This window comes from Phragmites australis, chromosome 1 (genome assembly GCF_958298935.1).
Source record: "Phragmites australis chromosome 1, lpPhrAust1.1, whole genome shotgun sequence".
NCBI lineage: Eukaryota > Viridiplantae > Streptophyta > Magnoliopsida > Poales > Poaceae > Phragmites > Phragmites australis.
Genome location: NC_084921.1, coordinates 26,093,519 through 26,165,607, shown reverse-complemented (window position 1 = coordinate 26,165,607; position 72,089 = coordinate 26,093,519). Strand labels below are relative to the sequence as shown.

General features: G+C 41.5%; 2 protein-coding genes across 3 annotated transcripts; one reads left to right on the top strand and one right to left on the bottom strand.

The window, feature by feature from the left end:
• Nucleotides 1–29,898: 29,898 nt before the first annotated feature.
• LOC133913380 (callose synthase 7-like) lies at nucleotides 29,899–52,522 on the top strand. The gene is made up of 42 exons (XM_062356519.1): nucleotides 29,899–30,354; nucleotides 30,812–30,912; nucleotides 31,423–31,535; nucleotides 31,624–31,708; nucleotides 31,810–31,908; nucleotides 31,989–32,141; nucleotides 34,573–34,677; nucleotides 34,806–34,897; nucleotides 34,974–35,097; nucleotides 36,106–36,237; nucleotides 36,391–36,467; nucleotides 36,985–37,075; nucleotides 38,715–38,837; nucleotides 38,913–39,030; nucleotides 39,223–39,554; nucleotides 39,648–39,700; nucleotides 39,781–39,841; nucleotides 42,555–42,636; nucleotides 42,729–42,778; nucleotides 42,863–42,949; nucleotides 43,035–43,136; nucleotides 43,254–43,342; nucleotides 43,426–43,507; nucleotides 43,601–43,761; nucleotides 43,863–43,992; nucleotides 44,085–44,188; nucleotides 44,260–44,344; nucleotides 44,468–44,619; nucleotides 44,849–44,958; nucleotides 45,051–45,170; nucleotides 45,245–45,310; nucleotides 45,391–45,577; nucleotides 45,664–45,778; nucleotides 46,145–46,267; nucleotides 46,356–46,474; nucleotides 46,578–46,661; nucleotides 49,625–49,737; nucleotides 49,811–50,040; nucleotides 50,492–51,292; nucleotides 51,386–51,436; nucleotides 51,521–51,706; nucleotides 52,013–52,522. The coding sequence occupies exons 1-42, from the start codon at nucleotides 30,096–30,098 to the stop codon at nucleotides 52,250–52,252; spliced, it is 5,787 nt and encodes a 1,928-aa protein (XP_062212503.1). The 5' UTR covers nucleotides 29,899–30,095; the 3' UTR covers nucleotides 52,253–52,522.
• A 330-nt stretch (nucleotides 52,523–52,852) lies between these two features.
• On the bottom strand, nucleotides 52,853–58,881 carry LOC133913387 (condensin complex subunit 2-like). 2 transcript variants are annotated; one of them, XM_062356530.1, is made up of 13 exons: nucleotides 58,385–58,881; nucleotides 58,186–58,284; nucleotides 57,958–58,075; nucleotides 57,344–57,411; nucleotides 57,203–57,263; nucleotides 56,913–57,113; nucleotides 56,537–56,826; nucleotides 56,109–56,259; nucleotides 55,776–56,032; nucleotides 55,670–55,700; nucleotides 54,943–55,082; nucleotides 53,683–53,793; nucleotides 52,853–53,223 (listed from the first exon to the last, which is right to left on the bottom strand). In XM_062356530.1, exons 1-13 carry the CDS (start codon nucleotides 58,685–58,687, stop codon nucleotides 53,008–53,010), a joined length of 2,046 nt encoding a protein of 681 aa, XP_062212514.1. In that variant the 5' UTR covers nucleotides 58,688–58,881; the 3' UTR covers nucleotides 52,853–53,007. The 2 variants fall into 2 exon arrangements, with proteins under 2 accessions (XP_062212514.1, XP_062212521.1); XM_062356537.1 differs by having other exon boundaries at nucleotides 52,853–53,220; nucleotides 58,385–58,880.
• Between the last annotated feature and the right edge of the window lie 13,208 nt (nucleotides 58,882–72,089).

Genomic DNA, 72,089 nt, shown 5'->3' with positions numbered 1-72,089 from the left:
TTTGAAACCCTGCATATGAGACTGAGATATACTAGGAGCATTAGAAACCAGAGCAGAGGGAAACAATAGACAGAAACCCATGCCTATTGATCGATCAGTGACCAGTTCACCTTTGCTTGCCACCCCTGCGGCATTGCAAATTCCTTGCTTCCCCTGTCGGCCATCCCAATCCCAATATGAAATTTCTAGAATGGTGTGCAACCATTGGTACATTTCAGTGCATGAATCTCGATTCAATGTAAGAAAGTGAAGTAAAGGGTAGACATGGAAATGTACCTATAGTACTCTTCATCCCTGCTAGCTTTGTTGAAACCGGGGGTAGTTGGTCATAGTCAACGTCAGGAACCCTAAAACACTATACGTTCTCATTTCTCAACATATCCGTCTGCGACGCTTGGGATACGCACGCTCGTCGAGCTCACTAACCTCCTTCGACCGAAGAAGAACCAAACCCAAGTCTCGTCGTCTCTTAGTTCGAACATTTGTGTAGCATTGTATATCATAACTTGTCACGTCGTCGCCACAATTTAGAGTCAGTGATGCCTACAGAAAGTAGCAGTGAAAGAGCGGTGAGCTTCAAGTGCACCGCCGCTGCGCCGCTCACATCTAGAGAAGGCAGTTTCACTATCTTCTTCTCTGCATTCCGCGGCCTCGCTTCCAGTTCCAATTTTGTCTCCCCCAAAGAGTCCAAAGAAGAAGGAAAAGGGAGCCGGGAAGAAAATCTCTAAGAAGCACCTACTGAAGAGGTCGAAGGCCATTATACTAGCGAAGAAGTTCATAGACATTGGAGTAGCGTGGACTAGTGCCAACACGAAATTCTAATATGGAAAGCCCTTGATGACAGTAGATAACCTAACAAGGGCGGGACAAGCATATGTCGAGCTGCATAATTACTGCATGCAGACTTCTAGAGACACCAAGGCTCAATCCATAGTCGTACAGTACAAACAATGGCACTTCTTAACTGAAGATGGCAACTTCCTTGTGGGTTTCAATGAGTTGTATGACCTCTTTAACCTTGATACCATGAATGTATCATTATTACTAATCTTTACATTGTAAGTCTCTTGAAACTAGACATTCCTTAATTAATACAATTAAGTCTTGAATCTAACTATATTGTTATATGTATACACTTGATAAAAAAATAAAGAACAAGGAGTCCATCAAATTTCTTAACCCTGAGGCCATTACAATCACGGTCATCCAACTTCATAGCGAAAAAGTTGTGGACTATGTGGCCAGAGCAATGTAACAATATTCTAAAATGGACTACTTGTTGGGTGCCCATAACACCGGTGTCCATTGGATCTTACTAGTCATTTGCTTCAAGTGGAACTTGGTGTGGTACCTCACCTCATCAAGACCAGTAGAACCAAAAGGCAAACCTAGAGAGCATGATTACAGCGTTGTAAAAAGACTCCTCGATGCGTAAGTTCTACCTGGCTTAGTTTATATGTTTAACTTTTCTAACATTCAAATGTTGATCCCTCTTTATGCAGAGCTTTTGACAAGTAACTTTGAGCTGATCCTGACTACAATGTGAAAGATGACCACATACTGACACATCAGACTGGGTTCACGGTTGTGAGGAACGGTGACGTCCTAAGAGGGGGTGAATTAGAACACTTTAAAACTAATGGCTCCACAAAATTCACAAGATAAATCTATCTCAATTTCTATCTAAAATCCTATCATACCAAGCTCGAGGAGCTTGCTTAAGCCCATACAAAGCCTTTCTAAGCTTATACACTCTATTTGGGTATTTGGGATGTTGAAAGCCTGGGAGTTGTTTGACATAGACCTCTTCTTCTATGAAGCTATTAAGAAAAGCACTTTTGACATCCATTTGGTACAACTTAAAACCTCGAGATGCCACAAATGCTAGAAGAATCCTAATAGCTTCTAGCCTAGCTACGGGTGCAAAGGTTTCTCCAAAGTCTATCCCCTCTATTTGGATGAAACCTTGAGCCACAAGTCTAGCCTTATTTCTCACTACAGACCCATCATGCCCTTGTTTGTTTTTGAAAACCCATTTGATGCCTATGGTGTGAACATTTGGAGGTGGCTCTACAAGGACCCAAACTTGGTTTCTCTCAAAGTTTTTAAACTCTTCATGAATGGCATTGACCCAATTTGAATTAGATAAAACATGTCCTACATCACGGGGTTCAAAAGAAGCAACAAATGTAAAATCTATTAAATAAGCATGAGAAGAAGATTTAGATCTCGTTACTCTCTCATAAAGATCTCCAATCATCATGTGTGGATGGTGAAGTCGCTGAATGTGTCGAGGGGCCACACACCGTGAGAGAACCTCCCCCTCAAACACAGCTGGTACAGGCTCAAGAGCAGCCAAAGAGGATGTAGTGGCTGCAGGACCCTCTGCTGGAGTGGAAGAAGCAGGAAGCAGCTCTAGAGCAGGTGCAGTCGAAGGAAGTAGTGGATCATCCTCATCATCACAGAGAGCTAGAAGGTCACCATTTACAAAGATGCTCTCACTCATCTCATGATCACCTGCACACTCAAAGACAGGACTAGCACAAGGGGTTGATTCATCAAAAGTCTCATCACAGCACTTCATAATGGTATTAGTGTCAAGATTAAAGACCATGTAAGAATAACCATGAAGAGAATACCCCAAGAAAATACCATCCGAAGAGCGCAACTCGAACTTGTCAAGATTACCACGTTTTAGAATGAAGCACCAGCAAGCAAAGACTCAAGTGTGAAACATTGGGCTTCCTCCCAAAACACAGCTCGTAAGAAGTCAAATTCAAAATCGAGTGCAAGGAACCGGTTGGAGATGTAGCACGATGTGCTTATGGCTTCAACCCAAAATTTCCTAGGAGTCTTATGCTCATCAAGAATCATCCTAGACATCTCAACCAAAGTCCGGTTCTTCCTTTCAACCACGCCATTTTGCTAAGCAACACGTGGAGCAGAAAATTGATGCTCAATGCCATGTTCAAGGCAGAAGGCATCAAAGAGATAGTTCTTGAACTCGGTGCCATTATCACTGTGAATTGCTTTCAATGCACTAGGGAGTTCTTTGAACAATCTCAAAGCTAAGCTCCGAAAGTGTGAGAACACTTCATCATTGCTCACAAGAAAGAAGACCCAAGAATAATAAGAGAAATCATAAACAATGACAAGTACATACCACTTCCCACCCGTCGAACGAACTCGGGATGGACCAACAGCGTCGATATGAAGAAGTTCTCACAGTTGTTCAGTCATCACCAGTTTAATTGGTGGGTGAGTAGCGGCAACCATCTTGCGATGCCGACAAGGAGCAAAAACAAGGTTCTTCTCAAACTTGAGCTTGGGTAATCCTTGGATCAAGCCTAGGGAACTCAAACGAGTAAGAAAATCAAAGCTCATATGCCCTAGTCTCTTATGCCATATCCAAAGCTCAGAAGATGATTGAGCAATCAAACAATGAGAAGAACCAAGAGACTCAGAAAATCTACTCCAAAAACTCTCCCTACTCTTGAAATCTTGCAAATCAAAAACTCAAGAAGTATCGCATTTGAAACGCACTTCCAAGTCCTCATCCAACAACTGAGATACAGAAAGAAGATTGTATCCTAGATGCTCCATCAAAGCCACATCTTTGAGAGTAAAACTCCCATTCACCCTTACCGTACCTTTGACTTTCACCCTTCCTTTTTGATCATCCATGAATGTGATGTACTCATGTCGCTTCGTCGGGATGAGGCTGGAGAACCATGATGCATCTTCGGTCACATGGAGCGAACAACCGGAGTCAATTAGCCACTTGTTCTCCAGGCCTCCGCCTGCCACCTACATCAAATAAGACATGCTCGAGTGCTCAGTGCTGGGGTAAGTAAGAAACTTCCTGGGAATCCAACACTGAGACACTCAATGAGTAGAGGTAAAAGTAGGGGTATGCAAGTCAACACTAGCAAGCTAGGGGATAGAACCACAATGAGAAAAGAGTGGTCCATCAAAGCGTTGCAACTCCAAACCTCTTACACATAATCCAAAACCATATGAGTCATGGTAAGATCCACGCTGGGCAACACCTCTAGAAGGGAAGTGAAGAGTACTAGAAGCTCGTGGGTAGGAGCGAGAAAAAGACTCATGTACACTAGCAGAAGGGCGGTACATGTCCCGGTTGCTCCACTCCCACTCACGCCGCTCATCCCTTCAACGGTGAAAGCAAAACCCAACTAGGTGACCCTCCCTCTGGCAGTAGGTGCAGTGATAGATTCTCTTAGAAGCATGACTGCCGGTCACTCTAGGCTCACTCACATGAGCTCTCATATTTGGTTGTGGACACTCTTTTGTGGTAGAATAGATTTCTTTTGAGAGGCTGTGATGTGGTCTCTTCTTGTGGGTTGTGGAGGAGTATTGATTTTGAAATTTTCAGCTTCTAGGGTAGTAGGTGTGGTGAAAATAGTCTTCCCAACCCCAGAATAAGTAACCCTCTCAAAACCCAACCCAAGGGTCAAACCCGCCTTATGGGCACACATCTTAGTCTTGCCCAAGATCAAATCCATCTTGCTCTTGCCTTCTGAGCACTTCTCCACCAGAGAAAAGAGATACTCATTTTCGGCCAAAAGCTTCTCAACTTACCCTCTAGCCCAGCTGAGCTTGTCCTTAAGGATAATACACTTGAGAGAGTTAGGTTGTACATCCTTAGAACTCTCAGCACTCTCAGATATTTATTAAAATAAAAAAAAAAGATTGAATCATTTTACTTTTTATTCATTTTTGTATTCAATCTCTTTTATGTGCTTGGCTTTCACATCACATCCTTTGAGAGCAAATGGCAATTCTTGCAAGCACCTAAGAGAGTAGGTCTAGACTCCTCCCCAAGGAGCTTCTTCTTGGTAGTCTCAAGCTAACTGGTGACTTGAGCATGCACATTCTGAAGCTTGGCAAGTTCAGTCATGACCACCAAGCAACTCTCACACTCATCCTCAACCTTGGCCCTAGTCCTAAGAAACTTAAGCTTAGAAAAAGAACATTCTAGCTTAGACTTGAGTTCCTTAACCTCATTAACCGCTTTCTTGAGTAACCTATCCTGGCTAATGAGCTCATCATTCAAGGTATCAACCTGAACTAAAAGCTAGTCGTAGGTGAGTGGTACCTCAGAGGGATCAAGCTCGGGGTCGCTGTCGTTGTCGTCCTCTATGAAGCAGAGGCCGGTGAAGTCCTTGGTCTTCTTCTTGTTCTTCATGGGCTGATCCTCCTCCTTCGAGCTCTTCTCCTCGCTTGAGGAAGTGTCGATGTCGCTGAGAGCTGTCACGAATGCCCTGGAAGCCGCCTTGGCTGCCTTCTTGGCCATCTTGTTTTGGTTCTTCTTGAAGAAGAGCTTCTTGTCCTTCTTCTTGTGCTTGTTGTAGTCGTGGTAGTGATCTTCCCTCTTCTTGAGCTTAGGACAGTCCGTTTTGAAGTGGGTTGTATCACGACACTCAAAGCAAGTACAGGAACCGCCCCTCCTCCTGTCTCTCCTGTTGTTGTAGAAGCGAGTGAACTTTTTCATGATGAGAGCAAGATCCTCATCATCCAAAGTATCCACTTGCTCCTCAATGATAGAAACCAAGGAAGATAAAGTAAAACCACCAAATGAAGTGTTAGCACAAGAAAGGCTAGCTCCAGCCTGATTGGCACCACTAGTGCCTGAAACCAATGCTATGTTCTAGGACAGGGGGTTTCCTAGGCCAAGATGAGATGCCTTGGCGATCTTAGTGGACTTGAGCTTACTGAAGAGTTTATCACAATTTAACATATCGTAACTTGCTGACTCTTCAATGCTCGAGATCTTCACCTCCCATATGATATGGTCAAGAGCATAGAGAAGCTTGATTGCTCTCTCATGGTCAGAATATGGCAAATCACTTGTAGAGCGAAGATTGCTAATGATGCCATCAAAATGAGCAAACATCACATCCAAAGACTCTCTGGGGCCTTGCACAAACATTTGATATTCTTGGTTGTATGTGCTTTGACGTCTGGCCTTAATCTAATTAGTACTCTCATTAAAGACACTCAGAGTAGTCTAGATCTCTCGGGTAGTACGAATGTGCGACCCTATCAAATTCGTTCCTACTCAGGCTACTGAACAATATATTTCGAGCCTTGTTGTTGGACTCATATTGTTCAATTTGGACCTGAGTGGTGCGAGCAACAAGAATCTCATACCGGGAGTCTACAATCTCCAACATAGCACTTCCATAGCTTAGAAGATAAGCCTCCATACGTACCTTCCAATACAAAAAATCACACCCATCAAAGAAAGGAATTTTTCCATGTCTCTCCATGTCGCCTACGGATCACAAAACCGGTTAAGGTCAACTAGTGATCTAACTGGCTCTGATACCAATTGTTGGACTGAACACGATGACTAAAGGGGGGTGAATAGGCATCTCACAAAATTTCTTGTGAAACTTGATAGCCTTCTCCTACTTGATCACCCAATGCTCCTCGACAAAAAAGAAAGCGGAAGCAAAATGAGAGAAACACAAGAGAAACTCGCAACCTTGCGACTCTATAGACAAAGTATGAAAATGAGGTTCAATATAAAGTCAATCCATGATCCTTGTCTCAAAAAGCTTAAAACTTTACAAAGAAGACTAAAAGATGGGCACCGGGTAATAAAAATCTTAAAGTTGATGACTTAGAGGTAAGGGAATGCAATACCCAAATTTGTACTATTGTACGCGCATTTTATGTCCCTAGTAACAAGAAGATCAACCTCGCATGATGGTGAAAAATTCAGCTCAAAAGGAGAAACGAAAATCACAAGCCAAAAGACAAACTCGCAAGGAAACGCAGAGCCAAAAGAGAGAGACTAGATGGAGGTGAGCACGAGCGAATGGAGAAACTTGAACTTCATTAATCTTAGAGGTCAGCCCTATTTTGGGCGGATTACAAGAAGTTTTTTTCTCCAAAAGCTCTAACATATTACAAGGTTAAGCCTATCCTCTCCTCTCCCCTAAAGCCTATCTCTTGGATCTCAAATAGCTGGCTCAAGGGTTACCACCAGCTAACCCCTTCTATTTATAGGCCTAGAGTGGTTCATTAACCCTTAATCATCACTGTCCCCATATTACCCCTTGCTAACAATGGTCTCCCACCTACCATAGGGGCATTTTGGTCCGAATTTTGCTCCGTCCATCGAACGGCCGTGACACCTTCAAGACTTAGCTTTTCGCCTTGATGCTAGCTTCGCGATGATGCCACGTGCACTCCATCCTTCTATGGTTTTGAGGCCAAACCGCGAAACCGCCTCGCACGCTTCTCAAAGCATGACTTGTTGTTGCTTGACTTGCCCTCAAGCAAGCATCCCGACGTTGACACGTGTCTTCCATCTTGCGATCTTGATCACCGGCAAGTCTCTCCTGCTCCTGATCCCTCAGACGGCCTTGTCACTTGCACCGGCATCCCTTTCCCTTGATTTTGTCAACACACCGTCTTCGTCAACCTTCATCTTGTGCATTGCTTGATCTTCATGTATGCAGCTAGGATCACCCTTGACTCCGCCCGGCCTCCTTGATCGTCAGGCACCAAGCACCCCACTTGACCCCGATCACCCGCCGTCGACTGTCAAGTTGCATCCAACACCTGCACATCAATAGACAAGCAAACATGTATCTCCAGAGCCAAGTAATATCATCACATGTTAGTCCAAATCAAATCCCAATTGAGAAGAACAAATGTGACCCAAAATGTGAACACCGGATGTTTCGGTGTGTTCATCCTCTGAACATCAAAGCATCCGGTGAGTACATCTCCATTTTGCACCGAGAAAAATCCCTCTCTAGAAAACTCTATCCGATGTGCCTCCCTCCTCATCATCGGACAATCCGGTGAGCTCAATTCTTCCATTCTTTGCATTGGCACCCCTCTCTGGAAAATATAGTCCAGTGATCATTTGAGCACACGACGAACCATCCAGTGGGTATATCCCCACTGGAACCAAGTTTTGCAACCTCTCTGGAAATATGGGTCCGGTTATCACCTTTTGCCTACACCGGACAATCCGGTGCTCACTTCAAATTTGGCGTCAAAAACCTTATCTGCAAGAATTAGTCTGGTGTTGTCCTCTGGTGATCTCATTCCACTCACAGGAGCATCCGGTGAGTTCTTCTGCTCCAGGCACACATTTCAGCCTCTCTGGAAATATTAGTCCTGTGCTTACCCGTGCACACACCGAATCATCCGGCACTTGATTCAAATATTAGCGCCATAAGACCTTCTCTATAGAATTTAGTTTGGTGCTCATATCTGTCATATACCGGACTATCCGATGAGATAAAAAAACCCACACACCGGATTGTCCAGTGAGTTAAAATCTTCTGCATTGAACTAACTCCAATTCCTTGCAACTTTGGTTAGACAAGATTTTCATTGCAGTACATACCTATGCATTGGCAATCAAACAAGCATTCAACCAAAGCCACACATTGTTAATCACTAATCACAAAGCATAAACCAAGGCACATCTAAACTTGGTTTCTCAACAACCCTGCCTCTGCCTCTGCCTCTACCTTGGCCCAGGGGTGGATCCAAAGGGTGGCACGGGTGGACCACGGACCACCCTAAGATTTTGCTCCGGCCCAAGGCCTATCGGTGGATCCGCTAAAAAAAACTCTACTTCATTTGTTCGGCCGTACCTCTACTGCAACGCCGTCGGCATGGATTCTGTCTACTCACAACTGCCGTCCCTCAAGCGCCATCGACCTGGATTCCGTCCACTTGCAGCTACCGTCCCTCAGCAGGTGAGAAGGTCCCTGTTGGTGTCGGGGTGGAAGTGGGGTCAAAGATCCTGTCTTTGCCGTTGTCGCTGTCGTGATCACTAATGAGCTCGCGCTCGCTAGGGTCCTCCTCCTCCGAGTCGTCGATGGGTATCACCATGCCTCCATCCTGAATTGGCTCGACGGGCACTAATCCTCCACTGGCTGCTGGAACTAGCAAGGGGCCAATCCTATTGTCTGCTATAGCTGTTGCTATATGTGCTGGTAGGAGGGGCACACCTCAAAGGATGATGTGTTGGGTCTGACTCATGGGTAAACTAAAAGTGCTCTTCCTGGCAGTTGCTCTGACTTGGGAGCTATTAATAGCATTCTGTCTGTTAAGATCCCTGTGATGCGCCCTTACTGCCCTCTGCCATCCTTCATGGTTCCTTATCACGGTGTCTTCAACAGCTGTGGCCTGGACTTTGGTCTGATCCAGCATCATACGGAGGGCTCTCTCCTGTGTCTCTGACTCCTCTACCTCTAGCGACTATCCTGGAACAGCTGATAGGTCTCATTGTGCATGTGCTCCAAGGCGTGGAGGTACTGTGCCATGACGGACATGATGGTGTCGTCCTCTTCTTCCTCCTATCTTGCATCATCCATGGCAGTTAGGTGCGCACACAAAGCAGCTCTCTAGCCAGCGGTAGCTGGAAGGTGCCTCATGGGAGTGTGTGCCACCTCCCCGACACGTCTCCCGCATAGGTGCTGAATTGCTTCATAGGCTACCAACTGGTACGTGTCAGGGTACCGTACTCCAACGGTGCTGACGTGCCACGGTCGCTAGCTAGGGTATCTTGGACAGTTAAAGATCTGCAGCAAAACCTGGTATTTCTGGGATCCATTCTCGTCATACTCACGCCTGGTGTACTCTGGGCGTCGGATATATTCCAGGCGACAACAAGCTTCCCACAATAACTTCAGAAAGCCCACCCCTCATAGACATCGCACTGTGTTCTAGTCCTCGTCTTCCATCTGCCGAGGAAAAGAGGACAGCTTAGAACCAACATAAAAGAGGTTTCAAATAGCAAAAGACAAAAGATATGTATGAAAGTAGTTTAGACAACATAGTTTTTGGAAAAATAAATAGTTACGAGCAATTCTATCATAAGGTCACATCCTACAGCCAAGCATAGCTCTGATACCACTTGTAAGACTCCAAACCCAGGATCTCCTGTACCTCCTGTATCAGTTCCTAGATCAAGTAGTTGATATGCATAATATAACAGTAGTATCACATTCAAACTTTGTACATAAGTATTATGGTTCAGAGTACAAAAGGTTTACGAACCATACCGTAGATTACAAACCTAGTTGAGAGGCCAACAAAACACAGCGGAAAGCAAAAGCTCAAGCCACAAGCAGCTTAGGGTGCGAACGTGATTTGTAAGACAACTCTTCATCCCTGCCTTCACCTTCAGCGAAGTCAGCATCGGCTTCCTCATCTGAATGATAGCAAGAATTAGTACGGAAGGAACTCAGCAAGACCTATACTACTTCAAGGTGTTGATAGATCATAAAGATGTAATTCAAGGGTGGGGCTTTACAGTTTAGTTTTAAACATGAAGCAGTTTATAAAGGTATTCAATTGTATCATCTATGATTGGCTTTAAAGCAGTTTAAGTAGTTCAAAACCAAGCAATGAACTATATCGGGGGTTTTGGTCCTGGGAGGGGCTACAGCTCACTCCGCAGTTCCTATCATCACATCTGGTATACCTCTAGTACCACACGCCTCTAGCGGATTGAGCCAAAAACCTCATCACACGGACATCTAGTCCGCACACTCACTCATCGAGACACACGCACCCAGAGTCTATTCAAGCGTGACCATACCTTCGCATGTCCATGACTGTGGACACGGCTATTCGAATAGGTTTACACTTTGCAGAGATTGTACATTGTACCCATGCAATATGCTCAGCCTCTATTCGTTGCAACCGGATGAGCGAATCATACCGAGACCCTTCAAACACATTTCCTATCGGACTTTTCTACGATATTTACTCCCAAGTACTAGTGGTCTTGTAGTGAACACTAGTTTCCCTTTTTAAGCAATTGCCAGTCTCTCCACGTTCAAACAGAGGGCCACATAGTTACTTGACTGCTCATTGCTCTCAGCCTCCTAGTATGATGCCTAACTCGATCCAGTGAAGAAAAGTCAAGTCCTGCCCATTGAGGATGCATGGTTGCACAGGGGTGACTAAGCATGATGGTACAAGACTCGATCCTTAAGCGGCCAGGGTAGGTGTCTTCTGGCCATGAACACCACATAGGTGACTCAAGCCCCAGGAGTATCCTCAACCAAAATGCTACTCCACATGCCCCTGCTAAACAGTTTTCACCCATTTTTACACACCTCCCACCATATCCCACATGACATCAAGAATTTCACAACCATCACGGAATTCATAACCATCAAGGACTCATGGTATATTAGTTATCATTGATAACAGTAAATCTTATCTCTGAGGAGAGGTGTTCTCAAAACGAAGTCCCCGAGGAGACGTATTCAATCCTAAGTATGCTAGATATCAATATGTCGTATGTCATTAATATAGATAACAATAGGTAATCCTACGGTGATATGTGTTTTGGACGATAACATTTATGGAATGGCGAGTGTTTAATAGGATTAACTACTACAAGTAGTTTGTAAAAGCGCAATACATAGCACATGCAATATAAGTCCAATTTTAAGTTGATCATGCAGATTATTTGAAAACATAGGTTCAATATGATGCGATATAAGTCCAATTCTAAGTTGATCATGTAGATTATTTGAAAACATAGGTTTAATATGATCAAGGGGATAGGACTTACCTTTTTCGATGTTCTCTTCAAGTTCTTGGTTGTAGTTGGGATCCTCCTCGCTCCTAACACTTCACGCACAACACTCCCAGAACTCTGGTTGCTCTGTAATTGCGACTATGGCTATACTAGAGAAGAATCAAATAGCACCAAATGGAAAGAAAAATGAGCCCTAATAGATATCACAATGAGACAGATGAGTAGATCTTGATTTTACATGAATTTTAGCCAAAGAATCACCGAACGGAGCCAGAATAGAGAAGTTAGCGCTCTAGAAGATTTAATCAGAAAATAAACCGGGAAATTACAAAATGGTACTGTTCAGGTGGGGACCACTGAACAGTAGCCTAGGCCCACATGAACAGTGAATCGATGGGACCCACATGAATATTAACTGGTTGGCCGAAATGGGCCGGGCTGGGCTTGTGCTGCATAGTATTCGGCTACACAGTACTGGCCCACTCGGGTTGGGCTGACCGGTTTTAATGGGCTTATAAGCTAGGCTAGCCCACTAGGGCACGGCCTTTGGACGACTAGGCTGGCTTGACAGGTCGGCCACTACTGGGCCGAGCAGCGCGCTGACGGTGCCCCAGCCACACGCGCAGACGGGTGCACGGGCAGAGGAGGGGGAAAGGAGATCTCCGGTGAGGGATTCATGGTGGTGTAGCACCGGGAAGCTCACCGAAGGGAGGTTCTTGCCAAAGTTCATCGACGAAGAATGGACGCTGGTCATCAACACGATATCACAAATTCGGCTGGGGGCTCCTTGACGGTGGCCAGCGGTAGAGGCAGCACCAAATGATGGCCGGAGGGGAGACATCGGTGTGGGAAGGATCAGGCATCACCTTCCCTGCACAGGGAGGGGCCAACCTGCAAAGAAATGGGTCCTGAGGCCCCTAGGCAACATGGCACGAAGGCCAGCCATACACATGGAGCACTAACACGTCAGCGACAAGCAAAAGCACGGCGGCGGAAGCCAACACATGATGGTGGAAGGCAAAATGGCAAGGAAGGACTCGGAGCAGCGACATGCTATCTACGTAGACACACGAGGGGGATGGGAGGCTCACCAAGCATAGAAATGGTGATGAGCAGGGCAACGGCTGGTGATCCATCAAAGAGGCGACGACAGCGCTGTTCAGCTTCTAACGTGGGCGGGATCCCGTCGGGCTTCCGATGAACGAATGATGGCATAGGGACGGCGATAAGGTCCTGAGGCTCCTCGGCGGCACGTGGTGGTAGGTCGGCGATGACGGAGGTGCGGCGGCATAAATGGCAACGGCGGTGTGGTGGCGTAATGGGAAAACAGAGAGAGAGAGAGAGAGAGAGAGAGAGAGAGAGAGAGAGGCTGAATGACTCTATATGTAGAGGAAGAGGGAGCACCACAAGGTGGTGCAGTGCATGACGTCGTGTGGTCATTGGCAGCAGCGCGATGGTGAGGTGGTGGACCGGCACCCACCATATTTTTCGCAGTGTGGACGCTATGCACCGTCCACGCGCGGTCGTGGACGCGAAAGTCACTCGGTGGGTGTGCGAGCATGGGCAGCAGAGAGAGAATGAGAGAGAAGAGAGAGCGGAGATTGCAGCGGAGTGTCACGGCAATTTTTCTCGGAGAGGCGGCCGTCATAATGTCGCGGGACAGCGCTGCGCGGCATCGCGCTGGAGGGAGGAAGGAGAAGGTGCGGGCAAACGGTGGATGCGCGACACGCGTATGACGCAGATCGTGCATGGGTGGGCGCAGGTGGCAGGCCGGCGTGCGATAGCGGGCCTTGAACGCTGGAGCTGGGCCGCGCGAGGCTGCGGTGACCTGGGGGCTCGGGGGAAGGAGGAAAGGAGGCCGGGCCGGCTGGTTGGGCCGCACAAGGGAGAAGATTCGGCTTGGGGAAGAAAAGAAAAAGGAAAAGGAATTTGGTTTTGGAATTAAATTCAAATGAGATATTTGAATTTGAATTTGACTTTGGATTTAGATTTGAACTATGATTTGAACTTGAATCTTGAGGTTTCTAAGATGATTTGAATAAAGGAATTTGAATTTGAATTGGATTTGAGCCGAACAAAATCTAAGAGTAGATTTGAATTTGAGAGACATTCAAATTCAAATCTCCACACAAAGAACCATAAAGATATCAAACCAAAACATATGAACCAATTTAAAGTAGGGATTAATTCAGAAATTGTCTTGGTGCTATTTGGAATACTTAGCCCAAATAATATATTCGAATATATACATACGAGTATATATACCTCAAATATATATTTCTTGGTTTTATATTGGTTTAAATAATTAAAAAAAATTAATTTGGAGTGAAATTTGTAATAAATTTACATGCTAAAACTCGGGATGTTACAAAAATGGCCACAAGGTTAAGTAAATTCATTATGCTAAAGTAAAATTTGATACAACTGTGAGCATCTACACTAGAACATCTATACCAATCTATCATGTAGACATCCACTTGAAATATAAACATAACTAGAACCAAAATAAACATAACTGTAAATAGAACCATCTTATCTCACCATAACCAACATACATTCCCAACATACTATCCATCTCAAACATCCCACATTCGTGACTCTACGACCGATGCAAATGGACAGAAGCATGCTCGATAACCGAGAGCACGGCAATTTGAATTGATTTTACACCCTGCAGGGGTACTCCTGGACCCACATGACTCGAGGACCATTTGGCATGCGCGACCCACTAAAGTCCACGCAAGGGGGTACTCATGTCAACTTTTCCAATAAGCCCTAATTGTTTGATCATGTGCTAATAGGTGTGGGGGTTGGGTCATCTAGAACTACAATCGAAGCAAACTGGATACCCCAACCGGCCTCTCATGCCCAATATTATCGACTCGCATGCCAAGAAGTCATAGCTACAAAGGTATTCGGCTCACCCATCCCATATCCAGGTATGTGGCAAGTACGGAGAAATGCTAAAGCCAACTGCACCGACAAACGATGCTTAAACGATGCAAGCGGTCTATGGCATTCAGGCTCCTCTCCCGAACTACCCCGAGGAACTCCTCCAGGGCAGATGATAACCCTAGCATCGCCCACAACTCGTCTCATTCTCACAACTCATCCAACCAACATCATCAACCCAATATTGTGATCATTATGAAAGTAATTACCTACGCTCGCGAATGATAAAACATTTCACGGCTTGACTTCTACCGTGACCTATACATTGCTAAGCATCACAAGCACTTTTAAGTTAGACAACATCATATTTAACCCAAGTTACAAGAATACAAATAATCAATAATTCAAGATAGGGGAAATAATGCATGAAAATAAGCTCTACCTACGGAACCCGACATCGACTCACTAACATGTAAACATACATAAAGCATAATTTATCAACTGAGATGACACATGATCCAAAATAATAGGTGTAGTATGCTTAGATGCTTGTCTTGTCGCTTTTCTTCAATTCAAGATCAACGACAAACCTCCTCGTGATACCCCGTTACTCTCTAGTTCGATGATCGCTAAAGAAAATAATGCACCGCAATAAGCATGATGAAATGCTACAAAATATACTTTATAATACATTAAAACATTTTCTCTAGTTAGAACAAGTCATAAGAAACTAGCAAAATTGGTTTCACAAATTTTGGACTAGTAAAGAATTAACGGTGAATTAATGAAGCATTAACCTAATTAATTTATTGTCATGTCCCAAATTATGTAATCGCGTGATTAAGCTTAATCATGTGGCATTAGCGTCATAATTAAATTTGAGGAGAATTATTTTGGCACATTAGAGCAATTTTTTTGGGTCATTTGGTTGAGACAAAGAAAATTGGGAGAGAAAATAATAGAAATTGCATTGGAAATATCCATTTTCTCTAACATGTGGGCCCCACAAGTGACCCCACCATCCCAACCACCAAATGGGGCAGCCCCACCTACTCCCTCTCTCTCCTCCCTCACTCCCCACGCCCTTACTCAGCAGCTCAGCTGCAGCTCCCCCTCTCCCTCTCCCACTCAAGCTCTCTCTCCTTTTCTCCTAAAATCCAAGCTCAAGTGGAGGATTTAAGGTATGCATGTGATACCATTGCATTTCTAGCTCATGAGCTACTCATCTATCCAATCCATTTTCATTTTCATGGAAGAATCGAGTAGATCTAGAAGTTCTTGGCGTTCTTGAGCTTTTTGAGCAAAAATGGAGTTTTGGTCGAAAATGAGTTGTAGAGTCGTGTTGCTAGTTAATGAGTAAGTTCCAGAACCCTTGGACTATCCCTAACATGTTCCCTTTAGGTTTGGAAAAGATCGCAAATCGAATCGACCAAAAATCCACTCGAGAACAGCTTTTCTGGGCTAACCCAGATATTCTGGCCTCACCCGGATACTCCAGGTTTAGCAGAAATTATCCGTTGAATTGCGTTCAAAATTGGTTAGAGTTTAGGGTACGAGATTGGTTTAGAATCCTTTGGATGGGGCATATGCATGTTTGTGTAGCAAAGATCTGTAAAGTGAGTCGAACCACCCGAGGGAAAAGTTGTGAAAAACCCAAGTCTGTATCACCCAAATAATCCGGTTAAGCCCGGAGACTCCGGGTAGTTGCATTATTGAGTAACCGGGAGCTTCATTCGGAGCCTCACTCGGAGTGTCCGGCACATCTCGGATAGTCCGGCCCAACCCGCAGGTTCCGGGTTAAGTTAGAGTAGTGGCTAACCGAGAGCCTTCCCCGGAGGATGGCCCGGATACTCCAGAACCCAGATATTCCAGATTCACCTGGATACTCTGGGCCAGTCAAATAAAAAGCAGTAACTGAGTGCCTCTTCCGGAGGTTCACCCGGAGGGTCCGAACCCAGATACTTCGAACTAATCCGGATACTCCGGATGGCTGTTATTTTTCAGATTTCGTTTAGATCATTTAGAGTTGCACTAATTCGCATGTCTTATACTTACAGCATGTTTTTGAGTATTGTGGCATACCTTGTTGGATTCATTCATGCTCATCATTGCACGCGTTCTTGTTTAGTGAACAAGGAGCCGGAGCGTGGCGCGGTTGCAGTTGAAGATGACTCCAATCTTCCAAATTTCTGTGAGTGTTGAGTGGGTACTTATAGGCAGCTACCTGAGCAGCAAGGCAAGCAACTAAGTATATTACACCTTTGTTCAATTGAATGAAGTCTAAAATTGATAAACTATGCTTATGTATATTTGCATGTGTCTAGTCGAGATCGGGTACAAGTGGGTAGAACCTATGTTGAATGCATTCCTTCTACCATGAAATGTTGTTTATCCTTTTCTTGTTGCCTTGAGTATGTTGTTGGTGTCTAGATTATAAGTTCAATCGAAATGCTTAGCAATGCATAGGTCATTCGGTAGAAGTCGAGCGGTGAATTGTCTCATCATTCGCGAGCATAGGCGTTATTTACTTTTGTGATGATAACAATGTTGGATATGAGATGATGATGGTTGTATGAGTGGTGAGTATGAGACGAGATGCGGGCGGTGCTAGGAGGTGTTTATCCTGCCTGGATGTGGAGTTCCCCTGGGTAGGTCGGGAGAGGAAACCGGACACCGTAGACCGCTTGCGTCGTTTAAGCACAGATTGTCGGTGTAGTCGGCTTTAGCACTTATCATACTCACCACATGCCAATCTAATGGTAAGGTGAGCCGAATACCTTTGTAGCTGTGGTCATTTGGGGCCTGAATGATGAGAGGATTAGGCCCGATCTTCCGTTAGGTAATGGTAAGTTGATTGGTGGAGACTCGACGTTGACGATCCAAGGCTTCCGATCAGGACAGAACGCAACCCTTGCAATCGCTACACCACTGCTCCGTTGGTTATCAACCGCGCGTGGCACAATTGACCTCTCCAATAAGGCTAATTCCTGCAAGCGAATCGAGAACACAAGCAAGAACACGGAAGAACACAATCTGAAATTGCAAATATAATTAAGCTCACGAGTTGGGGTTTCACAAACCGAACGACAGCGAAACTGTTCAATGACAGATTAATCTAAGCAAAACCCAAAAAGTCTATGATGACGGCTGCTAGATATATGAAGAGGGGAGCGCTAGGGTTTTGGGCGACCAGGGGGGCATCCACAACTTGGTCTTAGACCCGAATACGTTTAAAAGGCCTGATATGGCCCAAAATTGTGACACAGCACATTGTTTTGACCACACAAAATAATCCACCATGAATCTAGAGCTGGGACCAGTACCAAAACAAAGCTATCATCCTTAGCTTTCCAACACATCAAAGAACACCTTGTTTGGACTCCATATGAAGTAGTTATGGCTGTTTTAGTGCGGCGCTGTCTGCTGAATCCAAACCGAGTTCCGACTCCGACTTGAAGTTGGCTTGAGCCCCGTCCGACTTGGCTGTTCCATAGGTGCTTCTCCCATATTCCTAATCATCAAAAATTCACAAAAATTGAGTAGCATCACATCCTTATAATTAGTAGTATGGACAGCGAGTAACGAATTCACCTCATAAGTTAAACGACGTGCACGAGCCCGTGTAATCGGTCCTTGTAATGGATCAATCACCGGAGGATCACTTGTAATGCGTGTATCTAAATGAGTGATGTCCTCATCATCCTCGCCCTCTTGAATTGGAGTCGTCCTCGACGCAACCTCATCTTCCTCTCCAACATATGGTTTTAAATTTGAAATGTTAAATGTGGGACTAACCCCAAAATCTGCAGGCAACTCAAGCTTATATGCATTATCATTAATCTTCTCAAGAACTTTAAAAGGACCATCAGCTTGAGGCATCAATTTAGATTTTCTCAACTCAGGAAATCGATCTTTACGCAAGTGTAACCAAACAAGATCACTAGGTTCAAAAGTTGAATGTTTCCTACCCTGGCACCATAAGCTCTATATTTCTCATTCATTTTTTTAATATTTTCTTTTGTTGTTTCATGCATCTTTAGAATAAATTCAGCACATTGTGTAGCATCCAAATTCAGACTTTCAGAAGGAGGTAAAGGTAGTAAATCAATAGGAGCACGGGGATTGAAACCATACACTACCTGAAACGGACTTACCTTGGTGGTGGAGTGGACGGATCTGTTGTAAGTGAACTCAATATGAGGCAAACACTCTTCTCACATCTTCAAATTCTTCTTTAAAATAGCCCGCAACAGAGTAGATAATGTACGATTAACAACCTCTGTTTGTCCATCAGTTTGGGGATGACATGTAGTAGAGAACAGCAGCTTCGTCCCTAATTTATTCTATAATATCCTCCAAAAATGACTCAAAAAATTCGCATCATGATCAGAGACAATGGTATTTGGCACTCCATGTAAGCGTATAATCTCCCTGAAAAATAAATCATCTATGTGTGTAGCATCATCACTCTTATGACAAGGTATAAAATGTGCTATTTTAGAAAAAGATCCACCACTACAAATATACTATCCCTCCCCCTCTTTGTCCTAGGCAATTCTAAAATAAAGTCCATAGAAATATCCTCCCAAGGTACACTAGGAATAGGAAGAGGCATATAGAAACCATGTGGATTCAAGTGAGACTTAGCTTTATTGCAAGTAGTGTAGCGTGACACATAGAGCTCGACATCGCGTCTCATCTTTGGCCAAAAGAAATGAGTGGCCAGCACATCTTCAGTTTTCTTCACTCTAAAATGTCCCATCAAACCTCCTCCATGCACCTCCTGTAAAAAAAAAGACGAACGGAGCTAGCTGGAACGCATAGCTTATTAGCGCGATAAAGAAGTCCATCATTCAGCACATACTTATTCCAAGTTCTCCCTTATTTACAATTTTGAAAAGCATCTTTAAAGTCCGAATCAATTGCATACAACCCTTTTATTGTTTCTAAACCAAAGATTTTGTGATCTAGTTGGGACAACATGATGTAACATCTAGATAATGAATCCACAATGACATTGTCTTTACCTTTCTTGTGTTTAATTATGTATGGAAAAGATTCTATGAACTCAACCCATTTAGCATGTCGTTTATTCAGTTTAGCTTGACTTCTAATGTGCTTCAAAGATTCATGATCAGAATGAATAAACTCCTTAGGCCAAAGATAGTGTTGCCATGTTTCTAAAACTTGAACTAAAGCATACAACTCCTTATCATAAGTCGAATAATTCAGAGATGGCCTATTTAATTTCTCACTAAAGTAAGCAACGGGTTTACCTTCTTGAAGTAACACTCCTCCAATTCCAATTCCGCTAGCATCACATTCTAACTCAAAAGTCTTACCAAAGTCCGGAAGTTGGAGTAGAGGTGCATGTGTAGGCTTCTCTTTCAGCGTGTTAAAAGCTTCTTCTTGTGCTGGACGCCAATGGAATGGAACACCCTTTTTTGTCAACTTATTAAGGGGCGCAGCAATGATGCTGAAATCTCTCACAAAACGCCGATAAAACCCTGCAAGATCATGAAAACTTCTCACATGTGTAATAGTCTCCGGGGTCGGCCAGCTCTTGATGGCTTCAATTTTCGATTCATCCACTTCAATTCCCTGTGGAGTAACAACATAGGCAAGAAAACCAACTCGATCGGTGCAAAAGGTGCACTTCTCAAGATTAGTAAACAAACGTGCCTCTCGCAAAACATCAAAAACAGCACATAGATGATTAATATGTTGTGTATGTGACTTGCTATAGACCAAGATATCATCGAAATAAACCACCACAAATTTACCAATGAAAGCACGTAGAACCTCATTCATCAATCTCATAAACGTGCTAGGTGCATTAGTTAAACCAAAAGGCATCATTAGCCACTCATATAAACCAAACTTTATTTTAAAAATAGTTTTCCATTCATCTCCCAATTTTATTCTTATTAGGTGGTAACCACTACGCAAGTCAATCTTTGTGAACACAATAGAACCACTTAACTCATCAAGCATGTCATCTAGCCTAGGGATAGGATGACGATATCTTATGGTAATATTATTAATGGCTCTACAATCAACACACATGCGCCAACTACTGTCTTTTTTTGAACCAAAAGAATAGGAACAGTACAAGGACTAAGGCTTTCTTGTACATACCCACGGTCCAAAAGGTCTTGGACTTGTCGCTGAATTTTCTTAGTCTCCTCCGGATTGGTCCTATATGCTGCACGGTTTTGCAAAGTCGCTCCCAGGATCAAATCAATTTGGTGCTCGATTCCTCTCAAAGGTGGCAGCCCCGGGGGTATCTCGGTTGGAAACACATCCTTATACTCCTGCAAAAGGTTAGTGACAGCAGAAGGCAAAGAGAAAGGTATATCATCAAGTGAAAATAAAGTCTCTTTGCATACCAAAGCGTAGCAAGGAACATCATTGTTAATAATTTCAGCAAGATCTAATTTTGTAACAAGCATAACACCACCTTTTAATTTAATTCCTGTGGAACTAGAAGAAGATGTTGGTTGCTCTTTATTTGGTGGAAAAACATGTTTAGCTACTTGCTGATTTTCAGATTGTAAATCTTGCTCTCTCTTCGCATTTTCAGCTATCGCTTTATCACATTGCACAATCTCACTCGGTGTTAAAGGAAGCAAGGTTATTTTCTTTCCTTTGTGCATAAGTTTGTATTTATTACTTCTACCATGGTGTGTAGCATTAGTATCAAACTCCCAAGGATGGCCTAACAAAAGGGAACATGCTTGCATAGGCATGACATCACAATCTGCATAATCATTATAGGAACCAATGGAAAAATAAACAAGAACAGTGTGTGTTACCTTCGCCTTACCACTGTTGTTGAGCCATTGAATGTGATATGGACAAGGGTGTGCGCGAGTGGCCAAGCCAAGCTTCTTGACAAAATCTAAACTCACCAAGTTATTGCAACTCCCACCATCAATTATAACTCGAACATGGCAGTCCTTGACAATGAGAAACATCTGAAATAAATTATGGCGTTGAAGCTGCTCCGCCTGCTCCATTTGAGCACTCAAAACCCGCTGTACAACAAATGTTCTATTTTTGTAGTCCTCAGTGGCAGCGGCACCTAAAATCTCATCACCATCGCTATCGGTCTCATGATCACCTGCAAGGTTAGCTTGAAGAACAAATTCTTCCTCAACATCACTAGTACTGATGTACCCACCGTCATCGGTTGCAACGTAAGCGCATTGACTGGGGCAATCCTTCATGACATGGCCCACGCCCTTACAACGACGGCGCACAATACTCGCTGAACTACTCATGGAGCCAGTTGAAGGAGTGGTCTTCGCCGCTGGTTGCTGCACAGAAACAAATTTGCTCACCTCGGTTGTATGTGGTGCTGGTGGTGATGGTGCTGTTGTACGCGCCCTATTATCGGAGGGGGCAGCAGACCGTGCCGGAGCAAACAAGGCTGATTTGGCTTTGCCCGATTGCGATCTGGAGGAAAATGAACTCCTAATGTTCCGCGACTTTGGCTCACGTCCCTGCAATTCTTTCTCTGCCAACATAGCAAGATGGAACAACCTATCCATGGTATTATAATCTCTATAATCAACCAAGTCCTGAATTTCACGTCGTAACCCCGAATAAAAAGGAATCATTGTATCCTCATCATTTTCTTGTATACCACAGCGAAGGACAGCAACGTGTAGTTCATTATAGTATTCATTAATAGACAACTACCTTGATTGAAGCGCTGCAATTTCTTTTTTAAATCTCGTTTGTACTCAGGGGGTATAAATCTACTACGCATGCCATGCTTTAATCTCTCCCAAGTAGTAGGTTCTAATCCAGCATTTACCAACCCATTCCACCACATAATTGCATAATTAGTGAACTCACTAGTGGCTTGTCTAACTCTTTGTATGTCAGGAACCATGTGAGAATTAAACTTATGCTCAACCGTCATTTCCCAATCTAAATAAGCATCAGCATCATATGAACCATCAAAAGAGAGTATCTTAAACTTGACCTTAGCGTAGTGATCATCATTACCTCGAACATTACCTCCCATGCGGTGGTTACGGTTGTTGTTATTGTTGTTTGGCCGGTGCTGTAGTTGTGCCCTCCAATCTTGTCCCACAAAAACACCAGCATCATCATCTTCATATCTAGCATTGGGATCATCATTGCCAGAAGCATCTTCTTCCTGTGGATCCCGCAGCTCAATGTCATTCACCCGTGTGACTAGATTAGCAATGTTTGCTCTCATGTCGTTCATCCTTGTGACAATGTCGTTCAATGTTTGATTCTGTCTTGTCATCATGTTGTTCAACGCTTGATTCTGTTGCTGAACGAGGGTGTTAAGTTCTCCCTTGGAGACACAGTCCTTGAAATCCGTCGGATCATCTACCATGGTTAGTAAAAAGCAAAGGATGAAACAAAATTATCCCTATCACGATTAGGCAGTGGAATCACACACACTCAAGCATTTTACCACGCTCTTACAAGTGTTCTTACCAATGTAGCAGGTGGAACAATCGGCGGCTGCTTCTTGATAACATGTCGAGCGAGGGTATGATTGCAAGAGAGGACCTGTTCTAATCAAGAGAAAGTGTAGCTTGGCACGGAACAATATAGTAGCAAGGAGTAGCAAAAATCGTAATCAGATTAGTAAAGCTGAACAAATGTCCAAAGTAGTTATCATTGCTGGTCCCTATCATGTCCCTAGACCTAGCACAACAAGCTGAAAGAAAGGACCAAGCACAAAGAACACAATGTGCTACCACAATCTGATTGCCTTTAATATTTCTGATTTTTACCACAATATTTTTTCTCTATTTTTTTTTGCACACTTTCTTTTCCAGATGTTGTAGCACACACTTATAAAGGGTCTAAAAAGGATAGGCACAAAATTTAGAAGCAAGCAAAGTCAAAACAGATCACAAAGTGGTAGACAGTAGGATATGAAAAACAGGTGTTGAAACTTCTGGACCCCGAAAGAGGGTCTAAACAGTTGAATTTGGGGGTCAAACAGGGCAACAAGTCAAAGATGAGTTCTTTTTTCGCGTTGGGCTCGAAATTAGCTTTCCAATGGCATATAGAACGTCCAAATCCGAGTTCGTAGGCAAAAGTTATGCCCGATTTAGTGAACACTGCTCAAATTAGGATTTATGCGCACTTATTTTCTTCTGTCGGTTTAGGGCAAAGCTTCCTTATCAACCGAACACAGGACGGGGCTAAGTAACTCTGCTTAGCGATGTAAACACACCTAGGGCAAAGCTTCCCTGGGCTATGGATGATAACAGCAGCGGAAAATTAGGGCAAAGCTTCCCTACTCAATTGGTAAGCCCACGAAATTAGGGCAAGCAAGCAATCGGATCGTCAGATGAAAAAGGAGGGCTGTGGTGCCAGGGCGACTGATACAAGACAGCTTGCGACCTATCTACGGCTAGCATGACGAGAATTAACACAAGGCGGTTCGCGAGGGAAAATCGAGTGATGTAGTGGCTAGACTTGTTGGTGGGGGTGGGGGTGGGGGTGGTGGGGGAGCGGCGCGACAAATAGCCCGGGCGTTGAATGAAGATCAAGAACACTACTCTAGACCAGCAACAAGACTCGACCACGATGGACACAAACTCAACAACGTGACACCAAAAACGAAACTGCAAGGCCCAAAGGGTTGTAGGACAGTGGACAAGAGAAATATTTTTGGCTTTTTGTAGACTCTAGGTGATGAAAACAGAACTAATCTAAGGGAAAAACGAAATTACCTAGCGGGCAATCTGAAAATCTGGTACCAGTTGATGAGAGGATCAGGCCCGATCTTCCGTTAGGTAATGGTAAGTCGATTGGTGGAGACTCGATGTTGACGATCCAAGGCTTTCGATCAGGACAGAACACAACCCTTGCAATCGCTACACCACTGCTCCGGTGGTTATCAACCGCGTGCGGCACGATTGACCTCGCCAAGAAGGCTAATTCCTACAAGCGAATCGAGAACACAAGCAAGAACACGGAAGAATACAATCTGAAATTGCAAATATGATTAAGCTCACGAGTTGAGGTTTCACAAACCGAACGACGGCGGAACTGTTCAATGACAGATTAATCTAAGAAAAACCCAAAAAGTCTATGACGACGGCTGCTAGATATATGAAGAGGGGCGTGCTAGGGTTTTGGGCGACTAGGGGGCGTCCACAACTTGGTCTTAGACCCCGAACACGTTTACAAGGCCCGATATGGCCCAAAATTGTGACACAGCACATTGTTTTGACCACACAAAATAATCCACTGTGAATCTGGATCTGGGACTAGTACCAAAACAAATCTATCATCCTTAGATTTCTAACGCATCAAACAACACCTTATTTGGACTCCATATGAAGTAGTTATGGACGTTTTAGTGCGGCGTTGTCTGCTGAATCTGAACCAAGTTCCGACTCCGACTTGAAGTTAGCTTGAGCCCCGTCTGACTTGGCTGTTCCATAGGTGCTTCTCCCATATTCCTAATCATCAAAAATTCACAAAAATTGAGTAGCATCCCATCCTTATAATTAATAGTATGGACAGCGAGTAACGAATTCACCTCATGAGTTAAACGACGTGCACGAGCCCGTGTAATCGGTCCTTGTAATGGATCAATCACCAGAGGATCACTTGTAGCGCGTGTATCTAAATGAGTGATGTCCTCATCACTGAACATCGACGGTGTGAGTGGGTGGGCTTGTAGTGGTACTAGTTTGCTCTGGGAGTAGTTCTAGTACTACCGCGCCAAGCGATGCATGTTTCAAATGATCGGGGCTTATTGGGAAAGGTTGACATGAGTACCCCCTTGTATGGATCTATGTGGTCATACAGGCCGTATGATCCTCAAGTCATGTGGGTCCAGGAGTATCCACTGCAAGGTGTAAAAACATTTCGAAATGTCGCGCTCTCGGTCATGAGTATGCTTCTGTCCATCTGCATCGGTCGTAGAGTTTTTGCTTGTGCTTGATGGTTGGTTATGTGGGAGATGGTTGAGTTGGTCCTTGTTTCATGTATGTTCATAATGGTTTCTGTTATTTATGTTCAGTTGGTTATGGCAGGTTAAAGTTTTGTTGTTGTTGGTTAAGTTAGTTGCTCACACATCTATGTCTAGTTTGCTTACCACTTAAGTTTAACTTTACCTTGTGGCTTTTTCTTGCTAATGGCTAAATGCATAATCCTTGGAGTTGAGCTATGTATATGTGCTCTATATGGTTTAAGTCTTGCGAGGACCTTCGTACTCATGCATGCGTTTTTAGGTGCTGCTAGAGAGGAAGAGATGGTGTTTGGCTAATTCATGCCTACCGATCAGGGTGGCGGGCAAGAGTAGTGCATCCTACTCATGCGGCGCCGTTCTGTTTTGTTGTTTATAGTTTAACTTTCTGCTGCGTAGTTGTTGTTACCTTTTGTTGTAAATTATTGGAAATGGTTCCATGCTAAAGACTTGTAATAAAAATGTTAATTACTTGCTCTTTCTTAAGCTATGTTGTGATGTTAACTGTTGGAAGGCATGTGTTCCAATCTTGGGCACAAAACACGTGATGGGACTACCAGGATGATATTCTGTTTATTATAATTATGAATAATGATCCTCCTGGTGATTAATTAGAATATTATTTGGACGGTTCCCCACATTTATCTTAGAATTTTAATTAATTATTTTATGGCTGGGGACATTTTTAATAGGTAATTAGGTTATTATGAAACCAACAAAATTGGTTTCATAATTTTTGGAGCTACAGAGAATTTATTTTGAATTTTACAAGTTTCACCAATTAGTGAACTGCACTGAAACGGTTCTGTCTGAGTTGACCGTGGTCAGACCGCCAACATAGGCGGTAGAACCGCTGGGAGTGGTGGTCAGACCGTGGGAAAACGCGGTCAGACTGCCGGCGTGCATAGAGATTCGGGGTCTAGCGGTCAGACCGAACCCTTAGGCGATTCGTCTCCTGGAATAGCGGTTAGACCGCTAGAAAATGCGGTCAGACAGCTGTGCTCGACCAGGAGAACTTGGTGAGCTCACCGGCGACACCTTTGGCCAAGACCGGTACCTAAACGCTCTATGCGATGAGGAAAACCTATTTTTGGTGGTTTAAGTGACATTCAGGGGGCCAAAAGCTAGGGCCCCATGGACCGACATCCATGGCTAGGGAGCTCGGTTCTATGGCTATGGGGAGTGGAAGAACTCACGGGAAATAAGAGGAAAAGGGATTGGGGAGCTTCACCTTGGTGTGGGGAAGCTTGCTTGTGGGTTGGCCGGTTTCGAGGAAGCTTCGATGTGTGGATCTCCGGGGTGCTCCGACTGGCCTAGAGGTGGATGAAACGCTTCAGGCTTGCTCCGACGAAGGGGTTGCTTGGGGATAAGCTCGGGGACAACATGGGGGACTCGAGGGCGATCTCCTCCTTCGGTCTTTAACCTCCGTTGAGCTCGGGTGGGGACCTCCTCTTCTCTTTCTCCTTCTCTCTTCTCTCTCTTTTCTCTCTCTCTCTCTCTCTCTCTCTCTCTCTCTCTCTCTTCACTCGGTGGGGAGAAATGAAACGGTGGGTGGATCGATATGTGTTGGTCAAGGGCTTAAGTGGCAGTTCTGTGTACTGGTGGTCGGACCGCGAGGTAGCTCAGTCAGACCGCCCGGGAGTAGAGACTCTAGGAGTTCTGCACGCCACTAGTGGTCAGACCAGTGGCAGCTCGGTTGGACCATCAGGGGGTTCTTCCAGTCTTCTTTCTAAAAGGTTTGGGGGCTTTTGGGGTTTTGGATACGATTAAGGTTTTGTAGATGATTAGGTTGGCCCAACATACATGGTGGAAACACATATATGCCAAAAACATACATTTTTAGATGTTTTAAATACTTAAAACATGATTTTAAAACACTATAATGATTATGCATGCTCTGCAACCAAATTAAGATTGTTGGGCCCTGACACCGCCCACTTTTTTTGGCCAAAGATGAAACGAGACGTTACGCGCTATGTGTCACGCTGCACTACTTGTCATAAAGCTAAGTCCCGCTTAAATTCACATGGTCTTTACATGCCACTTCCTGTTCCTAGTGTACTATAAGAGGGTATTTTTATGGATTTTGTTTTAGGGTTACCTAGGACAAAGAGGGGGAGTGATATCATCTTTATAGTTATTGATCGATTTTCTAAAATAGCACATTTTATACCTTGTCACGAGCGCGATAATGCTACAAACATAGCTGATTTATTTTTTAGGAAATCGTGCGACTACATGGAGTACCTAAAACTATAGTCTTGAATCGTGACACAAAGTTTTTGATCCACTTTTGGAGATCACTTTGGAATAAATTAGGGATAAAGCTGTTATTTTCTACTACATATCATCCCCAAACTGATAGTCAAATAGAGGTCATCGACCACACACTATCCACCATGTTCCAGGCTATTCTAAAGAAGAATTTGAGGATGAAGAAAGTGTGTCTACCGCATATTGAATTTGCTTACAACAGGTCAGTACATTCTACTACCAAGGTAAGTCCGTTTCAGGTAGTGTATGGATTTAATCTCTGTGCTCCTATTGATTTACTATCTTTACCTACTTTTGAAAGACTCAATTTGGATGCTAAGAAACATGCTGAATTCATTCTTTAGCTACGTGAAATAACTAAAAAAATATAGAGAGCATGACTGAAAAGTATAAGATTGCTAGAAGTAAAGGTAGGAAAGAAATAAAATTAAAATCGGGTGATTTAGTTTGGTTGTATTTAAGAAAGGATATGTTTGCAGAATTAAGAAAATCAAAGTTGATGCCTAGAGTTGATGGTCTGTTTAAGATACTTAAGAAAATAAATGACAATACATATAAATTGAACATACCTTCAGATTTTGAGGTTAGTTTCACGTTTAATATTTCAGATTTGAAGCCATATTTAGGAGAAACAGATGAGCTTGAGTCGAGGACGACTCTAATTCAAGAGGGGGAGGATGATGAGGACATCACTCATTCAGATACGTGCAACACTACTCTTTAAGAGATACAAGGACTAATTACAAGAGCACATGCGTGACAATTAAACCACTAGGTGAACTCGTTCTTTGTTATTCATACTTTTTTGGATGAGTTGCTACTAAATCTTTATGATGTTTTATTGCTTAGGAACATGAGAGAATCACCACAACCTTATCTAGACGTCATCCCTCGAAAGCTAAGTATACTCGAACTCTTGGCTAAACTCTAGTCGTGGTCGTGGTCGAGTCTCAGGACAATACATCACTTAAGGTTATGGTCGTGGTCGAGTTTCAGGACAGCATATCAATAAACAGGCATAACTTTTGTATACGGAATCCAACTGAGATGTTCTTGGACTTTCTGGAAAAATTATGACGAGATATTTCCAATGAATCTGATCTCACCCTTAGATTCCTCATAAATTAGTTAGGGTTGATGAAATAAGGTGTTGCATCACCGTTGTAGGCCTTGTAACTGTGTTGGGGTCGGAGTTCAGGTTTTATACGCCTCTTTCCATGGCTGCACAATCCTAAGCCGACCTCCTCATGCCCCCCTATAAATATATAATAGCCATCGTAGTTTAGGCTCAATCCTAAGCTGACCTCCTCATGCCCCCCTATAAATATATAATAGCCATCGTAGTTTAGGCTCGGAGTTTACTTAGATTATTCTATTTTAGACAATTTTTGCAGTAAATCGGTTTATGGAACCCTTAATCAAGTACTTGATCGGTAATCGATAATATTTAGATTGCATCTATCTATTTTTATTTGTGTTCTCGATTCGCTTGCTGGAAAAGCCTTCTTGGCGAGGTCAACCGTGTCTTCATACGGTTGATAACCACAGTGTAATGGTGTAGTGGTTGCGAGGGTTCTCGATTAGTTCTGGTCATAACTTTTAGATCATCAACGTTGAAACTCTACCAATCAATTATCATATTACCTTCGAAAGATCGGATATACTCACGTCACAATCAATCTCAGATGGCTACATTGCAAAATTAGACTTCCAATAGTTAAATCTTTGATATATTGCAGTGTACAGATGCTAACTTCCAATAATCAAAACTTCGAACGCAGAATGACATTTTAACTAAGCTAGTGGTAACCACTATATTACTTTCAATTGGATAGGTAATTCTATTTAACAATATAACCTAGATATCTCTTAAAAACAGTAATAAATAAGAGCAAAAATTAAAACAATGACAACTCCTACAGACAAATGTTCACTAAACCTGACAACAGATAAGGAAGAAATTATACACACAAGTTACTGAGATGGAGAAAGAACATAACTATGGCACATAACGATTGATGTGAAAAACATTTTCAAGTGGCTGCAGTTATTTTCGAATCTCAAAACACATGAACGACGCAAACAAGAGATGTATGTACACCCCGGTTTGGAGTTGCTTTTTCTATCCCAATCCCCCCGACACGGGACACCCCGGTCCGGTCGAAAGCTAGCCAAAGCGGCCAAAGCCATTCCTAAAGCGAAAAGGCGCGCTCCACACTCAGGCACAGCCTCGAGCCCTCCTCCCTCCCTCCTTTAAGATGCCTTGCCCCGCTCCCCTCCCTTCCCCACCTCGCTTCCTCACCACCACCGCCGCCGCACCCGCACTAGTCGATCACCACCGCGCCCGCGCGCACAGCAACAGGAACGCCGTCGGGAGTGGCGTCGCCGGGGATGGCGAACGCCCGCGGAGGCGGGGGGCCGTCGCCGATGCGGTCCCAGTCGGGGCGGCAGCGGGCGCCCTCGCGGGCGCTCTCGCGGGCGCCCACCCGCGCCTTAACCATGCGCCCCGACGGGTTCTCCGGGGAGGACGGCACCGAGGGCCCGTTCATGGAGGAGAGCGAGCTCGTGCCGTCCTCGCTCGCGCCCATCGTCCCCATACTCCGCGCCGCCAACGAGATCGAGGAGGAGAACCCGCGCGTCGCCTACCTATGTATGTGTGCGCGCATCCCTCTCTCACACGCACGGGCGCGTGCACACCGCAGCCATCCTGATTCATACGTTACAGCTTCTCTCTCGTTCACTGCCGCATTTTGCACGAACAGAGCGTGTTACGTCAGACAACACCCTTTTATATTTTTAGTCCTCTGCATAGTTCTAGTTGGAACATGAGTATCACCGGGATGCAAACACCGATGAGCATCGCAGAGTCCTTTGTTTTGTTAATTATTATAGCTTTTGTTTTGCTAAAGTTTAGTACAAAAAGAAGAGCACACTAGTTGAGTTAGTCAGTAGCTGTGATGCAGTCGCACCTATGCATGTTACTGTGACGCTTCTTTGAACGAAGAAGAAAAATTTAGCTAATTCATGTGCATAATTTTAATCATTCAGTTATATACTGTAATATCTCAATGTTGTTTTGACTTGTTCGGCGTTGCTTTCTAAACAAGGTCGGTTTGCTGCATTCGAGAAGGCTCACCATATGGATCCAACCTCCAGTGGACGTGGAGTTCGGCAATTCAAAACATATCTGTTGCATAGGCTAGAAAAGGTATACTTATTCTTGACGCTGATCAGTCGATGCCAAACTGAACTATCTGATTATCTGCCGTGAAAACAGAAGATCGTATTAACTTTGGTATCATTGTAAATTTGATTGGTGAAGTCGTAGAAACAAAGTTTGTTTTCTCAGATTTTTCTACTTTGCTCTTGTTATTGACCCTAGTGTAGACATCAAACGCCAAACACCTAGTTCGAGTGGTCTATAAAGGATTTTGTCAGTAAAACAGGCATTTAGTTATTCATGCAAAAAACCAATTATTTTCCATTAGTTTCTGGGAGAACTTTGTGGAGTGAGAGGTTTCGTAATTTCGCTTTCTTAGAAGAATACTCTGATGTGAAGTGTTTACATGCAAGAATAATACAAAAACCAAATATAACCAATGTGAATTGTCCATAATTCCGGAGTAAAATGTCTCAATATGTCAACCACTCTAGCTGCCATCCAACCAAAAACAATAATACATGTGTCTCCGCATGTTTACCCTTTTTTGTTTGGCAGGATGGACAAGAGACAGCGCGCAAGCTTGCTTCAACCGATGCAAAGGAGATACAAAGGTTCTATGAGCAGTACTGTAAAGAATATCTAGAGAAAGGTCACGAAACGAGAAAATCGTAAGTATGATCAACATTGCATTGAATTAGCAACCTTGCAAATTATCATACTTCGCTATGTTAACTTATTGTTTATTGAGTGACTTAGGGAGGAGATGACTAGATACTTTCAGATTGCGTCTGTCCTATATGATGTTCTGAAAACTGTGGCGCCTGGAATACATCATGCTGACGTTCTGTATCCCATTATTACATATACTTGCAGCATTCTATTTCACCTTCGTCACATTTTCTATATCATGTAATAAGATTACTTGGAATTTCCTTTTTGCAGTTTAAAGGCTTTGAAAAGGATAAAGCTTCCTTTTCACAGTACAACATTCTACCCCTAAATATTACTGGTTCAAGACAACCAATAATGGAAATTCCCGAGGTCATATACCTTCAGTTCATTTAGTTTTCTTTTGTGAATACCACATGTTGTATGAATTCACGTGCTGTGACATAGTGCAGATCAAAGCAGCAGTGCGTCTTCTTCGTAGGATTGAAGGCCTTCCAATGCCAAGGACTGAAGTATCCCAAAGCTCAGACGGAACGACGGTGTCTGAAGAGATGGACATACCCCATGATTTGCTGGACTGGCTCTGGCAAACATTTGGATTTCAGGTGCCAACAAATTGAATAGCGAATTGATTTCATTTTGTATACTGCAGTGTATTGCCTTATCAAATTGAAATCCTGCATGTTTGGTTTGGAATTCCTGAATTTCCATTCTTTTGGATTTTTTTATTAAGACATCGATTACAGAGATCAACCTGTACCACCTATTGGTTATTTGGATCACAGATTTTGTTAATAATTTTTTGAAAATACAAGTTTCTGTAAATTTGCTAATATGGATTTTAAGTTGTTAGGCAGTTGAGTAGCAGTTATGAAAATGTTGTTTGGGTGAAATTGGTTTTCAATTATTATATTATGGACCTATGCCCAGCACAGCTGCAAGGAAATATGAGTACTGTAGAGCGTGAATGGTACATGCAGTTGTTGTTCGTGTGGTATAGTTGGAAGGTTATCTCATAAATATGTTAGCTGCATGTATATCTCATAACTTTTTAAGTCAATCATGTTTGTTGCATATATGTTGGATTCCATCTTTAGCAATAAGTTTCTTAGTGGTCAAGTCATCTATATAAGGGGATTACTCCCTCTGTTTCGCTATATTTATCCACACCCACCATTGCGCACAAACCAAGGAAACCCATAACTAAGTGTAAAATTAGAGTAAATTTTACACAACTACACTTCTTTTGGGTTATGTATCATAGAACTACACTTTTTTGTTCCCATTTCGCAGAACTACACTTTCTTTGCAACAAATTTTTGCAAAACTACATTTTGAAGATCCTGAGCCCACATGGCATACTCACACTCTACATGAATATGCCATGTGGGTCTGAGCTGTTCAACCTAACAAAAGTGTGGGTTTGTTAAAATTTGTTATAATGAAAGTGTAGTTTTGTGAAATGGAAACTATAATAACTTACCTAAAAGAAGTGTGGTTTTGTGAAATGGAAACAAAAAAGTGTAGTTTAGCTATAATTTACCCAAAAGAAGTGTAGTTTTTGTTAGGAATAGCAACTTGTATTTCCTGGAGGCCCTGTGTCAGAATATATACACATGTACATGTGACAATATGCAAGAAACCCTTTATAGACTGGAGATATTACAAGAGAGAGATATATATCTAACACCCCCCCCCCCCCTCAAGCTCACGGGAGATCAACCACACTGAGTTTGGAGAGATACATCTTGTTGTGCCGCTTTTTGATGAGCCTTCTTCTTCCGGTGATTCAATTCCTCCTTCCTTTCCTCGCTATTCTCTTCGTGATTGCCATTCGATTCGACCTCTTGATCGTTTTGGCTTTGTTGGTGTTGTTCCTGCCGAGCCATCTTCTTATCGTGTTGCTGTTGTTCATCAGGAATGGCAGCATGCAATGGCAGAGGAGCTTGCTGCTTTTGAGCGCACCGACACATGAGATTTTGTTCATCTTCCCCCACATGTTCGTCCTATCACATGCAAGTGGGTTTATAAGGTTAAGACCCGTTCTGATGGTTCTCTTGAGCGCTACAAGGCTTGTCTTGTCGCCCATGGTTTTCAGCAGGAGCATGATCTCGACTATGATGGGACTTTTTTTTCTCTGGTGGCTCACATGACCACATTGCACACTTTTCTTGCTGTTGCTTCTGATACCATGTTAGGAATAACAACTTGTATTCCCTGGAGTTCCCTGGAGGTCCTGAACCAGTATATATACACATGTACATGTAACAATATGCAAGAAACCCCTTTAGACTGGGGATAATACACAGAGAGAGATATATATCTAACAGTTTTGTGATATTTGCTTGTAAAATTATGTTGAAGAGACCATGCTACCCCTTATTAATGCAAGAGAAAGCAGCCACTCCCCTACTTAATCCCATGCTTTCTTAAATGCTCTATGCATGCATACATGCTTTGGTTGCACACTTTGCATTAAAGTTTGTTGGAAACAACAAAACTAGCATGTATTCCCTAGATAGATGGAGGGAGTAAGTAATAAGAATCGAACAAAACTAGTGTAACCAAAAAAATATATCATTTTCATAGATCCTAGGGATGCAAGCAAGGAATTTTTTATTTACGATAAATAAAAATTGTTTCATGAAATGGATTTTTTCTTAAACTCAAAATGCGAGTTTTTACCCCCAAAAGAAGTATAGACTTCTATTATCTTTCATAATGGAAACTCTGTGAAGTATCTTACTGTGCTCTAATTATCTTTGCAACAAATAATCATGTTTATTTGCGACAAATAAATATTGTTTCATGAAATGGAATTTTTTTGTTAAACTCAAAATGCGAGTTTTTACTTCAAAAAGAAGTATAGATCTTCTATTATCTTTCATAATGGAAACTCTGTGTAGTATCTTACTGTGCTCTAATTGTGATTGATATAGTTGTGTACTTTGAATGAATACTATGTTATCTACTTAGACTGTTGGACTGTTGGTGAGCATGTCTTTAATAATATTATATTTTGTTTCATTCGTATAGAAAGGGAATGTTGAGAATCAAAAGGAGCATTTGATTTTGTTGCTTGCAAACATTGATATGAGAAAGGGGGGTAATGTCCACCAGAGTGAAAGGCACCATCATGAGGTAAATAGTCCTTTCAAACTTCTTATTTCAGTTATCTTGAATCAATTTAGCTTCTTGGGGACCCTTCTGCATATACTTCTCAGCTTCTACAAATGTAAAAACAGTAAACCTAATCATATGATTTGCAGATAGACAGTACTACAGTGATGCACTTGATGAAGAACTTTTTTCAAAATTACGACTCTTGGTGTCAATACTTGCATTTGAAGTCAAACATTAGGTAAGCAATGTAACAGTTTGATGTGCATCTTGTTCTTGAAATCATATATTAACTGTGAAGAATTTCTAAATCGCAGAATCCCAAGGGATGCCTCCGCACAACAGGCAGAGCTTCTCTACATAGGACTATATTTGCTGATTTGGGGTGAAGCTTCCAATGTTCGCTTTATGCCTGAGTGTCTTTGCTATATCTTCCACCACGTAAGTGGCACCGTAATTCTACTTATGATTCATTCCTTGTGTTGGAATTTTGAACTCCAGTTCTTTAGCTGTTTTTTCCTTGATCTGTTTTAGTTTTATTGTAAATTTAGTTTGTCAGATTCCTTTTTTTTCCCTGCATCAGTCTCAATAATAGTGACAAGCAGTGCTGGTATGTCAAGTCTTGTCAGTATATAAACCAGCCTTGATGTATCGGCTTCCATGCAGTGTGTGTGAACTTCATAGTATTGGTCGTACTAGCCGATATGCTAACACTGGTCTGCATGGATAACCCTGATTATACCATATGAGGGAATGCCTTGTTGTCCATGTCTGAAGGTTATGCTGTCACTGGATAGAGTCCTGAGAACACAAAGTTGACTTATGTGCCATGTGTGATGGTTTTTTATAATAAACCATGAAAAAGGAAATTATTTTTGTTGTTGAAAATCAGACTATTGGGACAGAGAATAGCGGTTCATCCTTTTTCCCCCGAAGGCAGAGACATGTTAGTAATTGATTGTTCCAGGCAACAATTTTACCACCTTATGCACAGTGATGCTACAGGTTTTGTAGATTTAGAAAGCATGTAAACATCTAGGGTACATAAGGTCCATCAGTACAACAAGACATTATATGGATATGTTTGTTGTGGCACAAGACGATAATTACTAGTCCAGTTAAGTTAGGAAAGAGTCTCTGAGCATGGAACACTTAAATTCAATACAGATCAGCACATAAACTTCAAGGGCACTATGTAAGAATGAAGTATACAAAATAAGTGGCATACCCACTGGTACCTTGAAATTGGTGCGACTGACTATCTATGATTTTCAAACTTGCATCACCGTTTTTAATTTCTTTTTTGTCTCAAACTCGTCTTATTTAAATAAAATCTTTAAACTGGACCTGCACGCAATTTTTTTCTCATAAATGGCCTAGTGGCTAATGCCGTTGGTCATGTACAAACATAAACTAACTCATTAATAATATTTTTGGACCTGGAGCTAGATGGCGAGAGATTTATATGACATAATATCTGATAGAAGAGAAGAATATTTTGATCCACCATTTCGTAGAGAGGGGAGCGATGATGCATTTTTGCAGCTAGTTATTCAACCCATCTTCAATGTTATGCGGAAGGTATGTGCTCTGTTTTTAGCCAACTTTGACTCTCTTGTATTTATGCCTACATCCTAGTAGACTGAAGCATGCAGATGTGAATAATCCTTTCTCTATTGGTTATCTTATATAATGTTCTTCTTTGCTTTCTGTAATTCTCTTTTCATGCAAAAGGAAGCTATAGGGAGCAAACATGGTACTGTGAGCCACTCAAAGTGGAGAAACTATGATGACTTGAATGAATACTTCTGGTAATTCCTTCTTAATAGTTGCATTTCTGTGCTTTTCCAACAGCCCCCATTTCACAGTGTAAGGCTCATTGTTGCAATTATAATCGGAAGTAAGAAATGTTGAAACCACTGTTGCAAAATCGGCTGCCTAGTCCGCATAGACACTAGGTGCCATCTTATACAGCCTATTGGCTGACTAGCACCCCTAATCGTTGATTAGGTGCTAGGCGGCACCCCACCGCCCGCCTAGTGCCTAGCAGCTTAAAACACTGGTTAAAACAATGGTGAGAAAAGGAAAAGTGACATGTCTACCCCTATCAAAGGTGCAATTGTTTACTGAGATCTATCATTGATTGGGCATAAATAGGGAAAAATGGCTTAAATGCACATTTGTTTTCTTAAGATATGTTTTGAAACATAGTAAAAGAAAATTGGGGTCTATATTATGAAAAGGAGGGTTTATTAGCAAGTGCTAGAAAATAAAGCAAACATGCTTTTGTTACCAGTGGTCTTTTTTGATAAATGTCCACATTTTCAGGTCGAAAAAATGCTTCAAAAAACTTGGATGGCCAATGGATCTAGCAGCTGACTTTTTCGCAGATCCTGCCAAACCTAAAAACGAAACCGAGGTTACTCATTAATTCTTTGCATTATTTTGATTTTTGTTGAACATGTACTGCCAGCAGTTTGACATAAGAATGACAGGTGTTTCTGATTTTTCAATACATAAGTTCACATCAGACGAACCATAATCCACGCATCAACAATTTGCTGACCTTTTGTTTACAGGCTCAATTTGCTGACCTTTGTAGGATTTGTCTCATGTGGGAAATAAGAATGAAATACTCGTTGAACTTTGAATATTCATTGTTTTATCCACTTTGTTGGGTTTAGCTTATATTAAAGATCTATAATTTTATCTGTGCAGTTCTGTCTTATTGTTCATGTGTACAAGACCATTTCGGGTAAATTAGCAAACTTTCACCTGCATTATTGCAGTAATAATGCTGAGGTCTTTCAAGAAATGCAATGTTTGGGTGAAGACTTCTACTCAGTCACATCACATCATATGAACACGTGCATTAGAGATCTCCTCCTCTCACATAACCTTGAGACATCACACATGTGTTGATACTCGTTTCCTACTATTCAAACCTGACTGAAGATCAGCCATGCCATCAGAGTTTTTCACCTCTCGGATCCGTCCCTTTTCATCACCAGAGCGTGCGTCTGCACCAAGGCTGTAAAAAAAACTACAGGCTTCCTGCTTCCTATCCCTTCAATCCTCCTCGATTCCTCTGTGGATGCCCCATAAAATTATAGATTTAGTGATGTAGTCCAATGCACACTGCAAGATTCTTGTGCCAAATATTTCCATATTGTAGAGAACCAAATGGACAAGTGATGCATGTCATTGTGCACAATGCAGTGGTTGTTCTTTTCGGTGCTCTACTCTACAGATGAATTTTATTTTTCACACATGCCATGTGTGCATAACATTGCATGTTCAACATTCCATTATTTATTTATTTATGGAACAGTGCATTATGCACTTGTCCTTTGGTTGTGTGCATCTGAGTTATATAGAGGTCGGGGGCTAACTCTTGTGCGGTTGTATCACCTTGATGTAACGATGAGAGTTAATAAAACTTCCGTTATCGAAAAAAAATTATGCACTTTTCCTAACTTTAAGAACTCTTTTGGTGCACATAGGGGTACAAGATGATTTCTGTACAAGGAAACATAATAGGTAATATGTCCAAGCACATTAACGATGGGAAGAGGTTCAGGGAAGTAAAAAAGAAAACAGTAGGAAGTGAGAAGGGCAGGGTTAGAAACTTGGAACACAATGGCAAAGCAATCAAGTTTAATTGAGTTTATTTGTTAGAGCATATTTGATTTGCGAGTCACAAATTTATTTGAGAGAATGCCACATCAAGTGATTTTACATACGTACTTTGATGATGATTACTTATATGTTAAAGGAATCTCTGGCCATTTGAAACAATATCCTTCAGAAAAGAAAAATTGTTCCTTCTGGACGTTGTTGTAATTGTTACTTCATGCTGTCTGTGGCCATGTACCAAATTGCTTCCTATTGATGATATAAGTTCCTCAAAATATGTCAACTTAGAAAAAGGGACAGAGAGGAACATAGATTCATTTGCAATTATTTTTTCATAGTTTCATATGCATGTCGCTGAAGGAAATTTGATCATAACTAATTATATCTGATATGATAGTGGAACTAACTTCAGATGTTCACAGAAACATGATCATGCGAGTAGCAGACGAAGGGTATCAAAAACAAACTTTGTTGAAGTCCGGACCTTTTTGCACTTATTCAGAAGTTTTGATCGAATGTGGGCCTTCTTTATATTGGCTTTCCAGGTAAATGATGGCCCCTGCATAAAATATTGTTACATTTTCCTGTATGTGCCATATAATTTGTTTCTTCACTTGCAGGCGATGGTAATTATTGCCTGGAGCCCTTCTGGATCACTTTCTTCTATATTTGACCCAGATGTTTTCAGAAATGTATTGACAATCTTCATAACGGCTGCATTCCTAAACTTCCTTCAAGGTACAACTTTACTTTGTCACTCAGGGATTCTCTGCATCTTATGACCTTACTTATTTCTTTTACTGCATATATCTTAAGCAAGTCTTGCTTGATTTCGACTTGTATGAGAAATCTTAATAGAATTTGATGATGCTCCAGTCCTTGTTTCAAGTGCTCTACAATTTCTGAATTTAGTCTTTTAAACTTTTTCAGCCACACTACAAATAGTTCTCAACTGGAAAGCTTGGAGGAGCCTGGAGTGCTCACAAATGACACGATACATCCTAAAATTTGTCGTAGCTATTGCCTGGTTGATAATTCTTCCGACAACATACGCAAGCTCTATTCAAAATCCGACAGGCCTTGTGAAGTTCTTCAGCAATTGGATTGGAAATCTGCAGAGTGAATCCATTTATAATTTTGCAGTTGCTATTTACATGTTACCAAACATATTCAGTGCCTTGTTTTTCATATTTCTACCAATTCGAAAAACCTTAGAGCGTTCAAATGCTCGCATTGTTAGATTTCTTCTGTGGTGGAATCAGGTAAGCATTTGTATATTGGACTGTATTCATGTACACAACTACTTAGCTGAATTGTTTTGTTTGTAGTTCTGACACGTTTTCATTTCAAATCAGCCAAAGTCATATGTTGCGAGAGGCATGTATGAGGGCACATGTTCACTTCTTAAGTAAGTGCTACATTTTCTTGACACCTGATTCTTCATACTTAGCATCTGTGTCTGATATTGATTTTTTTTTAATAAAACAGGTACACATCGTTCTGGATTCTATTGCTTATATGCAAGCTCACTTTCAGTTTTTATGTTGAGGTTGGTATAATATAGGCATTATTGTTTTCTACTAATGAGCTTCGAGCCTTAGATAATAACAATAAAATTTCACAGCTTGCCTATATAACCAGACTGTAACAATAGATGAGTAAGGTCTAATTTGCGGGTTCTGACTCTGTCCTGCTGTCATGTGGGGCCATGTCTACACACAGCGTACCAAGGGAGGCGGCGGCACCGCCACTATGCCAACACCTCTAACAGCCCAGGCTTAGAGATAAGGCAGCCTTATCTTAGGTTATTTTGCTTCAGAATAGTTAGTTTTCTTATTCATCAAGTTAGATAGTTATGTTAAGAGATAAGATCCATTTAGTTGATTGTTAGCACTAGATCTGTATCAAGCTAGCACATTTGTCTCAATCAAGAAAGAAGAAACCAAACTCTCTCTTTCTCTCATGGACCATGGTTACCACCTCAACTCTAGCCCTAGATCACAAGCCCATGACAATATGGTATCAAAGCCGTCGTTGTGTCCTTGACCATGTTGATTGGTGATGAGAACCTAGCGAAGAAGGTCGATGCCTTCACAGATACGTGCAAGGAGACAATTAGTAACATTGCGCACACCATGTCTCCATTAGCCAAATGGAATATGTCAAGGACAAGTCCCTTTTAGAGATAGAGGAGGTCTCACAACTGCCGTGTAGGGCAAACACAAGGGCGTCAAAGGCATCTTACCAACACCTGAGGTGTACTGATATGAACTGGGAAGGGGAACTAGCGTACTCGCCCTCTTTGCAGAGGCTCTGAGCAGCGATTACATGAGGCTAACTTATTTTATTGCTTGCTTCCTTCAACCTTTCGCCACTTCAATAAATAAGCAGCGTTTACACAATTGGTAACAACCAAATCTCTAGCTCAACCGACTAACAGATCTTATCTTAACTAATGAATCTAAACTGAACTAACTCTTATTGGATGTGACGAATCTAAAACTGAACTAACTTAAGCCTATGAAACTCTATCTTAACCTGGCACCAATTCTTGCTGCACCTGGACTTCCTTCTGCCGCCTCCTGTATGTGCGTCCGACAAAAGCATCTACAATATGTACATTGGCCTTGGCCCTACTAGGGATGCAGACAAGTTCCCACTTGAGCGAACCAGTGTCCCACTGCTTCCATAAGCTAAACTTCTTAACCTTTGACTAGAGAAAAGGTCTGTTGTTGTTGCTCAATCGTTGCGAGAAATTATTTAGGGGATCATGCACCTTGAGGACAAGGTCTGGCTCACATCCTTGCACAATATGGGGATGGCACAAATGTTGTACTTACACTTGAAGCTACGGCGGTACTCCATCTTGGTGTCACTTCATCGAACTGGTCAATGCCTACTGTAATACTCCGGCCCATTAGTGTGGTGCTGGCGCATGTGGTCTAGGTGTTTGTGTGGTGGGATTAGTCCCACATGGAGAGTTTAGATAGGTTTGAGCTAGCTTATTAACCTAAGTGCTCCAAACATACGTGGTCTGAGCACATTCAGGTTAACCCTTTTATACAAAACAAGGACGAAAGTGCAAGAGAGGTACTATGTGTACGTGGGCTTGTCCCACATAGGGGCTAGGCTATAAACAGATTTTGGATTCAATGTGTTACACCTACTTTAGGCTTCCTATGTGTAGCAACCCTATTAGGGATCTCGCTTCCCTTGGCGCATGGGGACTTTCGTGGAATACTTCAAGAAGTTCTTGACTTTACATTGCTACTTGAGGCCTCTCATAGCAGAGCAACATATCCAACTCCACCATCGGCATATAGGAGCCCCTCCCGATCGACGTATGCTCATCAAGAAGCGTGATGGGACCTGGTGGTTCTACATCGAGTACCACTCCTTGAATGACAAGATGATCATGGACAACTTTCCCATTCTTGTCATTGATGGTCTCCTTGCAAACTGTGTGGTGCCAAATTCTTCACCAAGTTTGACACCAAGTGCTTATTCACCCGGACATCAAGAGGACCATGTTCCACAAGGGCCTCTTCTATTTCTTGGTCATGGCATTCAACTTGACCAGCGCGTCACGTGACGTGCTTTGACCCTACCCCCGGAGCTTTGCCCTCTTTTTCTTTGATGGCATCCTCATATAGAGCCCAACGTTATGTCAACATCGCCTCTTCCTCAATCACTCCAAATACTTCTTTCGGAAATCCTTGGTGGCCTACCTAGGCCACACCATCTTTTCGACGGGTTAATTGTTCAACATTTATTTCCCAACTTTATTGCCCCCGCCCCACCACCAACACCACCCCCCCAACCCACCCCCACCCACCCACACACACACACACCAAAAGAAAAGAGAAAAGTTAAGAAACAGTCACAAAGAGTGTCAGTGCATTTAAACAATCCGTCAAAATTGTAATATTGTGAAATGTGTTTGAGACAAACTTTCTTAGATCACTTTTGTAAGGCCAGTCTAGATATATATTCAGTAGGGCACTCCACTGTTGTTCTTAAAGAAAGAAATAGGTTTCCTATACTTTTTTCATTAAACATGTTTTGATTCTGGCATATACTTTGCTATTACATTACCACTGTCCAACTGCTACACTGGGACAAATATTTATAAATTCCTAACTTATGGAATTCTTTCTTTTGCTTTCTCTAACCTCTTTGTTAGCTTAAGAGAAATCATTAATCTTTTATAACCTCACATATGCAAAAGTTACTGAGATTTTAATGCTTATTTACATTGGTAGATTTCTCCTCTTGTTGGGCCTACCAGAACAATCATGTTTTTGGGAGTGGGGACTTATGAGTGGCATGAGTTCTTCCCGTACTGTAAGTTTATTTTGTGATATTTTGTATTATTATATGTAATTCCTTTGCATAAAGTTTCTAGCACTGACAGATAGTATACTGAATTTTCACAGTGCAGCATAATTTAGGTGTTGTGATTACTGTATGGGCTCCAATTGTCATGGTATGTACCAATTTATTAGTTTCTTCTTGTGGGCATCTTTGAAATTTTTCGTCACTAAGTTGCTCATTTATATTTGACATACAGGTATACTTCATGGACACACAAATATGGTATGCCATTTTCTCCACCATATGTGGTGGAGTAAATGGTGCTTTCAGCCGCTTGGGTGAGGTTGGTAGCCTAAGACTAGTCGTAACATTGGAGTGCTGACATTCTATATTTAGTGACCTTACTGCAAATGTTCACTTTTCTGAAGATCCGAACCCTTGGGATGCTAAGATCAAGATTTGAGGCAATCCCAATAGCATTTGGCGAAAAACTTGTACCTGATCATGGCAGTCAGGTCAAAACACATGAGGTCTGGTTATGCTAATTTTTTTGTGACCAATCCTTTTTATGACACTGTTTTGAATTGACTTGATAGTGGATTTATGGTTATTGTTTTATACGTGTGGTGCAAAATCTTTTTCACCAGGGAGCCAAAAGGTCGCACATTGATAAGTTTGCTGACATATGGAATGCATTTATTAATTCTTTGCGAGACGAGGACTTACTAAGCGATAGGTTGCTGTCAGTTTTAACACTTCTTTTTTGTTTTTATTGAATTGCAACACGTCTTAGAAGATTGTTATTGCCTTTGTTTACAGGGAGAAAAATCTATTGATTGTTCCATCATCTGGCAGTAAAACTAGTGTTTTTCAGTGGCCTCTTTTCCTTCTTGCTAGTAAGGTACACACTTTTTCAGTTCTCAGTAACTGAACTGCTCCATTTTCTCCCTGAGTCAGTGCTGTTGTGCTCATTGCCATGATATTTTATATTTAGATTCCAATTGCACTTGACATGGCAAAGAGTGTCAAGAAAAAGGATGAAGAATTGAGAAAAAGGATAAATCAGGATCCTTATACCAAGTATGCTGTAATAGAATGCTACGAGACATTATTGGATATTCTTTACAACCTTATAGCAGAAGAAAGTGATAAGAAGTAAGCCATCTTTCTTTAGCCCCCTCAACTGATGCTTGGGCTTGTATTTGTACATACCTGGTTAGCTAATGACTAGATATTACATTGCACCATGGCTACAGAGTTGTTGATAGAATACGTGAAAGCATCGAAGATAGCATACAACGTCGGCAACTTGTGAAAGAGTTCCGATTGGATGAACTTCCTCAACTAAGTACTAAGTTTGATAAGCTGCTAAAACTACTGGTACTGGTAACCCCTACTCTTGTGTTTTCTTTATTAAAAATCTTTTCTTTGCCATGTTCCTTTTAACACTTCCAAAAATGAATTCGCTCCATTTGCAGAAAGATGATTATGATGAAAATGATCCAGCAAAGACACAGGTCGCCAATCTGTTACAAGATATAATGGAAATTATCACGCAGGATATTATGAAAAATGGACAAGGGTAAGATCTATGATGAAATAAGCACCTTCTTGGGTAATTTCTGATGACCCTCTTTTGTGTGAATCTTGCAGTATCTTGAAGGATGAAGACAGCCAAAAACAACTGTTTGCAAATATAAATCTGGACTGGCTAAAGTATGATGATTGGAGGGAGAAGGTTGTGCTTCCTCTTGAGCAACTATTTTCAATAGTAACATTTTTTGAAGGAATTTTAATAGTAAAATTCATTGTTTACATAGAAACAAGAAGTGTCTTATCTAGTGATATTCTGTGCTAACAGTGTGTTAGGCTTCAATTGTTGTTGACAACAAAAGAATCTGCTATATATGTACCGATGAACTTGGAAGCTCGGCGTAGGATCACCTTTTTTGCAAACTCACTTTTTATGAAAATGCCAAGGGCTCCACCAGTCCGCAGCATGATGTCCTTCAGGTAGGTAACCCAACTCACTCATCCACCATCTCCTTTCTTTCATCAATCCATTTTGTTGCCAAGGTTTTTGGCCTTTCCTTGTCACTCAGTTTGATTTTTTTTTTCTGAAATCAATAATGGCTTTCAAGGTCAGCATTTTTTATGTTACATAATACTTTACCAAAAAGATTTTGAGTATGAATTATTATTATAAGTAGTTTGTTTAACAGCTTGTCTGCTTTTGTGTCAGTGTTTTAACTCCATACTTCAAAGAGGACGTGCTCTTTTTACCAGAGGATCTTTATAAAAAGAATGAGGATGGTATATCCATACTGTTCTATCTACGGAAAATATACCCAGGTATTTTGTTTATGCTAGACCTCAAAACTGAGAAACTTACTTATTTTTCTGCTGTCATAAATTGATTCACCATGACTCTTGCATGCTGATAGATGAATGGAAGAACTTTCTTGAGCGGATAAAATTTAATCCGATGGTTGAAGATGAACTTAAAAAGATGGATGAAATCTGTCCTTGGGCATCTTATAGGGGTCAAACGCTCACCAGAACTGGTAAAATCACTGGTGCAATTCTGTGGTTCATAACATCTAACTTGTTCTGTAACTGTTTGCTTTTACTTTGTTAGTGAGAGGAATGATGTACTACAGGAAGGCGCTTGAGACCCAATGTGCTCAAGATATGAGTGATCTTGGTTAGTCTAATGTGTTCCCCTTTTCTTTTTCAAGTATGTGTCCATCTTTATATATTTGATTACATGTTTAAGTTTTGCAGCTAGATTGGACCGAGATAGAACAACAACATCCTATCAAGAGTCAGAGGCTGTTTGCGAAATGGCACAAGCTATTGCTGATATCAAGTTCACATATGTTGTCTCATGTCAAGTCTATGGCATGCAAAAGATATCCAAGGATCCGAAAGACCAAAATTGCTATCTGAATATACTTAATCTCATGATAACGTACAAAAGCTAATGTTCTCAACTTCGCAAAGAGATCTTGTATGTAATAAGCTTGGTCTGACCCATCTGACTTTTGAATTGCACAGGAACCCATCATTACGTGTTGCTTTCATTGATGAGAGAGAGGCTCCGACTGGAAATGGAACAACAGAGAAAACATATTATTCTGTTCTTGTCAAAGGTGGTGAAAAGTATGATGAGGTACTTATTGAATAAATGAAGTCTCACTTACCTTTGTATGATTCGGTGAAGTCATATAGAAGAGTTGACTGTTTTGTGGTAATGATGTCATCTTAAGGTTATGTTCTTATATAAGCACCTTTATTTCCTCTGCAAATAGATGAGTGTGGGCCCTGTTTCTGAAAAAAAAAAAAAAAGCACCTTTATTAAAATTTTACACTTATGTTTGAAGTTTATAGTGGTGTGTCAAACTTGTTCGTAGTTTCTCATCAGTTTTGTATGCTTATTTATTCAACCAAAATCTCAGGTTAAGCAACATGTGTTATTTCTGTGTACACATGAATAATTGGATGGTTTTCATCCTTGGCATTCTATTATTCATTTTAGGAAATTTACCGCATCAAACTTCCTGGCAATCCGACGGCTATTGGAGAAGGAAAACCTGAAAATCAAAATCATGCCATAATCTTCACTAGGGGAGAAGCACTCCAGGCCATTGATATGAATCAGGTTTGGTTTTGAATTTGATATTGTGCACAAGGTGAATTTGATATTGTGCACAAGGTTACACAGCACTGGTAATTTATTTTACTTGTAGGATAATTATATAGAGGAGGCATTTAAAATGAGAAATGTGCTGGAGGAGTTTGAGAGTAGAAACTATGGAAATAGCAAACCCACTATATTGGGCCTACGTGAGCACATTTTTACTGGAAGGTTTGTCCGTCTATCCAAAGATTTGTTCAATTTTGGTTTGTTCATGCCATTTATATGCTAAGTATGTCTTTTTACTAACATTTATATGTTTTTTCTATTTCAGTGTTTCATCACTTGCTTGGTTTATGTCCAACCAAGAGATGAGCTTTGTTACCATTGGGCAAAGAGTTCTGGCAAATCCTCTCAAGTATGCAAATATTTTTTCTCTCATGCTGATATGGATTGTACAATTGTCTTCTTCAAATGAAAATATATTCAAATCAGTCATCAGGATCACTTATAGCTCTTTGTGTTGCCAAACTTTTCTTCCCTTTGGCCAAAACCATGGCCACAAAGTATTTTGAACTCATTCGTCCATATCTTATGAACCAATCATTCCAAAGAAAATGATGTATCCATACATACATTAATATTTGTACATTGGCAAAATTTCCTGTTAAACACTATAATTGTGTGACGATTACTGAGGTACAGCACCAAATGAAGGCTATGCCTGATTTTGTCACACCCATACCATTTTCTTGTATTTTTAGTTCGTACAGGGAGTACCTCAAATATGTACAAAGTTCCCCACTTTTCGCCTTCTCCTTTCACCTTCGCTGAAGATAATCCTTTGACTACTCCTCACCATTGGACCCTGATTGGACCCTTTCAATCTCATGACTCATGGCAGACTGCCTATTTATATTAAGTTCTCCTTGCAACGTGCATAATTCAAAAGAGAACCAAGAAAGGGTCCAAAGGTAGTCTCTAGGATTTTTAGGGCCAAGGGTCCAAAGGTGACGATGTCCCTCCTCCTCCCTCATTCTCTCCTGAGGTGGGCTTGGGCCGATCTCTGTATAGTGTCTACAAGCACCTTCTGCCCCACCACTTTGCGAAAATCCCGATTCACGAGCAAGCCGGCCCACACGAGTGCGTGACGGCCCATGACAGCCCACGGTAGCCCAAGCCGTTTGCAACTTTTTCTCAAAAGCTTTGAGCTAAAGTTTTTCTCAAAAGTTTTGAGCTAAACTATTCTCAAAACTTTTTTTCTCAAAAGTTTTGACAGAAAAGTTTATTAGAGAAGTTTTCAAAAATAGAAAGGCGCGGAGGAAAAAAAAGTTTCCAAAAAAGGAAAGGAGGGGGCTGTCAAGAAGGGGGCGTGAATTAGCATGGTCCACCACTTTGCCTGTCCATGTCATCCATGTTGCGGCTCCTGCTACCCACCAAGCGCCACTGCCACCCGCTACCACTAATCCGGGGCTTCAGGTCCATTCTGCTACTGTAGTCAATGCAATGTGCTGGCATCCTACATGGCGACCATGGCACTACCTTGGCCTCTTCGTCTTACTCTGACAACCGATTTTGTGCTCCCCCAGATCTAATGTGCCACTGCCTTGGCCCCACTGTTGTTCCCTAACTTTGCCCCCAAATTCTAGGCCAGCACAAGCTCTTTTGGTCGAACCACGATGCCAGAGTGGACGCCATGGCGATGTTGTTTCAACGAGGTGACTTTTGCTGGAGTCAGGAAAGGGTACGGTAGAGCTGAGGTAGAGGTAAAGGTAGGGGCATTGGTAGGGGCATTTGAGGGAACTTATGCCACCTCTCTTTAAAACTCTGGAAAATGATGTTTTAATGGACACATTATTTTTGAAAGGTTTTTTTTATTTTTTGAAAGGCCACATTATGATTAGTCAACACCAAACCATAATGGTATAAGGCATAGCCTTCCTTTCATATTACACCTCATCAAATGCCGTATTATCACAGTGTCCTGTAGCCAGCTTGCCTTATACAATTTCATCAAATAATGTGTAAGTTGGGGTAGCAAATTCCTAATGTGATAATGATAGTTGTAGCCTAGTAGGAACGGTGTTTTGGATCACTTTTGGGTTCACAGGATCAAGATCCTAACAATCTTGTGTGCAATTACTAGGAATTTCAAATATTCTGTGTAAATTGGTGAGCTTATACTTCTAATCTAATTTTATAGTGAAGCTGGTCAACAACACTAACTCCGCAAAGTCATTATAGCTCCAAGCGGTGGTCAGCTGGATTGGGGTTGTGGGTTTTAACCACTAGCTGCAACTTGCCTAAAAACTAAGTGAAACTGTTTTTGGTGAAATAACATGATAACTGGCTAGAGTCAATCATTAATATGACCAATCCTAGCCATTTGCAGTGGAACCAATAATCGGTAATAATTGACCAGTTCCTGGCATTTTTTCTATTGATTAGACTGTTGCGAAGGTTATGCTTCGGTAATACGAAAGTTCGACAATGAGTGGGTAAGGGCAGTAATTCAAATATATTGTGGAAATGGTTGTTACTCTACGTGTACATTTAAGAAGCATGGAACTTGCTGGATGATGATAATGTAACTAACAGAACTTCAAGATGAAACTAGAAGTTTTATATTTGCATTTCTGTTATGATCTGGCTTTTACTGGGTAAACATCCAGAACTTCAAGATGAAACTAGAAGTTTTATATTTGCATTTCTGTTATGATCTGGCTTTTACTGGGTATAAACATCCGTCGGAGGGAGGTCTGATGGGAGTGACTTGAGGTAGGGAGCACTAGTTGAAAGAGGGCTTGAGGGAAATATTTGGGAGAGAGGAGACGTTAGGCAGACGGAGCACGTGAGTGGGTACTTTGGTTTAATGTCTTGCTTAATGACTTGTAAAACGCTATGGCAACCTTTATAAACTAGGTGCATTTAGCCAACCGGCGAACAAACTTGTTAACACACCAAGAGATATGTTTCCTAACAAACCGGAACTAGGATATATAGCAACTTACGTCTATTGGTATAGAAACCGATGATCCTACAACTAGATTTCGCTTGGCATCTATTCTAACTAAACGTGCTCCTAGCTAGAAAGGTGCCTCCATGCCACACGTGCATGTGCTGCTGCTGCTGCCTGGCCGTGCCTCCATGCCATACGTGCATGTGCTGCTGTTGTTGCCTTGTGGTGCGGACACCCAAGGGCACAGCTGCTTCTGCTGCACCACACATCCTATGGCCTTTACGCCTTCACAATTTATTTTCTCATTGTTGAATAATGCATAGTTTGTTTTTTCATATTTGTACATTTTGTCCCGTCATGTTATTGCTCTTACTGTAGCAAGGCTTTGTATTTCTATAATTCATTTTTGCAATTTAAAACAGGGTCCGGTTCCATTATGGTCACCCAGATATTTTTGATAGACTCTTCCATATCACTAGGGGTGGCATAAGTAAAGCCTCAAAGACTATAAATCTCAGTGAAGATATCTTTTCAGGTACCTGCATATCCTACAAATAACTTGCACTTATTCCTTATCGAATTACACTTACAGAATCCAATATTCTTAGGTTATAATTCAACAATGAGAGGGGGAAATATTACACATCACGAATACATGCAAGTCGGTAAGGGGCGTGATGTGGGAATGAATCAAATATCTAGCTTTGAAGCTAAAGTGGCCAATGGCAATGGTGAACAAACATTGAGTCGGGACATCTATCGACTTGGACGCAGATTTGACTTTTACAGAATGCTATCTTTCTACTTTACTACAGTTGGGTTTTATTTCAGCAGCATGGTAAGAAACTAACACTAATAACTGAAGTTATCTACATGAAACCTTCTGAAGAATGCTTATTATTTCTTTCTGATAGGAACAGTAAGGAGTGCTCTACTAGAAATTTAAATAAAACCAGAACTACAGCAATTCATTTGCAAACTTAAAAGAAGAAAGAATGTATCTCATATTATACAGAATTCTCCCAGCTACTGGGAAATTGCATCCACCACAGGTGGAGATAATCTAACTGTATGTCAATTTTTTTTCACGCCCATGTTGAATTTATCAAACAGAAAGATTTGTATAGTCTTTCATGTAAAAGTATTTCAGTTATTATCAACAAAGGTGCAGTGTATTTTGGTGTGCACATGCTCCAAGCATTGTGACCGAGAGTTTAAGCATGGTATCTAAATGTTGTGTGTCAACCCTGCATGTTTTGCGTACTGACAACCATAGTTCCTTCTTTCAGGTTACTGTGCTTACTGTCTATGTATTTTTGTATGGGAGGCTGTATCTAGTTTTGAGTGGTCTGGAAAAGTCTATTCTGCAGGATCCACGTATTGAGCAGAACATCAAGCCTCTTGAAAATGCTCTCGCTTCACAGTCTGTTTTCCAACTAGGATTGATTCTTGTCCTCCCTATGGTCATGGAAGTTGGCTTAGAGAAGGGGTTCCGCACAGCCTTAGGAGAGTTTGTAATCATGCAGCTTCAGTTGGCCTCTGTGTTCTTCACATTCCAGCTTGGCACCAAAACCCACTACTATGGGAGAACAATACTTCATGGTGGTGCTATATACAGATCTACAGGCCGTGGATTTGTCGTGTACCACGCAAAGTTTGCTGAAAATTACCGCATGTACTCCCGGAGCCACTTTGTCAAAGGACTCGAACTGTTGATACTTTTGGTTGTATATCTAGCCTACGGAAGTTCCTATCGCAGCTCAAAACTGTACCTATTTGTCACCTTCTCCATATGGTTCCTGGTTGGTTCTTGGCTCTTTGCGCCATTTATCTTCAATCCATCTTGCTTTGAGTGGCAGAAGACGGTTGAGGACTGGACAGATTGGAGGAAGTGGATGGGTAACCGAGGGGGTATTGGCATGTCTCTGGACCAAAGCTGGGAAGCTTGGTGGATAAGCGAGCAGGAGCACCTCAGGAAGACTAGCTGTCGCGCCCTTCTGTTAGAAATCATCCTTTCACTTCGTTTCTTGATCTACCAGTATGGCGTTGTCTACCATCTTAACATAGCACGTCGCAACAAAAGCATTCTGGTAACTTCTCTACACACAATCTGCATTCTCTGTTTCCTTAGTAGTCTGTACAAACAGCAGTGTATCCAAATGTAATGCCACTTTCCTTTCTAGGTATATGCATCGTCATGGGTGGTTATGCTCGTTGTTCTAGTTGTCTTGAAGGTAAGACTGTGACCTTTCATTTGGTCATAGTTACCTCCTTATGCTTAAAGTCCTTACTGGTTGTTTGTTCTTCCTCCCTTTTAGATGGTTTCAATAGGGCGGCAGAAATTTGGAACAGACCTGCAGCTTATGTTCCGCATCCTCAAGGGCCTTCTCTTCCTTGGTTTTGTCTCAGTGATGGCGGTCCTGTTTGTTGTCGGTAACCTCACGATTTCTGATGTCTTTGCTAGTATTCTTGGGTTCTTGCCTACTGGATGGTGTATTCTTCTGGTGAGTGCAACCCTCCATTTGCCAATATGTTTGATACTTTGAGCTTTTTGTGTTCATAAGAAACTGTCAAAAGAAGAATCCAGCATCTAGACCTGCTCACTAATTAAAAATAGTTCGATGCCACAATGATTCAAGATAATCATGAGAAGGCAGTTGATTGATAAGCACATTGATCAGCAGCACATCAAGCAGTTTGATCATTTAAAACATTGCCAAGATTGCTTCTACTAGCAATTTTCCCTCTGACAGGCTCAGATCATCCTCTTCAATCTGTATCTAATCATTTATATGATTTCTTGGTCGCAGATTGGACAAGCATGCTCACCATTGCTTAAGAAGACCATGATGTGGGACTCCATCATGGAGCTCGGGCGGGCGTATGAGAACATAATGGGTCTCGTTCTCTTCCTGCCCATCGGCTTCCTGTCATGGTTCCCCTTCGTCTCGGAGTTCCAGACGCGGCTGTTGTTCAACCAAGCCTTCAGCCGAGGCCTCCAGATCTCGAGGATCCTCGCCGGTCAGAAGGATTTCGGTGAGTTCAAATGACCCAGCTTCATCTATCCAGTGAACTCACCTCGGATGGCAAAGCAAGGCACCAGTGCTATGTTTGTCATGATGGGCGTCTGTAATGTACCTTCATGAGGTCTACTAGCTTCTGGACTTGGAGTTATTAGTTGGTCTATCATTATTATATTGTTGATGTTTTTCCTTTGTAAAGTGACAAAGTAACTAGAATTGACACCTACTGGTACATTGGTACCGGACTTCACGTATACACATTCTCATGAAATTATTGGACAAACTTACTCAGGATTACTCATGATATATGTATCAAATCAGGTAATTTTAATCCACATTTGAGTTCTGCCGAATGCAAATAAGTCGAGTCCAATTCATGCAAGTAGCAGTTGGCAGCTACAACTGCGAACTCATAGCTCACATTACAATTTTCAAGTGAGGTCTCTAGCCAATACCCAGAGATTCTATCCTGTCACGGAAACTGCTGAGTTCTCTTGGTACAAATATCCTGTCACGGAAGCAAAACAAATTGCATTCACTTCCAACGAGAAAAAAAGGAATAAACTATTGGGTAGCATACTGGCATCCCTGTTGTGCTAGAGGCGTACAAAGTGCACTTAGACAATATTTTTCGGTCAGATGACACCAAATAAAATACAATCACCATCATAACAATATTATTACATGATGCAATGCAAAAGCATCTAATATTATACGGTGATTTGCCTAACTAGGATGACCCCATAACAAAACTACGTAGAACACATTGAGCTGGGGCATGGTTACTTCACAAGCGGTGAAGTCGGAATGTATATGTCAATTTCATCCAATGTTGGGCGATCCCGTAGCGTCAAAGACTGTTCATTTGCCAAATGCAAGAGGCAAATGAAATATAGGTGTGGTGAGATTTCCGTTGCTGCAGCATCTGGGTTGCTGCTTGGAAGATCACGGAGCACCTGAGAAAGGCGCAGCGATGGCTCCGCTACCTCTCTTTCCTGCTGGACAAATTGCAAATCAAGTATTGTATTGCTAAAATAGTCTTAAACAAACAAGAAGACAGAAGAATGTACTATTTGGACAGGGTGGATTTGGTCTGTTACCCAAATAAAACAGAGTAAAGAAACTATAATACAAATCTCAGATGTCGCTGTCTCAAAAGATTTACAAAAGATATGGAGCAGTGCTACTCTGACATCCAACCCGATTCCTAAAAAGTTCTGCCGAGTAGGACACCCCCACCCGTGTCAGATTCCAATTGGTATTTGGCGTGTCCAAACAAAATTGCCAAGTTGGACACCCACACGTCTACTCCAATGGGATGCGATTAACCAAAATACATGTCTTGTGCAAATATTTCTCTAATGGGATGCCACAGCTCATCTACCCACGAAGTATAAAGAAGACAGAAATAGACCAAATAATCTGATGACATTTTTCAATACAAGAGCATTCCTTACCTGAAAATCGGTCTCAGCAGATGTATGGATGTGATTCCAGAGCACTTCTTTTAAGGCATGAACATCCACTTGTTTTGATACCTTGTCATATTGTATATCAATCTTGTTGACCTTTGATTCAAGAAACAGACAGGCATCAGCTAAAATTTGGTCATGCCCAAAGTTATTAGTTATACCTCAAAAGACAAGATTTAGTTGATATGTTGAACTTGTAATTTTTCCACTTCTTTTGATGTAAATGAACCCTCTGGCTGAGGACTCTGCCCAAGGTCAGCAAGTCTAGCTTGGAGTCCATGACACTGACACATGATTATCGGGAAGAAAAATCCATAACCCATATGGCCCGTTGATAGACTAATGACTATATCCATAAACATTTTTGCTTAATAGTACAGTATTATGTCTCTGCGGTATCCCAAAAATATTTGTTAACCATTTTGTGAACCAATTCATCTCAAGCTTGAAATATCCAAAATGTTCACACAAGTTCCAACGTCTAAAGGCAAACCTAATGTGTACACCAAAATAACATAATGCAATTTTTCACAAACCAGGGAATTAAGAAATTTACCTGCAAGACACCTTGACAGAAAAAATTGAACCAAAAGACAAACCTTTTTGAGGCATTTCAGAATAACAGACAGAATAGCCCAATGACAGGCACAAAATCGAGCATTAAAGACAGTACAGTCAAAAAAAGCGGCAAATAGTAATTCCACCATAGAATCACCAAATAGTGGAAATGTTATGAATTTATGATACTATATACCACATATTTCTTCCACAATATAAAACGAGTTTTTTTCAAGTTTTTTTCCACCAACCTAATGGATAAAGAAATTACTGGTTTCTTGGATAACAGAAACAATCACTATAAAAACAAAAAATATTATGTGTGCAGTAGTATTCATTTATTATCGTTTTGTGTCTGTGTGAGTGGGGGTGTTTGGGGAGGGCGCAGGGGAGGGGGTTGGTGGTGGGGCTGCTCATACAGATACATATCACATCATAGCAGACTCTAGCATCCATGTAAAGTTAACTACAGTCAAGCATATATCATTTCATGCTAGTAGCCAAAAAAGGAAAATTGGCCCTGGCTGATATTGCGTCATTTTTTATTTGCCTTGGAACAATTCATGAAGGGGTAAAGTGCCACACAGAAAAACAGGCAAACCAAGACACCACATAACAGTCGAATAAACAAGTTCTAAGGGGAAATGAAAACTTTAAAAGGAAAAATAAATACAACATGGAACCCACCTGTCTCGGTTTATTGATAAGATTTACTGGCTCCTCTACATCACTACAAGCATGTCCTTCATCAACATGATCGGTGCAAAAGTTATCATCATCCCAAGGTCCAGATGGGGTAAATTCATCATTGTTCTCCACTGGATCGTCTACATGGAAAAAAGTATTCCATGGAAACCATATTTACCAGGAAAATAGTGCAATACAGAATGGCAATAGCAGAAAACAAAATACAGACAGTGCACTCACATGGTGAATCGTAACGCATAAGGCACAATCTTAAACAAATACACTGATTCAAAAATTGATTGTTCAACAGGATACTACCTAACACCTAGACAAGCAACTGTATGTAGGCTAAAACTGCAAGTTACTCTTTCTTTATATGCAGTAGTATACATAGTAAATTATCAACTTGCTTGGATCTTCTGCTGACACCATCATACATCTTCAATATATGAATCTCAGAAGTTGCAAAAATAAGCAAATGGACAGCTCCCAGGATCCAAAGTTGAATTCCCTACCCCCCCCCCCCCAACCAATAAGAAATAACACTTTTGAGGCAGTGCGCAACAGTATATGCGCAATGGTTTTCAAAATTCAAAATTTTAAGATTACTTCAGGACTTCTTGACAATATGGACAACTTTTTTTTTTTGGAGTTTTTTTGAAAGCATGTATACTGACAAAAGTAATAAGCAAATTTCTTCACTTGAAAATAATGTGGCGGAACTTACCGAGTGGTTTTCTTCTTCTCCGAGCAAGACACTACAAAATGGTTCAACAGTTATCACAAATAACAGGTCCATGAGAAGAACAATTTTCATGAGAAGAAAACATTACCATAACATCTGGAAGAAGAAATAATTTAACAAGGCTTTCGGGCTGATAATGGCAATCCTCTGGAAGTTTATTGCTGCAGATAGCCTTATTTGTAGACAGCAGCAATGACTTCGGATTCTTGGGAGGTGCGAAGATATTTGGAAGCTCATGTTCCAATGCTTTTGTGAAATCAATATCAGGTCCATCCTTGGCTTTTTTCTTCATCATCTTATTTGTTATTTCTGACTCACCAGATGACGTTGGGGCAGCCTCCAAATCTATATGAATGTAAGCTCAAACATTGAACAATCCTATCTTGAAGAAACCCAAGAGGAGCTATGGACCAGACAGTACCTTTAGCTTTCCGATATTTCCAATGCTCAGGTCCTGCCCAAGCATTTGTTTTCGAAGTGCCCATGCCAAGCAACAAGAGATCTGCAATTTTGTCAAGCCTTTCATCTATAACAGGACCCTGAGGAATCTCAACAGTGTATTCATCAAATTCCTGCATACCAATGTAATTGTAAAATAAGGTTTTGATTTTTAGACAATTCAGTCTGAACAAATTTAAACCGATGGCAAATAGAAAGAAACGGAAGTAAGCATCAAACTGCAGCAATATATTTAATGGCCTTAAGTATGTAACTACAAACTATATGAATCTGCTCCACGATTAATTTGTGTTTTCCCATACATCGTTAATGGCAGTTCTTTCACAGATCGTGAATAGCTATGTTTCCTAAGGACCATGTCTGAATTTCGCCTGGTCTGCGGGACAGTACCTCTTGATAGTTTTTTGAGTTGGAACCCATCGGGTTGCAATCTTCATCGTATGCATCCTCATGGTCATCGCAACCACCAAAATCCCAAGTTCCAGAATCTGGCAGTACGTTATCATTATTGTCTGCACCGTTACCGTCAGCCAACTGATCTTCCATTATTGGCATTTGCCCAGAAGATACTCCATGTGATGGCCTTTGGTTTTCTTCATCAAACTGAGCCACAATGTCCCTCAGAGTAGGAGAGATATCATTGCATAGAGGCATTTGACTGACCATTTCCTCAATTTGCTCTGTCCAAGAGTAGAAACTTACTGAAATCCCATTGGAAGCAAGGTGCAAAGACCATAAACAGTAGCAAGCAACAAACTGGTATTACCTTTAGCAAATGAAAGATCAATCACCTCAGCTTTCTCAGTTTGCATATCACTTAAGATGCACTTATCCGGTGCTTCAAATGAATCAAACACAACACGGCAACTGCCGTATACTCCAAGGTTATACAACAAGAGACCCTTCGCCCCACCTTCATCAAACTGAGCCGTAGTTTGATGGTATAGAGGATCCACCGTGAAAGCAACTAGCAGCAAGCGTGACACAATGAACTTCTTTCAGCCCCATGGTAGAATAGTTTCGATAGAAGCATAGTGAGAACAACCTTGAACTTACCATCAAACTTCTTTACATTAAGGGCTTCGAATGAGGACTCCAACGTTGAAGCAGGTGAAATCTGCACAAAGGAAAAGGCATTAACAATAATGAAGCAGAGTTGAAGTGATGAAAGTCAGCATTCGGTTCCTATAGATGTACCCTCCTATCAGCATCCTTTTTACTGATGTCTTCTTGTGCAGCTTCTGCATTGCCACCTTCTTCCAAATCTTTAATGGCAACCACCAAATTAGAACATCATAATGAAGCAGCTAGCAGCATATATTTTCTAAGTATAAAAGAGTAAACAGAAATATTATATCACTAAAGCATAAAGCATGAAACATAGCAGTGTTTTCCCAAACGTTTTAACATAAAAAAAATACAAGAAACGAAAAAATGTGCCAAATTCAACCATTGGCCATTCGCAGAGTGTTCACACTCATGTGGAGTGCACACGTCATGTAGAGCTGTATAAAATCTACTGTAATGTTGAACCGTTTCCCCCAAAGAAAAACAGAAAGTAAAGTCATTATAACATGGGCAACAATTAAAAAGGTCTTAAAAACCTGTTTCAGTTTCCGATCAATTTAGAGCATGACCTTCAAGTACATAATAAACCCATACTGCATGCCAACTTACTTTGGAACTTTTAACTCATGCAGCTTAGTGATACTCAGCATAAAGAGAACACCACATAAAGACTCAGTTAAAGTGAAATTGCACTCAAATCGGTACTTGACCAGAACCCATAGAGAGCTCTAGTGGATCCATACCAGCATCTTCGCCCCTTCCGGCGCGATTGATCCCGCCAAGCACCTTGTAGGCCTCGGAGTGCACCGAATCCACGCGCAGCGAGTAGATCTTCACCCCCGCTTCCAGCGTGCAGCTAGCCTGGTCCCCAAAGCCAAATATGCCCCAACCAAATTCAAACACAGCCTACGAATCTCCTCCCACAAATCGGTAAAAGTAGGTACGAAATGGAAAATCTTTGCACGCAGCACCTTCTGGAAGTTGGTCTCGTCGTCCTCCTCCCCCGCCTGGATGATCTCGCTGAGATGGTCGATGAGCCCCAGCTCCCACGTGTTCTTCTGGTTGATTTTCTGCCACCCAAAGTGAGAAAAAAAAACAAACTTAGTAAGAGGCATGGAGCGGCGACCTAGGGTTTGGATGGCGGAGAAAGGCTAGCGTCTCGGCACGTACGTTCTCTGAGGCGAGCTTGATGCAGTTGTGGAAGAGGTCCATGACCTGGTCGCGGTTGAGGAGGTTGTGGTGCAGAGCCGAGGAAGGAGGAGCAAGCGAGGCGGCGAGAGAGCGACGTCGGACGGAGGCCGCGCGCGCCGCGGCGCGGGCGCGGGCGCGCTCGAGCTGGTCGTCGTTGGAGCCGAGCGGGAAGGCCGGCGGCGGCGACTGAAGCAGCACCCGCGAGCCGACAGCCGCCCCGCGGGAGGGCGGCGGGGTGCGCCCCGGCGCGGGGGCGGGGGCGGAGGCGTCCTTCGCCGGCATCTCGGGCGGTAGACGGCGGCGGAGCGGGTGGGGATTCGAGGGGTTCGATTTCGCGTGGGGAAACTTTTTGGGCGTTCCGTCTGCCTTCCCGGCCGTGATTTTCAAAAAATTTCGGCGAGGTCGTTCGGAGAGCGGGGGATCTAACGTACGGATTTCTGGGGCCTGAGTTGGACTTCGCTGCCTAAGGTCGAGTACACCGACGAAAAAACAGCCCATTTGTGCTTCAGCCTGGTAACTAGAAACAGCATCAGGCCGATGGCTGTTTGAAAACCGACGCAATCCTGGCCCAAAATACATGTTTAATCTGTAATAGATTTGCTAAACAGGTTAAATTATTATTTTATTATTCGTTCTAGTAATCTTTCATTTTATTAAATCTAATATCAGTAATACTATTCATAATTATATATAACGCACGATACTATATGGACAACGTTCGATTCTGTTCATACTAGAAGATAGTCACTGTCCGAACCAACTTTCCGGTGTGTACGAAATATTTATGTCTCAAATTTGTACTACATGACTAGCTCCATGCCGTTGATGTTTTATATCCTTTTTTTATGTAATAGGCAGGGACAAGATAACAATTTATATGGCTTCTATGTATGTGAGTTCATGCACACATTCACCGTAGACATTGTGCTCCAAGATGATATAGAGGTATGTAAATACATATTGCTATGAGCTTCTCAGTTTCTACATGTGCTTTGTATGATTGATTATTTTAATTCTTCTAATGACAGTTAATCAAGTTGAACACAAGTAAATTTCGGTAACATCACTTCAACACTATTCAAAAACAACTTATCGGGTTCATTAATGATAAAAGTGATAAGTTTAAAAAGGCGAGTTTTATGAGCCAACATATAAAGTGATTCCCTCAATGAGCACTCGGAACTTGCTAAGTTCGACAACTTCGGGTAGCATGGGAGGTTGAACCGCTTATTTGTTTCCCCTGCATAAATGTTTCAAGTCAACCCCGAGATTTATTAAATAAATTGTGAGTTAGAGGTTTAAGCTCTGTTCCAACCAACCAAGAAACATTTGTGAATGACATGTTAATTATGTATGTATGTATATATGTGATTTGTGATTGAAATGTATTGAGTTATAAAGATTTGTGATGAATTATGTATGTATATGTGTTATTTTTTTAATATGTTGTTGTCGACAATAGCTAGATTTTGAGAAGGGGTTCTGGTTCATTTAATGAACCAGCAGTGATAATCCAACTATCAATGTCGAGCCATGTTATAGTTTAGGATTTGTCTAGGCACTATAGTTCTCACCACAATTTTCATTTTGTCCAGCCATGTTTACTTTGTTAGAAATACTAAAGTAGGGCAAAGTTATCACTAGTTCCTCCTTTCTCTGTCCTAAACTACCAAAGTATAAAGAGGAAGAGACTTTCTAGTTCCCTAAAGTGACTCGATGAGTGGAGAGAAAAAGCATTCACCATATATTCTACCATGATAATATAGCTTGCTCTCTTTTTTTCATGACTAAAGTGCACAGTAATTCACATGGACATGCAATGATTATGCACTTATATGGTTGATGATAGTAGCATGACTATCACAAATCCATATCTTCTTATTCAATCTCTCTTATATTCTATGAGGTGTAAAACAAGAAGGTGTGAAATTATGATAGTCCACGTGTTACTACTTTTATGACTTGTGTACCTGAGCAGAGGTCCTTTTTTTCAATTGTTTCTCGTTTATTTTCAACTACCTATTATGATGTTGCTTCCTTGGCTCGACATAAAAGAGTTCACCATCAAGGGGTCTTAGTGTAACCTCTCCTACGCAAGCCAATGATGGCAATAGTTGCACTACATTTTGACTGAAGCAATACTTTGCTACATTGGTTGATGATATGAGGCCATACAAATGCTATTTTTGTCCAATTTTAATGATAGATGATGATTATGTTATTGGCCTATGATGATGAGGTAAATGGTGTACTAGGATGAAGTGGTTATTTTTTATCGATACCATCACTCTACATCTTCTTTTTTAATCACCAGATGATAAATTCATTGAGATAACAAAAGGAAGATGCAGAATAATGATAAAGAGGTTATTTTGCTTGTGCCACTTCTAAGTCCACATATATATATGATAGCTCTGATGATTTATGCCCTGATATGAGGCCCTAGGGAAATTTAAGTTGATACATGCTTGTCTCTTTTTCACATTGATACTTCTGCATTCAATATCTAGAGATCAAATTGCTTTCACTTGCAATGTGTTTCTATCCAAATTTTGATGTCAATCTCTAGGAAAGTTCATGTTCATGTGCCATTAATGATAATTTGTGTCCGATAAGGTTTTGGGGTGATATTTGGAGGTTGTTATGTTTAGGTAGTACAAAGTACCTACACATTGTTACCCCAAGTGTCATTCCAAAACTTGGGTTACAAAATCTGAAGCATTCATTTCTATATGTTATATTTTTGTTGTCTCTTAAGTTGCTTTTCTTTGAAGATGCAACTGATGAAAGAGGATATCTATTTGTTCATGTAGACGGCTACACAGCTCGACATGGATGATTATTACACTTGCACCTTGGATGTGTTTTCATTGTCCTTGTCAAGTATGTAGCAGTCTGTAACACCCTAATTTTTCCACCTTTAGAAATTTCTTAAAATTTGCTTAAAATGAGTTTAAATAATTTAAAAGAGTGAAATCCTATTTTATATAAAAGAATATATATGTGACATATGATATAATTGATTATTTTGCATTCATGCTGAATTAGGCAAATAGGATTTTATTTGGTTTTTGATGAAATTTATTTGAAGAGAATTTGCTTTGATTTTGAATTTAAAACTTGGATTTGAATTTAGAAAGAAAAGAAAAGGAATAAATCCTTTCTCGGGCTGTTTTTTTCTTCCCTGGCCCAGACCTTCTTCGGCCTCAGCCCAGCAGCCGGCCTCGGTCTCTCTCCCGCCTGGGTTGTGCCCTGCCTCGGCCCACTCCCGCGCGCCAGCCGAAGACGCCCCACGCCGTGCCGCTTTCTCGTGTGCCACCGACATGTGGGGCCGCGTCCCTGTCGTCTTTGACGTGGACTCCGCCGCCGTATCCGAGTCGAACGCGCTACGCCGCCGAGAACCCCTCCACCGATTGTCCCCTTTGAGCTCAGCCGTCGGATCTATCCTCATCGGCTCAGATTAGATCTATTCGTACCCCTTCGGCTGACCAACCAGAAGCTGCCACGTGTCGCTACTTAAACCAGTCAGTAGCCATGCCATGTCATCCAGCCACCTCAGCTGCCACCTAGCCCTCTCTACTGATGTGTCATCCCTGTCACCATGCCACGTCAGCCAAAGCAGCCCAGTCAGTATTTCAAGCTTTTTCAGTATAAAAATAAATCTAATAATTCCTAGAAATTGGTAATTTTGCAGTTTAGCCCCTAGACTTTTCTGAAATAACAAAAAGAGCCCTATCTTTTTACAGTTAGGTCCCTATACTTTTCCATAATTACAATTAGGTCCTCTATTTTTACAAAAAGGTCCCTGAACTTTCTGTTTAATTCAAAATAAGCCCTTTTCTTTTCCAGATTTAACCCTAGACTTGTTTTAGCCCTAACTTTTTAATCGTAGCTCCGATTTAAGCGATTCTTGCGCCGATGGATTCATTTTTCAGTGCTCTTTCTTTCTAATCAATTTTTATATCGTTGTTCTATTGTTTTGTGCTCTGTTCTTAGTGTATCTTGTTTGTTTATTTGCTGGTTATTGTGCGATTAGCGACAACGTCCCGGATCAATTTGAGGAACATCAAGACCAGGAGCAAGAATACACTAAGCAGCAGCAAGGAGAAGGCAAGTGTCCTTGATCATATTGAACCTATGTTTTTAAATGCTTTATTTTACAAAGTTGCATGCAGTTTCAATATGATGGGTAGTCACCTATGTTAGGGTTTTCCCTAGATTTTTCCTTATCATCCCTTGGAACCTAGATGGTTTATGTTAGGTGTCCTTTGTGGGTAGATTGCTTAGCTATATTTTTGGGATGTTAAGAAGTGTCATAATCTTGACTAATGAACATATACAACATTGATGGTTAATTTGTTAATGGTCTAGTAACATGGAACCTTAGGCCTTGAGCAAAGTGGTGTTGATGGTTGTCATAGTTATGATGTTGGATTAGTGTTTGCTCAAGTAACCTAAGTAAGGACCGGTTCGTGGAGCGACAACCCAAGAAGTAACGTACCAACCACGAGGTTGATATAGGTAAGGCGTGACATACTGATTAGAGTCTGTCCAGTGTGTGTTGGGTCAACACAAAAGGGAGCTTCTGGGTAGGAGCTTTGCTTGCGTGAAGCCTGGCGGTGAAACCTAGTGGGCAGACACATACTGGATTAGTCTCTGGTTAGTGGAAAGTGTCATACAGTGATTCTTGATGGCACACCACTGGCGTGTGTTAAGTGTCTTGCAAACACGGCAACATGGAATTCACTAACTCGTGGGGAAAGCTGGACAACCTCTGCAGAGTGTAAAAATGTTATAACAGCCGTGCTCACAGATATGAGAGACTTGGATCCTCACATGATTAGAGGGTGGATGGTTATGGGTCTGGTACAGGGAGTACTAGATGGTGTGGTTTTGGTTATAGTACAGGGAGTACTAGACGGTTGTGGTATGCAGGGTGGGGAACCTTGTATGCTAGATGTTAGATTATTTGGGTTACATTCATTTAATACTTGATTAATGCTTTTGAGTCCAAATGTGATTTTATTACTCGCATTTACGCAAATATACCATGTGTTAACCTAATCTTGATATAAGCCTACATGTTATTATTTTTCCACACTTGCTGAGTACTCTATGTGCTCACCCTTGCTTTCTCCTACAAAAACATATGCTGCTCAGTGGAAGACTTTGAGGATTTCCAAGACGATGACCTGGTGTTCTAAGGAGCGTGTCTTCCAATCGGTGCCTGTGGAGTGTTGGTCGCCAATGTTTTCGTCCCGCTGCCGTCGATTAGATGCTATCGTTTAGGTTAATTTTGAGGTTGTTTAGGTGAAGTCTTTTATTTGTAAGAAGTGAACGCTTATTTAATTAAAGTATTGCTTTTACTACTTCACCTATGACGTCCTTATGTGTGTTAAACTTCCTGGGTACACATAAGCCGCACTTGGTTTTGTCCGTTAAGAATACCTTGCTTAAGAAGTTCAAAAAGATATGAGACTACAACCAATGCAAAAAAGAATATATCTACTAGAACAAACATAAACAATTGTTGCAACAAATAAGAAGACTCGTTGAAACAAATAGACGTGTTATAACAAACAAAAAGATGCAATGGAACAAATTATAAAACACCTACAACAATCAACATAAATGTACACATAAAGGGGAAAACTTGTCCTGCATAGCTAGCAACACCAATACCAAAAACCGCCCCAACTTTGCTTGCACATCTGCCATGATACTAACAAGAGTTAGTGGATCCGGCAAACTCTAGCCACCCATAAGATGGAGAGAATTGCTACGGGCAGGGTGGGGGCATGGTAGCATGGAAGAGGCACAACCACTAACCCGGATGTTTTAGAGTGATTTTGTGCCCTTCTTTTGCCACTTCCAATTTCACGTTCTCCTAGATGCACACATCTCTATGTTTATTTGACCAAAAATGATTCACCAAATCACTTCTAAAACATTGCATCCATCGGATCTATCATGTGAAATCCTCCCTTTGATCTTCTTATTCATCTTCAACACCTCCCACTATCTATCCTCTTATCTCTATTCACCACTACTACAAAAATGATTTAGTGGGACATCCTAGTACAAACCATTCTACGGAACCATCTATACAAAGGTTATTACAGACGGTTCCAAACTAGAATTGTCTCAGAAAATGATGAGGAACAGACCCACGTTGATGGGAACCGTTTGTACTAGTAATACAGACGGTTCCTATTTAAAACCGTCTGTACTAAAACCAATAGTACAAATGGCTCATATTTGGAGTCATCTGTATTAATACCAATAGTACAGACAATTCCAATGATGAAATATCTATATTAATAATATAGATGGCTCCAGTTTAGAATCATTTGTACTATTGTCTATATCATCTCCTTTCTCCTGCTCAAGCTTGTCTGAAATGGAACAAACGAGCTCCTCTCTGTACTATGTGCAACTATTTAAAAAATAGGCCGACGATTCCATATTCGGTATGGTCATTTTTGTGTTGTAAAAGCACTGCAGTTGGAACAACATTAATGTTTGTAGATAGTTGGAACAATATGTTGTGAGCTCTGTAGCGAACATGGTCCTCTTAGGGCATGTAATGTGATTTCGGTGATTAATGACAATATAGTCAATGGGACTAATATGTTTGTCAAGTACATGCCTTAATAGGTCTCATGGATGCAATACATGAAGAAGCCACCGCAGCCGTGATAAAGAATGATTAAATTGGAGAAGTCTCAGAAGAAAATGGCCTCACTTGATGGTTTATGCGCTCAACACATTGCGCTCACCGGGGTATTTTTGACAAAGGGGGAGAAATTTATTGTGCACGTCGGATGGTCTGATGCTCTGAAGATTATTCACGCCAGAGCATTTCCAATGGAAGGAGAAAATGCACAACGCACTGGATGGTCTGGCGATGAAGAGGTCGCTACGCCGGAGTGATTTTTTCAGAGAAGGACTCAACGGCTAGTTTGGCATGGTTGTACATGCCGGATGATCCGGCAATAAAGATTGGCTACGCTGGAGTATTTTGCAGAGAGAGAAGTGGCACGATTTGGCTCGAGTGTACACGCCAGATGGTCTAGCGATGGAGTTGAAGGCAACGCCAAATTATCCGGTGTTCAAATGTTCTACGAGTGGGATTCCAACAGCTAGTTCGTGGAGGATGTACACGCCAGATAGTTCAGTGAGTATAACTGTTTACACCGGATCATCCGACGTATATAAAAAAGTTGAGTAATTGGGGCAACGACTAGTTCACAGGGTTGAGGCTATAAATACCCCTCCACTCAGTCATTTGAATGTGTGGCAGTGTGCTGGAGTCCAGAGAAACTCACATACACTTGAAAAGACATCCAAGTTGTCAAAGTGCTTAAAGGGATCATCCAAGGTAATTAAGTACAAGATTAGAGAGTGATTAGTACTAATAGGCCTAAAAAGAGTTGCTACTGGGTGTTGCTGCCTAGAGATTTGATCAAGGAGTGATCCTACATTGTATTAAGTGGTATGCCAGCACCTTGGAGTCTTAGTGACTCGCTGGCACCGTGAGCCTTAGTGGCTCATGCTTGTTGACCCTCCGACTTGGTGTGGAGCGGTAGCAATAAGCTTGTACAAGGATGCGGAGACCCTTGCCTTGGTGGCTCAAGCTCCGAAGTGAAGACGACATCAAGTGACCGAAAGAGAGGGTTATAGTGAATCCTTGCCTTGGTGGCTAGGTGGCTCATTCTGCTTGAGGCCTTGGTGGCTCAAGATCCGTGATCGGAATAGTCTTGGCAACTAGGAGCTTATCCTTGGTGGAGCTCCAACATGAACCAAGAGTAGTGTTTATGCCATCGAACCATAGGATAAAAAACACTTGTGCCAAGTTTGCTCTCTCTACCATATTTATGTTTCCGTATGTACATACTTGCAATCTACCTTTGACTATATAGTGCAAACTTTTTGAATGTTAGAGTAGACATACTAGATAAATCTATAGCACATTTAGATATAAATTGTTATAGATTTATCTTATGAAGTTTTTGGGGCCGAATAGTTTTAAGTGTCCTAATTCACCCGCCTCCTCTTAGGACATCACCGATCCCTTCAATTGGTATCAGAGCTGGGGCTTACACCAGCTCTACAATTGATATTAGAGCCTCACGTCTTTCATAAGGTTTCACCAATTCAAGTGGCATTTGAGTCGTATTCAAATTATGATAGATTAGGCTTCACCGCCTAGTGAGTTGTGATGTCCAAGGACGGGATGAATACGGTAGTGCTCTACACTTTGATGACACAAACTTTCTTCATTGGAAAATTTAATGACTTGTTCCTTGCAAGATAAAAGTTTAAATGTTCGGAGAGTCAATAATGAAGGAATGAGGCAACACCTCACAAACAAGGAGAGGCAATAAGATGATATGGCAAAGAATATCCTTTTATCATTTCTATGCACTAATGTTTTCTATCATGTATATGCTTTCACTAATGCACATGATATTTGGACTAATCTCATTGAAATACATGAAGGCACAAAGGATATACGCAATAAGAAATATCATGTGCTAGTCTCTAAGCTCAATAGCATTAAACAACTTGCCTATGAAATTGCTAATGACATGTACTCACATTTGAATATTCTTATTAATGAAATCAATAGGCTAGGTTTAAAGCCAATTGAAGATGATCAAGTGGTGAGAAAAATACTTCAAGCTCTTCTTTCAAAGTACAAGTTGATAGTCTCCATCATCTACGACAACAACGACATTAAGAAGATGACTCAAAGTTAAGTTCTCGACAAGATTACTGTCTATGAGATGACAATGAATATGGGGGTTGAAGCTTCATCCTCGTTCAACGCCAAGAACTTTGCCCTTACAAGCAAGCAAGATCATTGCCCATGTATGAATGCGAAGCTGAGGAGGCAAGAACAAGAATCAAGCTCAAGCGAAAATGATGGTGATGAAGATAAAGAGAGCTATGAAGAAGATGAGCAAATAACCTCAAGTGATGAAGAGATGAATCCTAAGATCGCCAAGCTCATACCACAAGTGGAGAAGAATCTTAAGAAGATCAATGCCAAGATTGATCATCCAATCTCTATGAAGAACTTGGTCAAAACAATTGATCATATCAAGAAGGAGAAGAAGACCAAGATTAAGAAGAGGGAGACAAAGGGAAGATGCAAAGCATTTGCAAGCATAGCAAGATGGGTCAGTGAAGATGATGATTCAAGCTCAAGTGATAAGAGCTTCACCACCCACTCCTCTAAAATAAGCTCTTCCTCAAGGTCATCATCACGCAAGTCGTCATCTCACAAGTGCATTATGGCCAAAGGTATGCAAAGCAATATAAGTGATGATGAATCCGATGAAGATTCTCTCTCCCAAGAACTCCTTGATTTGATAAATGAGCAACAAAGGACCTTCAATAAAAAATAGTCTGGTGAGGTCTCTGATGATCGCCGGATCATCCAGTGCGTTCAAAAGAAAAACTTTGCAAAAAATTTCCTCTCTGCAAATATTGGTCCGGTGACATGCTTTGGTGAATATAAACGTGACGTCGGAATATCTGGTGTGTGTAAGGCCGAATCTTAGAGTTTTGGCTGAGTGAACTCGCTGGATGGTCTGGTGTTCTGGAGTTCGTTCTCACCGGACCATCCGGTGTTCAGTTTGAAACAAAATCAAAGTGGATTTGTCGATTTGTTTAGATCTCTCGTGCGATTTTAGCCGAACAGAGCATGTTTAGGGTTGGAATAGAGTCCTACTTCGACTCCCTAGGGTCAAGACCATACCCCCCTTATAAATAGTTAAGGGGCGGAGGCCGATTGCATATCCATTAGTCAATCACATCTATTGCATCTACTTTCATTTTGCCTTTACTTTCCTGCAATTTAGGGTTAGTTCTTCACTGCTACTATGAATCCCTGTGGTTCAGGTGGTAGTTCTTTGTCGATTTGCTTGTAAATCGTCCAGGCGGCGATCCCCAAGGTTGTCGGTCAAAACCTTCGCTTGTTTGCTTGTAAACAAGTCGCATGTCGCTGCGAAAAGTGATAAGTATCCTTGACGGAAACCGTGTTGGTGAGGCGTTGCCCAATTCCGCGCCAACACAAATTGGCGACTCCGCTGGGGAACGGCGGTTCTCCATCAACATCCACACCTAGGGTTTCGGCATCGACACCCCTTGCACCCTGCTGCGCCATGTCTAAGGAGGAGGGAGCTGAAATCAACATGGACAATATCATCTCGCCTATGCTTGAAGAGCTTCCTGAGGAGGATCGGCAAGCTATTGAAGCTCAAAAGCGGGAGATTGAGAAGATGATGCTTGCATGCTATCAGAAAACACATCAAGGTGTCATCAAGAAGGGCGATCTGATGTCAATCATCCACGCCAAGCATGAGGTAAAGACCGATGTAAGTGATTCTACTCATGATTTCAAAGAGCACATTGTGCATATGGTGGATCAGTCTATTGGTGCTGTTGTGTTCAATAATTCCGAAACATTGGTTAAAAGTCTAGATCATGTACTGTCTAGTCGTGTTAGGGCTTTGTTTATTGAATTGCAAGATGAAAAAGATAAAAAAAACAGCCCCAACTACATGATGCTCCAACGATGGTAATCGATTTCAGCAAATACCATTAGTTTCATCGGCACAATTTGCAACACCTTTGCCTACACACACAAAATATGCCGATGCAACAAACTCATAGCCGACCCAATGTTGGTCCGGTTGGTATGGTAACACCTCCGTTTAATACATTGAGTACTAGCAAGCCAGAGGTGTCCTCATTTGTTTTTTCGGTTCCGACTACTTCATCTAGCATAACTAGTCTGGTTCAATATGTGGCCAATAGCTGGGCTGCTGAAATTTCAGCAAGTATGCCGTTAATTTCTTACAACACCGTGGCATATAACACACCTCCTATACCCCCACAAGGTACCGGCATACCCTATGGTCCATTGCCGAATACTTACTTCAATGTGCCTTTACAAAATACTCCACATATGCAACATGTGACTTCACACTCATGATGCGCCACAACAACAATCTTTTAGGCTGCAACCACATGCTAATGCGTCATCCAATCAGCCTATGACCGGAACACTTTTTGGGCCTAAAAGAATCAAAGAGCAAATGACTAATATTTTGAGAGAACATTTTGGGGTAGCGCTCAAAGGTAAATCACGTGTTTATCAAAAACCATACTCTTATTATTATGACACAATTCCATATCCACGTGGGTTTAAGGTCTCTAATTTTGTTAAATTCAATGTGGACGATGGTAGAACTACAATAGAGCATATAGGTCAATTTCTTGCACAATGTGGTGAAGCCAGTAGTAGTGATGCTTTAAGATTTCGTTTATTTCCTTTGTCACATTCCGGTAATGCATTTACTTGGTTTACTTCACTTGCGCCTAACTCTATTCATACATGGGTACAACTTGAGCAAAAATTTCATGAGTATTTCTATACTGGAGACATGGAGTTGAGGTTAATTCATTTGACATTGGTTACACAAAAGTATAATGAGTCTGTTTCTGAACACATTAGAAGATTTAGAGATACTAAAAACTGATGTTTCAATGTTTCACTCTTCGATAGAGATCTAGCTGAGTTAGCTTTTGCCGGGTTGCATGCACACATCAAAGAGAGGTTAGAGGGGAAATAATTTTTAGATGTGAATCAAGTTTTGCAGTGGGCTCTGGTTCAAGAAAGTCGTGCCAAAGAACATAGAAAGATTAAAAGTTTTAGTGAAAAACACAAGGTGGATCGTCCGGGTGTTAATGTAGTTGAATATGAGGACGATTCGTCAGATGATGATAGTGTGGACGTGTGTGTAGCCGAATGGGCATGGAAGTCCAAATCTAAGCCATTCGTGTGCTCCGCATTAAAGCCGACTCCACAAAAGAATCAGCAAGAAGTGATGAAATTCACATTCGATATCACTAAATGTGATAGGATATTTGATTTCTTGTTGCAAGAAAAGCAAATTAGTTTGTCTCCTAATCATGTTATTCCATCACTTGATGAGATTAAGAAACATGCATTTTATAAATGGCATAATTCATATTCTCACGCTACTAATGATTGCAATATTTTTCGTCGACAGATTCAATCGGTCATTAATGAAGGACGATTGAAGTTTACTGAAAATTATAAGATGAAGCTAGATGATGACCCATTCCCAGTCAACATGATGAACTTTGAAGGGAAGAAGGTCTTGGTTCGACCGTCTCAAGCCGAATCAACTAAATGCAAGAGTGTGATCATTGATAATGATAATGTAAGGTCAAGGATGATCAAACCTAAAAGTCCAGAAATTGGTTGTTGGAAAGTGAATGAAGATAAGAACAAAGCTTTTAAGAAGCATGAGAAGCCAAAACTTACATTTGATACACTTTTGGCTAAGTATGAGAGTGGCAAGGCTGGCCAAAAAAGGGGCAGCCGGCCTGATGCTCTTAAACGTCTAAGATCACCTTCGAAGCATGAGTTTGAAGGGAGGAGGAGGCAATGAGAGGATAATATTGCCTCCTTTCGGGTCACCAATGCCTCCTCCTCACTTCAAACTCATGCTTCTATGTTGAATCCTATCATCAAACCATGGCCGTTCTGAGGATGAGCTTTGGATTTCATCGGCCAAATTCATCCTTCATCTTCCAAGGGTCATCGCTTTGTTTTAGTTGCTACGAATTACTTCACAAAGTGGACTGAGGCCGTTCCCTTGAAGAATATGACACACAAAGAGGTAATCAAGTTTATTTTGGAACATATTATTCATAGATTCAGTATCTGTAAACTTTAACTATAGATCAATATTCTTATTTTATTTCTAATCAAGTGTGTGAGTTTGCTGAATCACTTAGAATTAAGCTTCTCAATTCCTCATCATATTATGCTCAGGCTAATGGACATGCCGATTCTAGCAATAAAACTTTGATTAAGCTTATAAAGAAGAAGATAGAAGAACATCCAAAAAGGTGGCATGAGGTTGTGAGTGAAGCATTGTGGGCTCATCATATATCTAGGCATAGTGCTACTAAGGTTACTCCTTATGAGTTAGTGTATGAACAAGAGGCCGTTTTGCCTGTTGAGTTAAATCTTGGCGCATTGAGAGTGGTACGACAAATGACTTGTTAGCTGGTGATTATTATAATGCAATGATAGATAGGGTAGATAACCTCAATGATGAAAGGCTTAAAACTTTGAGAGAAATTGAAAAGGATAAGTTGAGAGTAGCTAAAGCCTACAATAAGAAAGTAAAGGCAAAATCGTTTCAAATAGGGGATTTAGTTTGGAAGACGATTTTACCTATTGGGTCTAAAGATAATAAATTCGGGAAGTGGTCTCCTAGTTGGGAAGGTCCTTTTAAAGTTGTAGGAATTGTGCCTGGGAATTCATACATGCTGCAATATGTACAAGGAGACAAGATGCCTCGCGCTATCAATGGGAAATACTTGAAGCAATATTATCCGAGTGTTTGGCAAGATGCTTGAGAAGGTAACTATACATGGCCGATGTAATTTACTATTGCCCTAAGATATATAACTGTACGTGGCTGGTGTGAATATCATCGCCCTTAGAACATACACAGATGGCCGATATGTTGTTTGTATCGCCCTAAGTCATAACTTAGAGTAGAAGATGAGGTATTTGTGATTATCCTGTGTAAAAATATTTTTTTTGTGTCCAAGCTTTACCAAAAAAATA

Bases quoted from the DNA above. Each gene is read 5' to 3' on its own strand.
- LOC133913380 (XM_062356519.1), top strand. From the start codon at position 30,096: ATGGCGAACGCCCGCGGAGGCGGGGGGCCGTCGCCGATGCGGTCCCAG. The intron at 39,842-42,554 runs GTTGGTATAATA...TTACATTGGTAG, and splicing joins CTTTCAGTTTTTATGTTGAG to ATTTCTCCTCTTGTTGGGCC. The intron at 50,041-50,491 runs GTAAGAAACTAA...TCCTTCTTTCAG, and splicing joins GGTTTTATTTCAGCAGCATG to GTTACTGTGCTTACTGTCTA.
- LOC133913387 (XM_062356530.1), bottom strand. From the start codon at position 58,687: ATGCCGGCGAAGGACGCCTCCGCCCCCGCCCCCGCGCCGGGGCGCACC. The intron at 57,264-57,343 runs GTACATCTATAG...TCCTTTGTGCAG, and splicing joins AAAAGGATGCTGATAGGAGG to ATTTCACCTGCTTCAACGTT. The intron at 57,114-57,202 runs GTAAGTTCAAGG...GCTTGCTGCTAG, and splicing joins TAATGTAAAGAAGTTTGATG to TTGCTTTCACGGTGGATCCT.